The 72,089-nt window shown below is 40.0% G+C and overlaps 2 protein-coding genes and 1 non-coding gene across 3 annotated transcripts; 1 reads left to right on the top strand and 2 right to left on the bottom strand.

The window, feature by feature from the left end:
* Window positions 1-3,982: 3,982 nt before the first annotated feature.
* On the bottom strand, window positions 3,983-4,055 carry trnaf-gaa (transfer RNA phenylalanine (anticodon GAA)). The gene has a single exon. It is a non-coding gene; the product is annotated as a tRNA-Phe (tRNA).
* Window positions 4,056-8,348: 4,293 nt separating this feature from the next.
* Window positions 8,349-39,222, bottom strand: tgds (TDP-glucose 4,6-dehydratase). The gene is made up of 12 exons (XM_003218663.4): window positions 39,063-39,222; window positions 34,915-34,981; window positions 24,696-24,764; window positions 24,345-24,435; window positions 22,472-22,614; window positions 21,964-22,062; window positions 19,267-19,326; window positions 17,585-17,628; window positions 16,688-16,853; window positions 14,302-14,360; window positions 11,890-11,987; window positions 8,349-10,029 (listed from the first exon to the last, which is right to left on the bottom strand). Exons 1-12 carry the CDS (start codon window positions 39,137-39,139, stop codon window positions 9,944-9,946), a joined length of 1,059 nt encoding a protein of 352 aa, XP_003218711.1. The 5' UTR covers window positions 39,140-39,222; the 3' UTR covers window positions 8,349-9,943.
* Window positions 39,223-40,506: 1,284 nt separating this feature from the next.
* Window positions 40,507-59,530, top strand: gpr180 (G protein-coupled receptor 180). The gene is made up of 9 exons (XM_003218664.4): window positions 40,507-40,921; window positions 43,143-43,301; window positions 47,585-47,785; window positions 50,556-50,736; window positions 52,158-52,207; window positions 54,373-54,530; window positions 56,165-56,356; window positions 56,897-56,974; window positions 57,546-59,530. Exons 1-9 carry the CDS (start codon window positions 40,522-40,524, stop codon window positions 57,702-57,704), a joined length of 1,578 nt encoding a protein of 525 aa, XP_003218712.3. The 5' UTR covers window positions 40,507-40,521; the 3' UTR covers window positions 57,705-59,530.
* The last annotated feature ends 12,559 nt before the right edge of the window (window positions 59,531-72,089 follow it).

Genomic DNA, 72,089 nt, shown 5'->3' on the forward strand with positions numbered 1-72,089 from the left:
AAGTTTTGCCATGTTTTTATGGCAGAACCAATTAGGAAATGACATTTATCAACAAGGAACAGAAATCATAGCACACCATCAAATCACTCCTGACAGATGGCCATCAGCCTCTGAATAAGGAAATCTGTTCCTGATTTGAAAGTGTTGTTTCCTATTTCATCGTGTTTTCTGGGGTTGAGAGTGTTTGACTTGCCCAAGATCACACAGTGGGTTTGTTAAGATTTAACTTTATACTTGCACAGTCTCAGCGCCTTCCAGTAGCTTACACCTGCTCAGTACTTTCAGTATTCCAGTCTGCTTCCACAGTAGACACTTGAGCACATGCCCGGCCATTGTCAGTTTTTACTACTGTCTTTCCCCTAGTCTAGATGATATTACAGACTCACCACAGAACGTAGTATCTTGTCCTAGTAGACAGGTTTAATTGCATATAGACTTCACAACAAAAAAAGGAGGAAACGGGGAAAAACACACTGAACATGGTTACTTATATACAATACAATTACACATAGTAATCATTGATTGGTTACCAACTAATTGACCCAACCCAAACTCAGGATTGCATCATTGACAATCACCTGGAGTAGGCCCAAACACATTCCCCAAATGATTCCCCATATACAATCAATCAGCATTCCCAGTAGAAGCCCATTAGCAGTGCATGACTCAATACATTGTAAAACCTAACAAGGTTTCCATGGCTGAGGGGGAATCAAGCCACAATCATAGTCCAACTCTCAAACCACTACACTACACTATGCTAAAGAGCCCCATAGAAACCAACCAGGAAGGGAAGGGGGATTTCTCTCCTGGATAGCAGTGGGTTTAAGAGCCCCATTAAAACCAACCAGGAAGGGAAGCGGGTTTTCTCTCCTGGATAGCAACGGGTTTAAGAGCTCCATAGAAACCAACCAGGAAAGTGCGTGGTCATGGTGGAGAGACAGGCACATTAGGACTCCGAGGAGAGTGCTAGCTCTGGAGGGTGACTGGGTAGAACAGTAGCTCCCTTCCCCCCATGGATTGAGGCAGGGGGTGGAACAGCGAAACCAGGAGGTCGGCCGAAGGTCCAAAAGGGTTCTCCTCCTCAAGAGGAGAGTCCGAAAAGATCTGGTATTGACCTCAAGGTACCACGGGTCGCTCCAGTAGCACTCGGACGATCGGCCTGCAAATCTCTGACCGCACGCATTTTAAACTTAAAGAAAGAAGAAGAGGAGAAGGAGAGAAGAAGAGACACATGAAAACGTAAGTGTGAAAGAAATAAAAGGATATCGGAAAGAGGCGAGGGGACTCCCATGAGAAACGAAGAAGAAATCCCAAGAAACAGGAAACAGAGGGAGAAACAAAAGAGCAAGAACGAGAGAGGGATCAATTTATATTGGACTAGAAAGAGAGGCTGACCTTGAAACAGATTTGTTGAGTCTACCAGGGGGCTAAAAGTAAACAAGGGGAACACCCAGAGCGTGGAAGGAGGAGGGGTGTGGAAACTAACCAGGAAGGGAAGGGGGTTTTCTCTCTTGGATAGCCAGGAGAGAAAACGCTCCAGGCTTGGTTTCTATGGGGCTCTTAAACCCCAATGCTAGCCAGGAGATTGGTTGAATTAAAACACTTTCTCATATATCCGAAGGTTATCCGAAGGTATTCCGAGGCATGGGCGTCAACGCTTCGAATTGGAAGGTTAAATTCGAAGCGCCAAACCACCTCTGAACCCCGTTCGGAACCCAAAATAGATATGAATTTATTACAATTAGCGACGATTCCGATTAATTCACCCATGCTTATTCAGTAACCTAAGCATGAGATGTCCCCATTTGTATACAAAAATTGCTTCAAGGCAAGATGCAAACTGTTTTGCAGTGGGCTTAGAACAACATCATGTGATATAATCACATCTGTTCAGCGCTAGGGAGCTTCAAACGTGTGCTACAAGCCTCGCTTGAATATGTCCTCAATTTCTGTGTGGGAATCAGAGCAATTGAACAATGGAAAGCTGTTCTGGAAACACATTCTGATCTCTATCCTATTGCTTGTCCCACGGTGTTTCTTTTGCTTTTGCTCCCTCTTCAGAAGTTTTCACCGGGCTTTAGCACAGCAAGTTAATCACCAAGCTGCAATAAATTTTGCCTACTGGAAGGTTGAGAGTTTAAAGCTGAGGTCAGGGTGAGCTCCTGACCTTTAGCCCAGCTTCTGCCTACCTAGCAGTTCAAAAACAAATGTGAGTAGATAAATAGGAACCGCATTAAAGCGGGAAGGTATTTAGGCTCTGCGTTTTGATTAGAAAAAGGAGGAAGTTTATGAACAAAGGAGGAAGAAGGAGCAACAGCAGCCCCAGTGCGGTGGCTGGGACCAAGCACAGCTTTCAAAGGTGCTGAAAGATGGGATCTGTCTGTTATCTGTCTTGTCATTGTTATAATTGGCATTGAATGTTTGACGTATATGTGTTCTGTGATCTGGCCTGAGTCCCCTTTGGGGTGAGAAGGGTGAAATATAATTACTGTAAATAAATAAATAAAATGCTAATCAAGGTGATCAATTGCAGGATTCTCCCAGGCAGGAATAGCTGCAAGGCTATTCAGTGCTAATTAAGGTAATCAGTTGCAACATTCACACCTGCCTCAAACAGACAAGAGTTCTTTCTCCCACCCTGGACATCCCACAGATATATAAATCCCACTTGCCTAGTTTCCAACATGCCTCACCACCTCTGGGGATGCCTGCCATATATGTGGGTGAAACGTCAGGAAAGATTGCTTCTGGAACACAGCCATACAGCCTGGAAAACTCACAGAAACCTAGTGATTCCGGCCATGAAATCCTTCGACAATAGATGTTATTATTCGTGAAAGGACTTTGTGACCAGAGCTGTCTTAACATTTTGCAGTCTTTGGGTGCACCTACACTGTACAATAATGCAGTTTTGACATCACTTTGTAGTCTTTGGGTGCACCTACACTGTACAAATAATGCAGTTTTGACATCACTTTGTAGTCTTTGGGTGCACCTACACTGTACAAATAATGCAGTTTTGACATCACTTTGATTGCCATGCTCGATGTTATGGAGCCATGGGAATTAAAGTTTGGTGAGTCACCAGCACTCATTGGCAAAGATTGATAGAAACTTTGTAAAACTACAACTCATCAAGTCATGGCAGTGAAAGTGGAGTCAAACTGCATCGCTTCCACAGTGCAGATACACCCTAGGCCTTTGGGTGCATCTACACTGTGGAATTAATGCAGTTGTTTTCCCTTTAATTAAGGAACCCCGATGGCGAAGTGTGTTAAGGGACTGAGCTGCTGAACTTGCAGCCCGAAAGGTCCCAGGTTCAAATCCCGGGAGCGGAGTGAGTGCCCGCTGTTAGCTCCAACCTAGTAGTTCGAAAACATGCAAATGTGGGTAGATCAATAGGTACCGCTCCGGCGGGAAGGTAACGGCGCTGCATGCAGTCATGCCGGCCACGTGACCTTGGAGGTGTCTACGGACAACGCCGGCTCTTCGGCTTAGAAATGGAGATGAGCACCAACCCCCAGAGTCAGACATGACTGGACTTAACGTCAGGGGAAACCCTTTAAGTGCACCAGGCGCAATGCTGTGGAATCCTGGGAATTGTAGTTGTAGTCTTCTTCTCTGCCGACGAGTGCTGGTGCCTCACAAACTACATCTCCCATGATTCCATGGCATTGAGCCACCAAAGTGGTGGCAAACTGCATTAATTCTACTGTGTAGATGCGCCCGAAGGGACTGGAAGCCAACCGGGGTCATGAGAAATCACATGGCTCTGCATTTTCTATTCTGCGGATGACTTCCTGCCTGTGTCAAAAGAAGGAGCCCAATAAAAGTTTCCAGTGTCCGCCTAGGAGTCCTGTGATCATGTCTTGAAGAAAAAACAGCTCCAGGGGAGCGCATTCCCCCAAAACACAGGACTTGGAATGAGAACACTTGGAAAGGAGAGGGGGAAATAAAAACTCAAAAGAAACCCTTTGCTTGCCGAAACCCGGGATCGAACCAGGGACCTTTAGATCTTCAGTCTAACGCTCTCCCAACTGAGCTATTTCGGCAGCTGGTAAGCAAGGCGAGAGGAGAGTCTACAAAAAGAGCTGCCCATTTTTCTCACCTTTTTCTTGCACCTTAAGTAATTTTCATTCTTAAAAGATTAGATGTGTTTTTAAACGTGTCTATTTCACTCTCCGGAGAGTCCATTGATAATACCTTGAGCGGGAATGGTTCTTAAAGGAGCAGTGACGTTGTATTTTGAGGCATTTTCGTGCAATTCTACTTGTACAAACAATCTGGGTACTTAGACATTCTGGAACAAGTTTTAAAAATTAATGTTTCTTAATAAAGAACAAGCAATGAAACCCCACCAGACATCTGCTGCAGGCAATATGGTTGGCACACAGATCCCTGAAACCACCATGAATGTAATTGCTCTGCTATAATCAATTAATTTGCAACCTGCAAAGAATGAAAGCTAGAATAAAGCTGCTGTCGAAGGCTTTCATGGCCGGAATCACTGGGTTGCTGTGAGGTTTCCGGGCTTTATGGCTGTGTTCCAGAAGCATTCTCTCCTGACGCTTCGCCCACATCTATGGCAGTGATCCTCAGAGCTTGTGAGGTATATTGGAAAACTAAGCAAGTGGTGTTTATATATCTGTGGAAGGTCCAGGGTGGGAGAAAGAACTCTTGTCTGCTTGAGGCAAGTGTGAATACTGCAATTGGCCAACTTCATTAGCATTGAATGGCCTTGCAACTTTAAAGCCTGGCTGCTTCCTGCCTAGGAGAATCCTTTGTTGAGAGGTGTTAGCTGGCCCTGATTGTTTCATATCTGGAATTGCTGTTTTCTGAGTGGTGTTCTTTATTTACTGTCCTGATTTTAGAGTTTTTTAATACTGGTTTTTAATTTTTAATAAAACAATAACATTTCAACAGAAAAGAGGAAATCAAGAAAATGAACAAAATCAGGCTGCTAAAATCTAAAATCAGGACTGTAAATAAATTATCCTATGCTACATAGTTCCTATGTAGACTTTGTGAACAAGTCTACTTAGAGAACACCAAATGCAGCACTGTCCAAACACAAATCAAGGAACACGAAAGGCATGGCAGACTAATTCAACCAGAGAAGTTCGCCATAGCAGAGCACCTGATGAACCAACCTGGAGGCAGCATATTATTTGAGAACACAGAAATGCTGGACCACTCTAACAAACACAGTGTCAGACTACACAGAGAAGCCACTGAAATCCACAAGCATGTGGACAATTTCCACAGAAAGGAGGAGACCATGAAAACGAACAAAATATGTCAACCAGTATTTCAAAAACTCTAAAAGCAGGACAGTAAATAAAGAACAACACTCAGAAAACAGGGGATTTCCAGACAAGAGACAATCAGGGCCAGCTAACACCTCCCAACAAAGGATTCCCCCGGGTAGGAAGCAGCCAGGCTTTAAAGCTACATGGCCATCCAAGGTGGCCAATTGCAACATGCATGCTTGCCTTGGGCAGATAAGAGTTCTTTCTCCCATCCTGGACCTTCCCCATATATATAAACCCCCCTTGCCTAGTTTTCCACAAACCTCACAACCTCTGAGGATGCCTGCTGCAGATGTGGACGAAACATCAGGAGAGAATTCTTCTGAAATATGGCCATACAGCCCGGAAAACTCACAGCAACTCAATGAAAGCTAGAATAAAGATTTCTTGCAGCAGAAGGAAAACTAACTGCCATATATCAATTGGTTAACGATCTAGATCAAATCATTGCTTATCATTGCTCTGGAATGCATTGACAAAAGAGATCAGGCAATCCCCTACATTATCCAATTTCCGTAAGGAACTGAAGGCCTGGTGGTGTCGGCAGGTTTTTGAGTAATTACATTGGACTACCGCCGATTTCTGAGCCTGAATATATTGCACAAGATTTCCCTAGCCTAAAATGATACATTTTAATATATTGGGTTTATGGTTCCTGTCCCCTTGATCTGGTCATGTAAGTGTGATTTATTGTTATAATTGTATTATTTTACTTTGTTTAATAATGTGTATTATGTTGTTATGTAATGTTTGTGTTGCTTTTATGACTGTAAACCGCCCTGAGTCCCATCCGGGAGATAGGGTGGTATATAAATAAAGTTGTTATTATTATTATTATTATTATTATTATTATTATTATTATTATTATTATTATTATTGCAACCAAAACTGGAATAAATTCTGTCTCACACACTAATGGCATCAGAATATACATATATCCACACTGCATAATTATAGCAGTTTGAGACCATTTAGCCCCCCACAGCTGCCATAGGGAATCCTGGAGTTTGGTTAGTCGAATTTCTCATCCGAATGACACCATTCTCAAGACTTCAAATCCCACTATTATGTAGAATGGAGTCATTGCATTTAAAGTAGCATTGTTGTTTATACCTGTCTTCATGACCACATGGACCAGCCCATGCCAGAGCTCCCTGTTGGTCGCAAAGTGATATCAAAGTACTATAACTGTGCAGTATGGATGCACATGACTTATAGCAATAACAAGATTATTTCAACGAAGTTTATTTACCATTATGTTTATGACAAAGACATTGAAAGATTTCTCTATAGCTTTGCTCAGACATTCATTGGAATGGAGACTGCAGTCAAGAAATGAGAAGTTGAATAGGGCTTGGAAGGGCAGCTATGAAGAAACTAGCTATTTGTATTCAGCCTAACAGCAAAGGAGAAGCGCTCAACCCAAGGCGTTCTGCTTCAGCACCTTACAGAATGAAGCAGCACCAAATGATTTCATTCAAGAGTAAAAAAGAAATGGCTTGACATCCAGAGTCAGAGCAGGAAGGAAGAACGCTAGTTCCCCTGGCAGCAACAATTCTCACTTTCGTCCCAGAGAGGCTTAGGAATAGATTGGGTGCAGTTAGTATGAAACCAGAGATGAGAAGGTTCCAGCACCAGCCCTGATCATGAATTGCTCTCATATTTCCAAGTATGAAACACTCTCAGCGTTTGACTGCAGCTCCCCTTCAACTTAGCCAGCAGAGAATGGCAAAGAACATCTGCCACCCCTGCTTAAACCTGAACATTTATGAAATCTCTGATTTCTACATCTGGCTATGATGTGTTTTTGACTTGGCCTAGCTCTACAGTGTTCCCTCACTTATCGCGGGGGTTAGGCTCCAGGACCACCCGCTTAAGTGAAAATTTGCAAAGTAGGGACACTATATTTATTTTAATATTTATACATTGTTTTAGTAGTTACACACTATTTTAAGTCTTTATCAATCAATCGTGTGTTGATAAATCACCTTCTTCTCCTCCTGTTACCGCTTGGGTTCCTTTTCTCTCCCTTTGGCTTCTCCTTCCTCCCTTCCTTAGGCTGTAAGTTGTAATTTTTGTGATTTATAATAGTCTTTTAGAGTTTATTGAAAAACCGCAAAATAGCGAATCTGTAAAAAGTGAACTGCGAAGTAGTGAGGGAACACTGTACATCTAAGGGTGCAAATGAGTGCAGAACCTGTACTATTACTGAAGTGCATGAATGAAAGTTTTTATTCAGAATATTTCAATAATAAATATTTAATTTATATTTTGGAACAACATAAGCCAATTATGGGCATGTGTGTTTGTGCCCTCAAGTAACCTAGGGTTTAATGTTGTTAGGACTATTTAGAAGTGGTTTTGATAGATCTTTGCTCCGAAATATAACCTGCAGAACCTGGCATTCATCTATACCAGTGGTTCCCAACTTGTGGGCTGCAGCACACTGGTCGGGCGCAAGACCTGAAATAAGGTCTGCGAGACATGCAGGGAAAATCAGTTCTAGATTATTAAATATGGCTTTTTGTGGGTGAGCAGATGGCAACTACTGGACGGCATATGTTCTGTATTAGAAACTAGAGGTGATGTGGTCTATACAATACCATTTTTGAATCAGCACCCCATATAACCAAACCAAATTTAAAGTTGACCAAAAACTGATTCATAACCCTTTTAGTACTAATGTTGGAGAGTGGTCCTTGGTCAAAAAAAGGTTGGGAACCACTGATCTATACTCATCAAATCAATCAGATCCTTTTTCTTCCATTGAAGCAGGTCCTATTGAGAATAAAAAGTCTGCACCTTGGCTCCATTTGGGGAAGAGACATTTAACTATACAAGAATAACAAGTAACTGCAAAACAAGTCTTGAATCATCACTGTGCACAGGCAATTCTTTGTATGTAGAAAATAATTCTCTTTGTATTTCAAACTTGGTCCAGTTATCTCATTCATGCCCATAAATATTAGAAAAATATGGAATTAAGTAAACATGCAGATATGTTACATTTGTATTATGAATCAACATCACTACAAGAAGTTTTCAAATAATTTTATTTCAGCAATCATTGTACATTGCATATAACTTGACAATGGGTTTATGAATGATGCAACTCCCATTCTTAAAAGCCTTCTTGTTGTTTTTAAAAGGGAAAAATACTTCCACTATGTTGTGAAAAAGCTGACAGGACATTATTGATGAAGGAATTTAAAAACAAAAACAAAACTATATTGCAGCATGTTAAAGACCAAGCTGGTTATCCATTAATGTCACTGAGCCAGCTCAGTGACTATTCCAACAGCAAATGCATATTTTCTGAGTTAGGGCATTGTCCAATGGTGCAATCAGAACTTTGATTCTAACGAAGCCCTATGCAATTCATGGAAAGAGTAAATCCACATGCACTTCATGGACTAAGCTGATAAACCTGTTCTAAGAAGTGCCATAATCTTAAAATGCAACAAGAAAAATAATGCTTTCATATTTTTCATTTTAGAAATTATATGTATAGCCCAATATCCTGAGTCAACAACATGATCCTTTGATATGCCACAACTGCGCTTATTAGTTTTAGATTCTAAACATCTACTAAAAGGACTGTCAGGAGAGTTTGTGCTACTATACTGTCATGTGGTTGTTGCTTCTACTAAAAAATAGGAATCGTCCTCCAAGCAATTCTGTGGTATGCTTGTCCTGGAAGTTACCATAGAATCCTAGTGAAGCTAACCTAGGGCTGATTTTATTCTATTCTTACATTTCCTTCAGATCCTCCAGTTGCTATTTGGACAGAACTGAAAATGGAAGGAGACCGGAATACAAGATACAGCCATGCTGCTCCAAACCAAAGCCCTCTGCCTTTCCAAGAGACTGCTTCAATTCCAGTTTTAAAGTAACTCAGAAAAAGCATCATGTGTTATATATCTGTATTTATGGGAGCCTATATGTCTGCACTGTTAACAGATTTATAGAATTAAAAATGCTTTGTGAAACAAAGGGAAGGCAAATCAAATTTATTTGATTGAAATAAGTATGTTATTCCAGCAAGTAAAATAGACACGTATTTGGCATTTGGGGAACTCTGCCAAGTTCCCCACCTATACTCTCAAGTTCAATACTGCATCTTTTCTTCAGACAGTTGAAATTCAGATTACACAGCAGCATAGAAAGTGTTTCTAAACAGAGGATCAAGCAATGACTTCTAAGTGATTGGAAAAACAGCCCTTGCTCTCATGTATAAAGCCATGAGCTGCAGAAAATACACCTCAGTGAAAAAATTGCTGCCTAGATTTTTAAAAAGTTAATACATAATATAAAATTGCTATATTAAACAAATGTGTTTAATTGAAAAATTGCTTTAATCCCATTATTTATTTTTAAAAATCATTCGAGTTGGATATTGCACTGGAACGTTGATTAAATTAAGTTGGGCCCCAAAAAGGATTAAGATTAGAGTTCTAGAGTTTCATTCTATCTTCTTCCTTGACCCTGATATTTCACATTTCTTGAAAAACAAAGCACATTCACTTCAGCTACTTAAGTAGACTGTTCTTAATGTGGTCTTGAGGTAGAATATGGTCTTGAGGTAGAAGTTTTCTTCACTTCCTTTCCCCCCAGTTTTGTTGGAGATTAAATCATACAGATTTCTCAGGAACAGGAAAGGGCTCCAAAGCTTTCTCAGCATTCTTCCAATTGTAGAAATTCTCTTGATACCATTCAACTAATGTAAAAAAATAAATGTTATAATTAGAATACAGCATGACTACCATATCTGTGGGGGATATGTTCATGGGTTTAGAATGGAAATGTGATATTGCAGGTAACAGTGAACCCTACTGAAATGAATGACTTCCGACAGAAGCATGTCACATTAGAGAACCTAGAAAATGCTCCTAGAGAACACCTCTCTTGCATTTCCAGCTCTTCTAGCAAGACATTATGGTCAACTTCTGGTGGAAGCATATCAACAAAACATGCTGAAAAACCTAGAAAATGTCTAGAAAAAAACATTTTTGGACACGGATAAATGAAATCATTAGTACCAGTCCCCTGGATGTGAGGGTTAAACAGTATTTTAAGCAACAGTGTAATATATCCACAACACAGTGCAATTCAAAGCAGGATGAAGCTAAGAATACAACAAAAAGCAAGCTTGGGCCCACAATCTAATTACAGTAATGAACACAGGTTTGGGCTTGTTTTGTTTTCTTCACTTTGAAGATCTTTCTATCTCATGTGGCAAAGTATCAAGTTACATTGACAGCATGTTCTAAGGCAGAAGTGAGTGACTTCTGCAAAAGAAAGAATTTATTTTCTATTTGTCTGATTGCTTGGCACATTTGAAGTCTAAAAGAAAGGTGGACAGAGTGCAGTAAGAAGAGGAAAAATTAATGAGAACAGAACTGTATGAAATATTTTAAAACCAGTGAACGCATATTATGATAAATATGTATTTTATAATAAAAGCAGTATGCAAAAATAAAATCCTTCCAAATCCACTAAGAATTAGTGCCATTTGAGAAGATCAGTTTATTTTATTATTATTTTTTGAGAAGGCATCTCGTTATTGATAGAGGCACAGAAAGAAATCGTGATCAAGGTTGTGGCTGCAAAAAGAGGTTTGCTAGCTCTGGGAAGCAGATGGGGATTTGCAGTGCCATTTGCCAAAGGAGGGCCTTTGGTGCCTCAGGAAAAACAGGACTCCCCTTGGAGGAGGGCCTTCTCACCACCAAAGATTAGTTTATTTTAATGAACTAAATGTTTTTGGATTACTTACCATTTAGGATAAGCATTAATTTATTAGAGAATGAATTAAATTCATTGGCTATATTTAACTCTGTAAAGAAAAAAAAATATTTTATATTGCCTTAAGGACCCAGGAGTACTAACTCTCTGAACCCCACATTTTCTGGCAGGAAGAAGAGGGAGGAAAGGTGAACTTCCTCTCCTGGAAGTCTCAAGGAGTAGCTAGACATTGAAGAATCACACTTCATTCTTCAGCATAAAAAGGAAAATTTTTCAAAAGCAAATGTGTACTTCCAGCTACTCCTGAATTGTTTTTGCTGTTGCTATTAATCTGTTTGGGTCCCCTTTATTTTTATTAAGCTGTGAGTTTAACAAATCATTCAAACTAACAATGGGTGCTCCACAAATGGAACTATACCAACTGAAACCTGTCTGATAGGCACAAAAAATGTTATCTGTAAAATGAAAGATTTTCTTCCTTCTGCTGCAGTGTCAAATACACAAGCTAGAAAAGACTAAACTGAATAGAGTTGTGTGGCTATGCTTTCAAAGTAAAAGTATGCATCTTATTAATTTGCATTCTTACTGTAACATACACTGCCCATTCTCCAAGCCACAAAAGTCCATTTGATTTACCCTTATGAGAATATGGAAATACAAATGCACATTGAAATGCTCCGCTTTAATAACTGCAGCTTTAGCTGTTTCATTTTCTGAATTGTTAATGTTTGAATGATGGCAATATCCAAATAACCCATGGTACTTTTGAAAACAATGTTCATATTTTCTTCCTCCTCTCTCCATCCATTTCAGATATACTGACAAAATAACATACTTGTTTTCTTTATTCCTTCTTTCCAAGGTACTTTAGGCCTCCATCCCAAGTCGTACATTTTTCCAGAGTTCATTGGGTATCCCAAGTCATTTGTAGGTCTGTGGGGGGGGGGGGGGATGGGGGATGGGAGAGGTTTTATTTCCAAGTAATATATATCAATCATTAACAAAAGGTAACTAGACATTGGTTGTATTTTTCCTTTCCATCTATTATTTTGTTGATACTAATTCTTCTTCCTCCCATTAACTTGCACAACACGGTTTATACAACCAGGCATGACTTACCCATGCAAATAATTCCTAACCTCCAACTGGATGACTGCAACCATAAAAATATGTATAAACACAAGAGAGCTTAGAAATTTTACCACTTGATTTAACTGCAGAAAATTTCCAATTTCTAAAGGCAGCTTTATACAATGAATTAGTAGCTAATTTGGGCTATTGCAGGCGATAGCCCTTGGAAATGTAATAATAAACCACAATATAATATGGCACTCTTAGATGTGCCTTTAGTCTTAATGCACACATTTACAGAAGACAGAAATATAAATTAATGCCAAAGGATATACAAAATTCGAGCATGCCAAACTGAACCGCAGCAAATTTTTACATAAACTCATACCAGTAGCATGCTTAAAGTGTGGCATGCAACAGAAAAAACTTTGAAAATTCAATTCAAGGTTTCCTTATATCCTATCCTTCCCGTAATAAGCTCTTGCTGTAGCTTAAAGCACTTTGAGACAGCTTAAGGCTGGGAGTATATATGTCCCTATGTCATCTTAATGGATAGCAAGTGTTAAATATGGATGTCTTTATGGGGATAAATCATTCCCTTCTTACTATAGCTCTACATGTTCCCAGCTGGGTTACAATATAGGAAAGAAGGATCATCTGATAACTGAAACACCAGAAAGCAGACAAGAAAAAGCCACATTGAGGAGCAGTTCAGCATTCACAAGTTTTGCTCTGTTTCAAAGCAGTCAGGAGGTACTGCAGGATAACTTTGCTTCAAGGAACTATAAATCTTAAGTGTTCCAACGAAAGTACTTAATAGTCCAATTCATTTCGTATATTTAGGTCCCATTTTTGTCCCTAAAAATGAGAACATTGTTTAATGGCAGAAATGCCTTAAGCATTTAAGTCTCAAGCAAGTCATTTGACTGTAATAAGATGCATTTTTACCCTTCCCAAAAGGTTGCTCAAGGGGCTTATAATGATCAGCAAGGCACTCCCTCTCCTACTAGATTAAAAGGTCCTTATAATTTAAAAGATACAATACAAAGGGGGGAAAAGGAGGGAAAAAATAAGGACACTTTTCTTAATATGAGACGCAGTGCCTTGCACAAGTATTTCCCCTCGTCTCTTTTGACATTTCCATGTTTCATTGGCAGTTACCACTTGACATACACAAACTACTCAACTTTACTCTGAAGGTGTATAACAAAGTTACAGCAGCATAAAAGTAAAGCAAACAGTATGTGCCCTGAATAGTTCTTCATGTTTTTTAATTGACTTTTTCTGGGAACAGCCTTGGGTCCCCACTCTGGAAGAAAGGTGGCATAGAAATGAAATAAACATCTATGTAAGCCACCAACTTCCAATGTATTTAGCTCTACTCAAGGTTTTATGAACTCAGATTCTTCCCAATCTTCACAAACTGAATTCCCCCACATTTTGATCTTTTATATACACTTCTGTTCTACAATCTCTCACTTACAAGGGGAGCTTCATTAAAGAGTAACTTTTTCATATCAACATTTCTCAAAACAGTAATAACTAGTATACACATTAGCATGAAAGCACAATGCTTGATTGTGAGAATTTTGGAAGTTCATTGGTCATCTAGGATCAGGCATGGGAATGATGTAAAGAGACAACATGGCATAGTAGTTTGAATTTTTTTATATCAACATTTCTTAAAACAATAATAACTAGTATAAATATTAGCATTAAAGCACAATGCTTGATTGTGTGGATTTAGTCATTTAGAACCAGGTATGGGAATGATGTAAAAAACTAACATGACATAATAGTTTGAACACTGGACTATGACTCTAGAGACCAGGGTTCAAATTCCCACTCAGCCTGAAAACCTCATGGGTGACCTTGGGCAAGTCACACTCTAAGCCTCAGAGGGGATTTGCCATTGCCTTACACTGAGACTGAGAGGAAGCTAATGGCAAGTCCCCTCTGAATAAATGTTGCCAGGAAAGTCCTGTGATAGGTTCCCCTTATAGTAGCCATAAATCAGAAATTATTTGAAGGCACACACAACAATAGCAATGAGAATGATGTAGAATGATGTAGCCTTCTGAATGTTGTGTGGTGGTCACTCCCAACACTCCTCGCCATTTACTATGTTGTCTGGGGATGATGGAAGCTGTAGTCCTAACAATCAGCAACATCCTACCTGTCTTCAACATAATCTATCCAATACTCTGTCTCAGCATCTGAACCAGTATTTTTTATCTGTCAATGAGATAAAGATCCATATTACCAATAAAAAAGCAAAAACATGCATCAATGTTTATTTTTATTTTTTTACTAAAGTCACTTCTATCTAATACAGATAGCTTTTACAGCAATTAATTTAAGTTATTAATGCATTCTTCTCAACTGTATTATCAGTGTCCAAAGTAACATTTTCTTTTAGAATATACAGTAGAGTCTCACTTATCCAACACTCGCTTATCCAACATTCTGGATTATCCAACGCATTTTTGTAGTCAATATTTTCAATATATCATGATATTTTGGTGCTAAATTCATAAATACAGTAATTACTACATAGCATTACTGCGTATTGAACTACTTTTTCTGCCAAATTTGTTGTCTAATATGATGTTTTGGTGCTTCATTTGTAAAATCATAACCTAATTTGATGTTTAATAGGCTTTTCCTTAATGCCTCCTTATTATCCAACATATTTGCTTATCCAACATTCTGCCGGCCCGTTTATGTTGGATAAGTAAGACTCTACTGTACCACACTGTATCCTGTGCTGTATTATAATATCATATCTGAGACGCAATCAATTCTAGGACACAGTTGTTGTTTTTTGAGCTTTGAGATTTTGAAACAAATGCTCTTTCAAATGCAAGACACACCACTTTTATTTTAGATTAGACTTTACTAGTCTGGCAGCCCAACTATCCTGGTCAGCCCCTGGAAAGCCTTCCTAACCCATTCTCACTTATGCCTCTGCCTCCCAAACCTCCCTTTTGTGTTGCTACTTCTGCCCCACACTGCTGGCCAGGGCATTCTGTCCTCACCTAAGGTTTGTTTTGATGGAAGAGGATCCAGGATGACTGTAGCTCACTCAGGGTAGTAGTGGCATGGTCCTTTTCTCTGTTTCTTCCTGTCCTGCTTGCTGCCATTGGAAGTGGAGTCCAGCGTAGAGGGGACAGGGAGATGGAGGAGTGTGTGCCAAGAGTGAGAAGCAGCAGCAGTGGTTCTCCGAGGCTCACTCCATTTCCCCGTCCCCTTGCCACTGGCTTCTACTCCCAATGGCAGCATGAAGAACAGGGAGAGAGAGGAACATACAGTTCCTGCTCTCTCTGAGGTGCCTCCACCTCATGATCTTCAAAGCAAACCTAGGGTGAGGTCAGCACACCTGGGCCAACAGCAGTAGGCAGCAGTGACAGCAACACCGAAGAAGTTGCAGGGTTGGGGGGGGGGGGCTTCAGGAGCAGGTTGGGAAGATTTTCCAGGGACTGACAGGACAGCTGGCTCCCCTTTCACTCTCAGACACAGTTCCTGATCCTCTTTTTTTTTTTTTAAACTCAATTCCTTTCTTGCGTCTCAATTTGTGGGAGAAACCTGCATCTTAGAATTGGTGAAATACAGTAATTAAATGCATGCAGAAATGCATAACTGTGCTATTGAGCTCTTACTGGGTTCTGTATTGGAAAAAGTGGGATATACAGTAGAGTCTCACTTATCTAAGCTAAACGGGCCGGCAGAAGCTTGGATAAGCGAATATCTTGGATAATAAGGAGGGATTAAGGAAAAGCCTATTAAACATCAAATTAGGTTATGATTTTACAAATTAAGCACCAAAACATCATGTTATTCAACAAATTTGACAGAAAAGGTAGTTCAATACGCAGTAATGTTATATTGTAATTACTGTATTTACGAATTTGGCACCAAAATATCATGATATATTGAAAACATTGACTTCAAAAATGTCTTGGATAATCCAGAGGCTTGGATAAGCGAGGCTTGGATAAATGAGACTCTACTGTAAATAAAATAAATAAATACGTTGGAAGCTCTCTCATTGCAATTATTGATAGGCAAGCCACCTGTATGACCATGGTGGAACTGGGGCATCCAGACCCCAGGAATTGAGTTCAGGTGACCCTTCCATTAATAACAAAACTTCATCAGAACACAGTACCATTTACCTAGCTTTTTTCTCAGACCTGAAGCCACCCATGAGAAAAGTTTTTGAAAAACTAAAAACTAAGAAAATTAATGTTAAGATCATCAAAATTTTAAACAAAACAAAAAGCAAAATACAGTTTGCATGAAATGTGACCAAGATTTGGATAGAGGAGTTGAAAGAAATGCAATGCACAAGCTAGTAAAGAAGCAAAATGCTAGCAGACTCCAAGAAACAGCAAAGCAAACAAGCCCAGCTTTGCACATCATCCTGTGTCCATGTCCATATGTATGTTGTCTAAGGCATCTATCTCAGAGCCATCCACTCAGCAAAATGCACCAGCAAAAATTACTTGTCTAATTAAGTCATTATCTCTCATCATCAGTGACATTTTTCAATTGTTACTCACTAGATGAATTAATTCCTTTGCAAGTTGCGTAATAGATATCTCAGAGTTGGTCCCAATATTATAAATTTCACCAGGCTGTCCCTTCTTCAATATAGTAAGAAACGCATCTGCTGCATCACTAGCATAAAGGAAATTTCTTCTCTGAAGTCCAGAGCCATGAATGCAACTAAAGGGAAAGAAGATACTTGCTAACCTTAGTACAACTCTCTATAACAAGACAGTCACTTTCCTAACATTCTATTCAGCTCTGCAAGACTATACACTGCCAAATGAAACTCACCAAAACTAGATGGAGGTGATGCCTAAAATGTTAAGTGTTCGAGTTGTGATTTTGTGATACGAAATCCAGCATATATATCTTGTTTGCTGTGTCACACTATGTCTTTGTGTCAATAAAATAATAAAAACTTTATTTGTATTCCCGCCCTATCTCCCCAAGGGTCACAAAATGAGACTGTTTAAAACTTATGGGAAAGCGTGGTTATAAAAGACTGGTCTGAGTCACTGGGAGCAGATGAATGAAGGGGATCAACCATTTTTCTCCCAGTACAGTATTACATTTTTAACAGAGATTTTGTGTTCTGTGACCTCTAGTGGTGGAACATGGCATTAAGGAGCTACATGTTTGATTAAAGCTGAATGCATTTGGGAAACTCAATTTATACCCTGATTTTTTAAATCAGTGGCATCAGTTTCAAGCTACTGGTCAAAGGAAATTTAGTATAATGCCAAGTTTTTAACTCTGTTTGTTTTTTTAAGTACATTACAACTGTACCCTTAGTTTACTTCTGACACGATAAATAAAGTTTCAAGCTGTTTCCTCTCACACCTTGCCAAGTACATCTTTAAGAAGTTGGGGGTGGGGGTGGAAATAATGGATATAACTGTGCCACATACCATTTCCTGTTCTGCTGTAAGAGTGAAATAAACTTCGGGATAACCTAAGAAATATTTTTTTAAAAACAAGAAGGCAATAGCAATTACAATCCAGACATTTTGACTTAAACAAGAAAAAGACTCAATTTTTATAGCTCTCTGCCCATCTGGGATACTACAAGCATAAAAACATGATCAGAACACTTTGCAATAAAAATGGGGAGAAGGAGCGCTTTCTCCCTTCACTGAGTCTCTTTGCCAAACTTTTGGGCACCAAGCAGAGGCAGAAGGAGGGTGCCTTTGAGGGAGGGGGAGAGAGAAAGCTCCCTCGTGGGGATGATGGGGGGGGGGGGGAAACCTGCCTTCCCCAAAGTTTGATTTGATATGCTCTCCCACGCTGGAAAGTCATTTTGCTTTGGGAGCAACTCTCTTCTATCACAGCCTCTCCACCACCACCCCTTCTCTCTTTTCATCCTCTTTGTTTTTAACTTTGGCTTTTAAAAAGGAGTACAGTAATAGGGATTAGGAAACACAGCCAACTTCCTACTTCCTCACAGCAGTTTTTTTTTTAAATAAATGTGTACAAGTACAACATCCTGTATCCACGGGTGGTGCATCCACTAATCCCACTATCCACGACCACACACAAGCTTGGGAAGAAACCTTTACCTATCATTGATTTGAACACCACTACTGCCAAACTCAGTGAAATAAAGATCTGTAGTGGATGTGCAGATGTTCACAGATAAATTCTGAGATCCAGTGCAATGTTTGGGACACGAACACCACATTTTCTCTAGTAGTGTCCAGACAGTTTGGATTGGTTATGCTGGTTTGTGATGACAACTCTTTACAGTATGTAATAAATTTTCATTTTTTTGTTCAACAATAAATGTGAATTATTCTTCATGAAAAAAACAAGACACCCCTGAAAATAAGACCTAGCACATCTATGGGAGCAAAAATTAATATAAGACACTGTCTTATTTTTGGGGAAACAGGGTACCGAAAAGAACGTTTCATCCTTGGCACAGCCAGGTGCAGTAGCCGAAGATAAAAAATTTGCTGTAGTGTAGTGTAGACACTGTGCCAGAGGTCTATAGGCCAAAACAACAGAACTCTGGCACAGAGCGTCTAGTTCTGGAACTTCCGGTTAGGCCTTTAGGAGATCTTTGACCTCACTTCCTGCCGGAAGAACAGGAAGCAGAGGAATGGCACAGTGGACGCATCTCTGGGGGCCCTGTGATCGCCATTACCAGCAACCACATAGCCACAGCAACCATCATCCAACCTACTGTTCTGGGGTGTCGTGGATTTCTAATTGACCATCATTACTGAGATAAGTGAGAGGGAGGCTGAGAGAGGTGAGGGCCTGTGCTATGGTGTTGTTTCCCACCATTAGAAACAGCGAAATGACACACCACCCAAGTTATGCTTGGTTTTTTGGTGAATTTTGACACACCAAGCTCAAATGGTTGCCCATCACTGTTTTAGGGAGAATGAAATGTCAGATATTGATAGAGAGGCCCCCACACCTCCCAGTGTGTTGACATGCAATACCTATGCCATGCTATAGCTTTCTCAGGAAGCAAATGTTCATTTTATTTTATTACTTCTTTAAAATTTATCAATGAACAAGCATTTCTACATTGGGGTTATTTTATACAAGAGTACTGGCTGAAACCTATCTTTGTCTAACCTACCTTTTCTGGAAATTGGTGAGGTCCATAAACATTGCTGCTCCGTGTGATAATGACTGGAAACTTTAAAATATACATGACACATATTACTAGATTGAATCCAATCAAAACAGCTATAACATTGTTTAGAGTATTTCCTTTCCAAAACAAACAAGACTAAGCAATTTTCTATTCATATCTCGAAAAAAAATCACAAAATCAAAATTATAAACTTTAAAGTGTTTCACATATTGTAAATGTCAAATCTGCTCTAATCAGCAACTGTACAAATTAAGATTTGGATTTCCAAAGGGAGCGAGTGGCTACATCATTATATTTTGGTTTTAGGAAAAATCTGGTAGACCATGCATTCAAACAACCCTGTAGGTTTTTGTACTCCCTGTAGGAGTACAAAATTGGAACCCCAGCTCCTTGCAGCTTTCCATCTTTGACCTAGAGTTTAATGGGAACTGTCCACTAAACCCAGAAAGAGTAACCAGTGCTGTTCTGCTGGCAGAGGGGGAATAAATTCCTCTACCATTCAGTGATAGGAAGTGGGAAATATTTCACATCTCTTAAAAACTAAGCTTTAAAGTGATTTGGAGATGGTAGCTATTTCTTGGGGAAGGTTAAAGCACCGAGGTGGTTGCTATTTGTGATATAGCAGTTTGACTAAATCCACAGAATACATAGCTAGACGTCCACCTCTCTTTCTATTTGTGGTGCAACTGCTTACACAAATTCCAAAAATGCAAGTTGCATTGTAGCTTTTTTATTTTTCTTTGCACGCAGTCATAGAATCATAGAGTTGGAAGAGACCTCACGGGCCATCCAGTCCAAACCCCCTGCCAAGAAGTAGGAAGATGACATTCAAAGCACCCCTGACAGATGGCCACCCAGCCATCCATCCAACCCTCCAAAGAAGAGAGTTCCAGTGCCAAACAGCTCTCACAGTTAGGAAGTTCTCCTTTCTGAAGTTTGAAGCCATTGTTCTGTGTCCTAGCCTCCAGGGCAGCAGAACCAAGCTTGCTCCCTCCTCCCTATGACTTCCCCTCACATATTTATACATGGCTATCATGTCTCCTCTCGGCCTTCTCTTCTGCAAGCTAAACATGCCCAGCTCTTTAAGCCGCTCCTCATAGGACTTGTTCTCCACACCTTTAATCATTTTTAGTTGCCCTCCTCTGGACACTTTCCAGCTTGTCAAGGTGTGGTCTGACCAAGGCAGGATAGAGGGATAGCATGACTTCCCTGGATCTAGACACTATACTCCTATTTCTGCAGGCCAAAATCCCACTAGGTTTTTTAGCCGCCGCATCACATTGTAGGATCATGTTTAACTTGTTGTCCACGAGGACTCCAAGATCTTTTTCACACGTACTACTGTCGAGCCAGGTGTCCCCCATTCTGTATCTTTGCATTTCATTTCTTCTGCCTAAGTGGAGTATCTTGTATTTGTGCTTGTTGAACTTCATTTTGTTAGTTTCTCTCTAATCTGTTAAGATCGTTTTGGATTCTGCTCCTGTCTTCTGGAGTATTAGCTATCCCTCCCAGTTTGCTGTCATCTGCAAACTTGATGATCATGCTTTCTAGCCCTTCATCTAAGTCATTAATAAAGATGTTAAACAGAACCGGGCCCAGGACAGAACCCTGTGGCACTCCACTAGTGACTTCTTTCCAGGATGAAGAAGATGCATTGGTGAGCACTCTTTGGGTTCGTTCACTTAGCCAATTACAGATCCACCTAACCGTAGTTTTGCCTAGCCCATATTTGACTAGCTTGTTTGCCAGAAGGTCATGGGGGACCTTGTTGAAGGCCTTACTGAAATCCAGATACGCTACAACCACGGCATTCCCCGCATCTACCCAGCTCGTAACTCTATCGAAAAAAGAAATCAGATTAATCTGGCATGATTTCTTTTTAATAAATCCGAGTTGACTATTAGTGATGACAGCATTTGTTCGAAGTGTTTGCAGACCACTTCCTTAATTATATTTTCCAGAATCTTCCCTGGTATCGACATGAGGCTGACCGGACGGTAATTGTTTGGGTCGTCCTTTTTTCCCTTCTTGAAGATAAGGACCACATTTGCCCTCGCCCAATCTGCTGGGACTTCTCCTGTTCTCCAAGAATTCTCAAATATGATTGCCAGTAGTTCCGAAATAACTTCTGCCAGTTCCTTCAATACTCTTGGATGTAGTTGATCTGGCCATGGAGACCTGAATTCGTTTAGAGCGCCCAGGTGTTCCTGGGCAACTTGTTTTCCTATTTGGGGTTGGATTTCCCCTAATCCTTCATCCACTCCATGTTGCTGAGGTTGAGGACAGATTTCTTTTTGTGAGAAGACGTAGTTCTGCCTTTTTCCTATCCCGTCAGCATTACCCCATCTTCTCCTCGCAAAGGCCCCATCACCTCCTTGTTTTTCCTTTTGCTACCAACGTAAGCAAAGAAGCCCTTTTTTGTTTTTAATGTCTCTGGCAAGCCTGAGCTCATTTTGCACTTTAGCCTTGCATACCTTTTCCCTACAGGAGTTGGCTATTCATTTGAATTCTTCTTTGGTGATTTCTCCCTTTTTCCAAGAGTTCAAAATCATTTGTGATCTTTGGAAAAGTATGCCTAGCTCGGTCATTGGTTTCTACATGAATCAACATCTCTGCAAAAACTGAGCACATTGGAAAAATAATAAAATTTCAACTCTCATTAGGTTTATTATTGCTTACCTTGTATTTTTCCCAATAGGATTGGACAAAGCATTCAGCAATTGCCTTAGATGACGCATAAGGATTTGTAGGCTTTTTGGGTGACAATTCATCAAATTCCTAGAAAAATAACTATTTTTTTACATTCTAGGTATTAACTATGTTGAAAATATAAACTTAATACAAATGTTAGGGTACAAATGGCTGCAGTGAATGAAGAACAGTAATCTCTCAGTTAGGCACATTATCAAACATCTAATTAGAAAACAAAGTCACATTTGCAATAACACTTGAACACATTTCTTCAATGGAATACTTTTGACTTTCTAATATTTTCAAGAGCCTAGTCACTGCTTCAAACGTAAGACAAAAAGCTTATTATGTTGTAGACAAGAGATTCTCAATTCCTACCATCTGATCAGTTTTTTTTAGGTTAGTCATGAGAAGCTAATAAACAAAGCCATTCATAACTGACACGCAGTTATAAAAACATCTAAAAACAAGGGGGGGGGGAATGATCCAAACTCACCTGATCACAACTTCCCCCATAAACTTCATCGGTACTGACATATATGAATTTCTCCACTTTAGCCTCATAAGCAGCACCAACAAGAATGTAAGTCCCGTAAATATTAACATAGTTGAATTCAAGACTGTGCAAAAAGGAAGCATCTAAAGTTTAAGACAAAAAAGGGGAGAAACAATAGTTCAATATGGCTACCAAAAAGTCAAGGCAATGAGGGGACCTCTAGATCTGAACTCACATTAGAAAGGAAGAATGCTTTTTCAGTTCCCAAAAATTAAACAAAAGACTGCCTATTATTTCTAAAATGTTCAAAATAAATGTTAAGTTGGTTTGTACCTAGTAATTTTATAGCATTTTAATAGTTGTTTTTGTTTTCTTCTTTGAAAGTTTTTAAAGGCTAAAAGGAATGCTTTCCCTCTCTTTCCCCAGAGAGAATGTGTGCAATATGGAGATCTTTGAAACAAAGATCTTCATATTAGACAGCTAGATGTCATAAAGTGTACAAGTGGAAAGGCTGTTCATGTTTTAAAATTACATTTAGAAGCCATAAATCAATACTAACCATGTTAATTACAAGAGCTTTTGTGTTTGTGTTTAAAGTCTGCCTTAAGTATTTAAGTATAGTTTATTTATTTCGTGTCAAAAACATTGCATAATAAATAAGTTTAAAAGTGATAAAATAAAGGAATCACAAACAGCTAAATAGTTTTGGACCAAAAGTGGGCAACAGCAATCGCATTGTCTGTAGCTTTAAACAACTCCTCCTCTGTGCATGAGGCAGGGCATTGTGGGTAAGCATACATATGAGGAGTTGTTTGTTCAGCTCCACAGTCACACAAGGTGGAGGATTCCTCCAGGTAGTGCCATCTTGCCAGGTTGTCTTTTGATCTGCCCACTCTGCTTCTCAGTCTATTTAGGGACTTCCAAGTTGCCCATTCTTGGTTTGCTCCTGGAGGCAGACCCTCATGAGGGGCCATCCAGTTAGAATTTCCTGGTTTAGCTGCCCAGAGGGACACCCTTGCTGTTGCTGGGGGGACATCAATAGGAGTGATGGTTCTCATGAAGCCCTTCCTTGATTTGAGTCTGGTGGGAGGAGGGTGATAGTCATGCAGTGGATGGCTTTCACAATGTTCAACCTTATTTCTCTCACAGTTAGCAGCAACTTCCCGTCGTACGTCAGGAGGGGCAATGCCAGCTAACTTGTAGAGTTTATCAACAGGTGTAGGTTTAAGGCATCCTGTGATTATTCTGCATGTTTCGTTTAGTGCTATGTCCACCTGCTTTGCATGGACAGACTTGTGCCAAACAGGACAGGCGTACTCTGCAGTTGAGAAAGACAAGGCAGGGCTGATGTTCTTATTATTTGTAGGTCTGCACCCCATGCACTTCCAGTCAGTTTCCGCAGGATGTTATTGCGTGCAGCTACTTTGTGCTTGGTGTTCATGCAGTGTTTCCTATATGTTAGTGTTCAGTCATGTATAGTATAATTCATGTGTTTCAATTATCCATTGCAATCACATAGCGAAATATTGATTTCAAAACTATGAGTCTCAAATCTTCTGACACTGATTTGTGTCATCATGAAGAATATCAGGCATGACAGGCAGTTCACAGACAGCTCAATTACAAGTTATACAAGAATGATTTGACCAGCTGTCAACAAAGCAAATGGCTGATACCAGTTGTCAAAAAATGAATGGTAAATGGAGATACATTATAATCTGTGCAGATGAACACTCCTTCCAGGTGCAATATAAAAGTACATATCCAGGATCAACATAAACTTTGCCCCTGAGCATCCCATAACAACTAGATCTTCAAGTATACCATTTATTAATTGTACAGATGCTGAAAATTAATGCTATGTAGTGCTCACCCACGTGTGTTTGCGCTGCAAAATGTAATACTATATCAATTTTCTCAGTCTCAAATAATTCTTTTATGAAATTCAGCTCACAGATATCCCCCTATGAAAACAGAAAAGACAAAATTAGGGAACAATATCTCAATTTTGACTATATGAGGTTTTCTGCTTTTATTTTTAAAAAAGACAAACATTCACATATTATTTTAACAAAAGCAATGTTAACAGTGAAATCCTGTCCATTTACACAGAAGCAAACCTCAGTTCAATAGGATGACTGTCAGAAAAGTCTACACAGAAGTATAGCCTCAGTTTTGAAAATGGTTTTAGAACTGCTGTGACTTACCAAGAAGTTGAACCTACCTGAACAAACTTGTAGTTATGTTTCTCAGAAACAGTCTCTAGGTTTTTTAAGTGTGCACAATAGTCCAGCTTGATAAAAGAAAGAGAAAAAAGGTACATTTCATTTCATGTCTAGAAGGTACAGTAACAGAACCTGTCTATTTCACAAGAAAGACTTGCATGTAAAAGTATCCAAGTAATGTGCACATGCTTATATCCAAATGATGTGCACAGAACTGTAATGGATGCATCTTCAGAAATAGCTGAATACAAGTTGATGGACAATTAAGTATGATTACTTCCCTATAACCATGCTAGATCAGAAAAACTCATATTAAGCAATAAAGTGGGAGATTTTTAGTCTATATCAAAATTCAAAAAGCAAAACTCAATAAATTGTAAGAATTTCTATTTCTAATTAAGATTTATTTCATGAGTTATGTTCTCACTTATTGATTTTGTTCTGGTATACAAATTGCTTATGAAACTCACATGTAATTGTTTACATACAATGGTTAGATGTTTCATCCATATAACAAAAATATTACATTGTGAAACTCCCAAACCAGTGGGCACTTATATGATTCTGGATTTAGTCAGTATCAATACTATAGTCTATAATAAGCTGCTAATGTAGGAGCAGATACAATATACAAATCCTAAACATAGCTGGTTCAATAAGTTTTAAAACTGTATGTAATTTGAAAAAAAATCAAATTTGGAATTAAAGAACCAACTACTGAGAATATATCATACAATGTTACTTCCAAACAGCGTCCAAACAAAACCTTCTCCATGGACAATGTAAGTTGCTTGCCAGCAATGATGTTCAGGTAAATCCAATAAAGGTTATTATTCACTAGCTGTGCCCGGCCACGCGTTGCTGTGGCAAAGTGCTGGTGGTATTGGTTAAAAATTGTTGTGGAATGTTTATTTGATGTTATTTGTATTTTTTAATTAATGTTATTTTAACTTACGTTTTTTATTTATTATATTTTATTATTTTGTTGTATTATTTTTACTTATTTTGTGTTATTATAGTATTTTATTGTATGAATTTTTGAGTGTTTTTAATTATTTTTACTGTTTTTTATTATTTTATTGTATTATTTGCATTTATTTTATTTTTATTGTTTTATTATTATTTGTGTTTTTATTATTTTATTTTATTATTTGTATGTGTTATATTTTATTATTTGATTATATTATTTTTATTTATGTTTTTTTAATTGTATTATTTTATTTTGGGTTTTTTGTATTTATTTTATTATTTTTATTAGAAATAATATGTCAGTATAGTGGTATAGTAGAATATAGTACGTAATATGTAATGTTGATATTGTGCGATGATAATAATATAATGTATTGTACGTATATATTATTTATAAGCCTCTGTGAGTCTATGTCGGGGTGAGAAGGGTAGGATGTAAATTTAGTAAACTAATATATAAATGTATGTAGTGCATTTGCATAGTGTGCATAGTTAATGAGATGTTTTGTGGATGGGCCTAGATGGAGGCGCGGCATTCCAATATGTTTCCTTCAATAGAGAAAAATCTGAAATACTGTGATGACTCATGGGCCTTGTAGTCCTGTTCCTAGTACTATTGTGGCAGACGAAGAGGAAAACATGGGGTTTTCGCCGGTTCAGCAAGAGCCGGAGTCTCTTCACCTGCAGGATGTTGATGTTTGCCCTCAAGAATTCAGCCAAACAGGCCTTGGGCAGAACTCCCCTCCGTTTCCCAGGAAGGAATCTTATGCTAGAGAAAGGGGAGTCAGGGAGGCCCAACGAAGGAGTTTACGCATCGCTGCCAAAAATCAAGCCGATTAGGCCTGCTTCCCTTGGGAAATTCTAAGGAGTCACACATCTGGACAGAGTTGGGTTTCGTTTCCCGTTCTCTAGGGAAAGAGTTCTGTTGGCGGGAAAACGAGACCCAATATAGGTGTTTGGCGCGAGGGATTCTTTGCGGAGTCAATTGATCAGCTTCAGGAGAGAGATCGTGTGTGGACTTCGTAATCCCAGTTCCTTGCTTCCCGGATCAAGCTTCAAGCCTTGCCCTGCCTCGCGGTTTTACCACGGACCCTGTTTCATGTTTCATGTTTTGCCTTGTCTCCAGTCACGGATCTAGTCAAGAATCAAGTTTATTTCCAGCCTTGTTGTCAAGCTTCATTGGACTCTAAGACTCTGTTATTTCCCCACACTATTGCTTGGCAAAGTGTGTGTTTCGGTCAAGTGGATTAAAACTTTGAACTCTAATATCATTTATTGGACAATACATTTTTGGACTATATTTGACCTCATTTGAAAGGTCTGCTTCTGAACTATATTCTTCACTTGTTTTTATTGATTTTATATATTTCTTTAATAAAGATATTAGATAGAGACTGGCCTCTGTGTAAGGTTATTGGTGCTCTGCTGCCAGGGTTCTGACAAATACTGATGTTCATGGATTTTGGGATTTACCTAGATTTGGATAAATATACCCTGCATTTGTCCCCCTCGATGGATTGTCACCTTGCCGTGGTGAGGGGGCTTGCGTGTTCCGATGAACCTGTGGGCACTGGAGTGATGCACTCCCAGGAGTGGCCGCAGGGGAGGTTTTTATTGATTTTATATATTTCTTTAATAAAGATATTAGATAGAGACTGGCCTCTGTGTAAGGTTATTGGTGCTCTGCTGCCAGGGTTCTGACAAATACTGATGTTCATGGATTTTGGGATTTACCTAGATTTGGATAAATATACCCTGCATTTGTCCCCCTCGATGGATTGTCACCTTGCCGTGGTGAGGGGGCTTGCGTGTTCCGATGAACCTGTGGGCACTGGAGTGATGCACTCCCAGGAGTGGCCGCAGGGGAGGTTCCAGACCAAGCACAATCCGAAGACCCAAAGACCTCAACGGCGGAGCAGGCGGAGGATAACATGGTACATGTTACAACGGCTGTGAAGGCGGAAGAAGGCTGCAACAGACTGAGAAGCCACTGTCGTTGTGTTAACCACACCACTGCTGGAACCTCACTCTGTGAAGACTGTGTGTTGACCGGCCGTGCACCGACCTCCACACATTAAAAAAAAATCACGCACAGGCGTCTTCCAACAAAAATAAAAACAAACCTACAAAAGTCCCATGGCGATCAGCGAGTGGCGACGGGGGCAGGACTGTGAAATCTGGAAGCCCCTAGTCACAGACTGGCACATGGGCGGTGGATATGGACTCAGTCGTTCTACCTCAAGGACCGAGGCAGTTGAGTAGTCCGGCAGCTGTATCCATGACTGAGCAGCCCTTTTTAGGATCCGCTCTGCTCACCCCACACGGGGAAGGGGCTAGAAAAGGTGCCCTAAACATAGTCTGCCTCTCCTACCCTGACTGGACTGCCGCGTCCAGAGGGGTCACCACTCTGCGGCCAAAAAAGAAAAATGAACTTTGGAACATGGAACGTACGGACATTGTTAGATAACACTGACAGCGAGCGCCCCGAACGCAGGACTGCTCTCATTGCAAGAGAGCTGGGACGCTTCAAGATCGACATAGCAGCCCTTCAGGAGACCCGGAGAGCAGGAGAGGGGCAGCTGAAGGAAGAAAAGGGAGGCTACACCTTCTTCTGGAAGGGACTACCTGAAGAAGAGCGAAGAAGAATACACGGAGTTGGCTTTGCTATCAGAAACGACCTGGTGAAGCACCTGACTGAAGCACCCACTGGCATCAACGAACGACTTTCAACCCTCCGAATTAACCTTGCCAAAAACCAACAGGCAACCATCATATGCGCCTATGCACCAACTCTAGATGCTGACGAAGACATCAAGGAAAAATTTTACTGTCAGCTGGATACCATCCTATCGGAGATACCTAAGGAGGACAAAATCATCCTCCTGGGGGACTTTAACGCAAGAGTCGGAAGGGACTCTGACCTGTGGCCAGGGATCATAGGAAAAGACGGGGTCGGAAACAGCAACTCGAATGGCATCTTGCTTCTCACCAAATGCGGAGAGCACAACCTTGTCATCACCAACACGCTCTTCCGCCAGAAAAACAAGCTCAAGACATCATGGAAGCACCCTCGGTCAAAGCATTGGCACCTCCTGGACTATGTTATCACACGTGCCAGAGACCGCCGCGATGTGCTTCTCACAAGAGCCATGACAGGTACTGATGACTGCTGGACAGACCACAGGCTAATCCGATCCACGATGGCTATCAAGATCGTCCCCAAACGCAGACTCCAAGGAAGGAAAACAAGGCGAAAAATGAACACCCAAGCCCTTCAGGTGCCCTCCAAACGAGCCCTTCTCCAAACAACACTCAAAGATCATCTACCCACAGAACACCCCGAAAATGTTGAGGAACATTGGAACAAACTGAAGACCTCCATCATCACAGCCTGCGAAGAAAGCATTGGATACCTAACTAAGAAACATCAAGACTGGTTTGATGATAACGACAAAGAGATCCAACAGCTGATTGATAACAAAAGGAAAGCCTTCCAAACATGGCAGAGAGACACCAACTGTGCTGCCAAGAAAAAGATCTATGCCAGTGCAAAAGCCGAGGTCCAAAGAAGGACCAGAGAACTCAAGAACATCTGGTGGACAAAGAAGGCTGAAGAAATCCAACACCTTGCAGATACCCATGACGCTCAGGGATTTTTCAAAGCCACAAAGATCATTTATGGACCAAGAAACCATGGCATACAGCCCCTACGCTCATCAGATGGAACCAAAATTCTGAAGGACAAAACATCAATTGCACTACGTTGGAAAGAGCACTACCAGAACCTGCTGAATCGCAGCTCCAATGTGGCCGAAGAGACCCTCTCACAAATCCCGCAACAACAAACCAGGGATGAGCTTGCAGCACTGCCTAGTTTGGAAGAAGTCAGCAATGCCATCAGCCAACAAAAAAACAACAAAGCTAGCGGACCTGATGGGATTCCCGCTGAAATCTTCAAAGAGGGTGGACCTGAGCTGATGCAACAACTCCACCAGCTTATTGAAAAGGTGTGGATGACCGAGAAAATCCCAGCAGACTTCAAGGATGCCACCATCATCACCCTTTTCAAGAAAGGGGACAGAACAGACTGCGGGAACTATCGTGGTATCTCCCTTCTAACCTCCGCCGGGAAAATCCTCGCAAGAATCCTTGCAAACCGCCTTCTCCCTGTCTCAGAAGACACCCTCCCAGAATCCCAGAATGGCTTCCGCCCCTCCAGAGGAACAGTGGACATGATCTTCACTGCTCGACAGCTCCAAGAAAAATGCAGGGAACAAAACCAACCTCTGTACATGGCATTCATTGACCTTGCAAAGGCATTCGACACAGTGAATCGCAGCGCTCTCTGGACCATCCTCCAAAAAATCGGGTGCCCTGACAAATTTGTGAACATCCTGCGGCTCCTCCATGATGACATGATGGCAACAGTCTTGGACAGCAACGGCTCCCAAAGTGACCCATTTAAGGTTGAATCAGGTGTCAAGCAGGGATGTGTTATTGCCCCCACCTTATTTTCCATCTTCATCGCTATGATACTTCACCTTGTTGATGGGAAGCTTCCCACCGGAGTGGAAATCATCTATCGGACAGATGGCAAGCTATTTAACCTCAGCAGACTGAGAGCCAAAACCAAGGTCACCACAACATCTGTTATAGAACTCCAATATGCTGATGACAACGTAGTCTGTGCGCGTTCAGAAGAAGACCTACAAGCCACTCTAAACACCTTCGCAGAAGCATACGAGAAGCTCGGCCTCTCACTGAACATCGAGAAAACCAAAGTGCTCTTCCAACAGGCACCAGCTAATCCCTCTGCAAAGCCAGGAATACAGCTTAACGGTGCAACATTAGAAAATGTTGACCATTTCCGCTACCTTGGTAGCCACCTCTCCACAAAAGTCAACATCGACACTGAAATACAACACCGCCTGAGCTCTGCGAGTGCAGCATTTTTCCGTATGAAGCAGAGAGTGTTCGATGACCGGGACATCCGTAGAGAGACCAAGGTGCTTGTTTATAAAGCCATTGTCCTCCCAACCCTGCTCTATGCCTGCGAAACGTGGACTGTGTACAGACGTCACACCAAACTCCTGGAGCGTTTCCATCAGCGTTGTCTCAGGAAAATCCTGCAAATCTCTTGGGAAGACAGGCGGACAAATGTCAGCGTGCTTGAGGAAGCAAAGACCACCAGCATTGAAGCGATGCTCTTACGCCATCAACTCCGTTGGACTGGCCACGTTGTCCGAATGCCCGATCACCGTCTCCCAAAGCAGCTCCTCTACTCTGAACTCAAGAATGGGAAACGGAATGTTGGAGGGCAGGAAAAGAGATTTAAAGATGGGCTCAAAGCCAACCTTAAAAACTGTGGCATAGACACTGAGAACTGGGAAGCCCTGGCCCTTGAGCGCTCTAATTGGAGGTCAGCTGTGACCAGCAGTGCTGCGGAGTTTGAAGAGGCACGAACGGAGGGCTTAAGGGAGAAACGTGCCAAGAGGAAGGAGCGTCAAGCTAACCCCGACCGGGACCGCCTTCCACCTGGAAACCGATGTCCTCACTGCGGGAGAATATGCGGGTCAAGAATCGGTCTCTTCAGTCACCTAAGAACACACGCCCAAGATACCAAGGTTGGAAGACCATCGTCCTCGAACGTCGAGGGATCGCCTAAGTAAGTAAGTAAAGTACCCTGCATTTGTATAATAGGGATAGTTAATGAGATGTCTTGGAGACAGGGCCAAAGTGTAGACATGAAATTCCGTGTATGTTTGTTTAGATAGACAGAAATGTGAGATATGGATAGTTATGGTTTAAATTTATAATAATAATACTCCTATATGTGACATTGTGCAATTATTATTATTATTATTATTATTATTATTATTATTATTATTATTTGAACTGTCAGTTTAACTGTTACTCCTGAGGATGTGTGGTTGGGTTATTATTACTGGATTATTTTTATTCTTATTATTATTATTGCTAATTGAGAGACCATGAAGGCCAGTCGTAGAGAAAAGGAGGGTGACTTTGTTTTTCCTGTCCTTTTTCCCTTGGTGCCTGGCCAATGGCCTTTTCAACCGGTAACATGGACTTCATCTCCCAGATTTCCTAGCCTTTGAACCATCCAGCGAGGGTTTCTGGGCGTTGGAGTCCGGAACGCCATCCATTGGTGTTGCTGGAAACCGCTTGGGTCTTCAACTCCCAGAATTCATAGCCATTGAAGAAGTTTGCAAGCGCTTTTGGGAGTTGGAGTCCAGAATGTTTTGCTGGCTGAGTCGGAGCACAGCCACGGAGGGTTGTTGTCCTCTGTCGCCATCCTGCTGCCTTGGGCTTCTGAGCGGCTGCCCTTTGCAGGAGGGAAAGGTGGGAAAAGGGTTTGGCTGGGCCTGCTGCCTGAGAAGGGAGGCGAGGCCTAGTCAGGCGCCCAAGCACCAGCCTCACGTAGGACGCCGTCCCAGGAAAGAGATGCCCTCCCGGGGGCGAGGAGGTAGCGGGGGAGGGCGGGTGTACATGGATGTGGTGTGTGTGTGTGTGTGTATGTGTGTCGGCTGTTGGGGAAGGGCAGAAATTGAGGGCTGGAGGTGCAGCAGGCGCCTGGAGCCTCCGCGGCCTTTCCGGCAGCAAAGTGTATGGGTCCGTGGGGGGTACCTGGAGGCCCGCAGAGAGTAGCCACCTTTCGGGTGGGCTGAGAAGGCAGGAAGATGAAGCAACAGGGTGAAGGGCGCGAGGGCGGTGGAGGTCGCGAGAAAGGGTGAGCGAGGTGTGTGTGTGCGCGCGCGGAAAGGGTTGGGAGGATTGTGGCGCATGCGTACATTGCCTGTTGCGGTTGTTGGAATTGTGATTGTGTTTTTAGTATAATTGTGTTGTATCTTACTAGAGGCGGGGATGATGGATTGCGTTGCGAATTTTAGAGTTTGGGAGGTTTGGGGTTTTGTTGTTTTGTGAGTCGCCGTGATTCCAAAAGACTTTTATATATATAGATTAATGGCTATGCAATGAAAAGTTTCCATTAGAATCAATAAGTATAAATATCAGACACATAAGTAAATCAGATGATCCTCCAATTAGTTCAAATTCAATTGCCACTGCTTTTTTCCCTAATGACAAGCAGAGTGTTTCATAATCGTGGAGGGATTCAACCCCTAGTCTCCTAGAATTTCATTCCAACATTCAAACTACTAGAGCAGGCCTCTTCAACCTGTGGCATTCCAGGTGTTTTGGACTTAAGCTCTTAGAATGCCTGACCATTGAACAAGATGACTAGGGCTTGGGGTTTTGTTTTTGTTTTTAGCAAATCATGAAGAAGTCTAAAACACAAAATAATGTAAATTCTATTACTCATCTTATATTTTTATATAGACTTAATTAAATCAAATTTCTCTTTTAGCTACAAAGTTTCAAGTCTAAAAAACTCCTGAAAATGACCCTTAATTGGTAATTTAGTGGTTACAAAAGAATGATACAATGCCTGCTGGAAACACTTGAAAACTGTGTCAATACACTTTGACAGAAATCTGGCTCCATCGATAAACTTCAGTGGACACTCAAGAGTGCAAGTCCAGTTGAGAGCAATAACTACTAAGGCACTCACAACTAAAGTTTCATCTGCCAAAACATAGAAACACTGTGATGCAGTGTATCTTTTAACAATTTTTTGACTCTCTTGTCACCATTCATTCTTCATTCATTCTGTATTTGAGGACTAGTATACTGGGCATTCATAGCTGCAATTTCAAGATAACTTTTTAAGTCAGTGTCTTCTGATCTGGCACGAGATCTCAACAAGGCCCTGAAATTATCATCATTGTGCAAAGGTTCTTCACAGGTAATAGGTCCTGAATCATTGCTCCCTCTTAAAGCCAGTTCTTGTCGACCACAAAGGACAATATTTTCCATAATTGGCAGAAGTTAATTTTTGTCTTCTTCTATTTTATGAAATACAAGGTCTAACAATGGCAGAGCTTTTTGCCTTTGCTCCTGTTACATGGTTTCTTTGGCAGGGCTCAGATTAGATTAATCAGTGGCAGACACCTCATTTTTCACGGTTTCCTCAGTTTTCACCTGCAATCCAGGTGTACATGTTCTGAGGTCTTCATCAGTACTAGCTGCTGCAACAGTTCTCAACCTGCTACTTTCTTGGTCTGCCATGAACTCAAAAATGTTCAGTTCCTCTGATAGACGTTTACGCATCTTCTGGACTCAGGCGATTGAAAGGAAACACTGACAGCAATTAACAGCCTCAGAACAGCAACTCAAGATAGCAGACAATTGCACAGTAAGACAGCTGTGTTTGCAATGATCAGCTACTGCTTTCATGCCTTCCTTTTATACCCCACTGGGAGGAGCAAGAAGGCGGACGTAAGTCAGAGCTCTGAAAGGGGGGGGGGGAAGAGAGCAAGACAGCAGTGACGTGGCTACTTTCAGGTGTTTTTTATAATATTTCAAAAATATTGAGGATAATTACATGGGGTAAAAACAAATTATACTACATAATATCTATAACTATGTTCAAATTTCACACAAAAAAGTTGATTAAACATATTTTCACTTGAATATATAAATTGGAATAAATCAAAATTAAGATCAATGGCCCACACATATATTTTTAGAAACTCCATAAAAATACCTTTAATCTGGGGCCTAGTTATTCAAAAAATATTTGATAGCTCAAACTTGTAAAACTTAAATCATCATACTTGTTATATACCTGGAAACATTGTAAATTGTATTTAAACTTAGGTTTTTCTTATGGAGTTTAACCTGGGGAGTCCGATTCTGATGTCAGTGTTGGTGGATTACATTGTCTTCATGGCCAAAATATTGATTAAACATCTGCAACGTCAAAACGTGGTCACTTCCACTAAGTCGGCTCTTGCTGCTATTGCAATGTAAATTGGGAGAAAGGTAGGTAATGATAGTGTGAACAAATTACCAAAATGTGGTTGAGGTAGTGCTTGCAGTTCTAGAGGAATTCTAATTTTTGTTTGTCATAGACTTAGCATGGGGATTTGTTTATTCATAAGTAAACTAGGTTTTTTTATCTGAAATTTTTCAGGGAGGAGGTTAAACCTGTAAACCACCACCACCTCCACCCCCCTTGGCTACCAGCCTGGCAGCAGATTGAGGAGGCCTACACTAGAGCACGAAGCATGAAGGACCATTTCAATTACTTGCATCCTGAAACACAACTGTATATTTAACAGCCAATGCATAGATATCAAGGCTTAATTTAATGTGAACAAATCAATTTACCTTATCAAGATTGATGATCATATAGTTTGGATACTTTTCGACAAGAGAAACCACCACATGAGATGCACTGCAGGTATTAAAAGAAAGACAAACACATTAATATTGTTTCAAATAGTTTCAAAGATTTCAGCAGTATCACCTAACAAGGTTCACATACATGAGTACTCTGCTGTTCCCACATTTTTCGAAGTTTTGATCACATCACCATTACTGCTTTTTCCAAGGGTACAGCTACACTGTAGTTTAATAGCCCTTTAACTGCCATGGCCCTATGCTTTGGAATACTGAATTTATAGTTTGGGGAGGCACCTGTGCTCTTTGGAAGAGAAGGCTAAAGACGCTGTGAAACTGTAACTCCCATGATCCCATAGCATTCAGTCATAGCAGTTAATGTGATGTCAAACTACATTCATTCTACAGTGTAGATGCACCCTACAACGAGTACTTGCAGAACATACCACAGAAGAGTCCTACAGCAAGAGCAGGTGTTATGACTATTCAGGCAAAACAAAGCAACATGTTGCAATGGGCTGGGGAGAAATCATTCACAAGTGTTTTGGGAAAAGTTTAGGGTGAAGAATCAATGCAGCTTGACAGCACTTTAACTATCATGGCTGAATGCTATGGAATTATAGGAACTGTAGTTTTGCAAGATCTACAGCCCTCTCTGCCAAAGAGTGCTGGTGCCACAACAAACTGCAGCCCCCATTTGTTGTGGCACCCTGAAATTATGGCACAATTTAGCACAACAAGGATGTAAATGTTCCATGAAGGAAATGGAGGGGGATATGCTGGATTTATTTTATATGGCTGGAGTTACACTTAAAAATGTACCTGTTCCGACCTATATACAAATTCAACTGAAGAACAAACCTGTAAAACCTATCTTATTTGTAACTAACAGACTGCCTGTATCTCATAATTAAATGCTGTGTCCGTTATGGGGTTCAAAAACTTCTTCTTGACCAACTTTACAATGAAACAGCACAGTCACAAGTGTCCATGAACATACTTATGGGCAGTCAAGAATGCTTAGTTTCTGGGGTTACTTTTTAATGCCCTAAAGCAGTGGTTCCCAACAGTTGGTTAAACTGACTGGGTCTTCTGGAAGTTTGACGTTCAAAACACCTGGGGGTCCAAAGGTTGGGAACTACTGCCCTAAAGGCACCAGGTCCTCTTTGGTCTTTAAAGCTAGGCAGGACCAGCCCTCATGAAAGCTTGGATGGAAGACCATTGATGTTGCCGGCTCTATTTCTGAGGGCCCTTCCGCACGGCCAAATAACCCAGAATATCAAGACAGAAAATCCCACAATATCTCTTATGAACTGGGTTACCTGAGTCCACACTGCCATATATTCCAGTTCAAAGCAGAAAATGTGGGATTTTATTCAGCTGTGTGGAAGGGGCCTGAGGGAGGAGCTGGCAAAACCACGTCTGGGTACTCCTTATCTAAGAAAATCCCATGATATGGGTGGGGTCGCTCCGAGTCATAGGCACGTGAAGGCGCGTGCACACACAGAGGCGCCTTTGAGACCTAAACCTGTCAGTGGCCGCAAAGTACAAAAGGACAACAAAAGGAACAGGGGGATGGCTGAATATCAATCATTAAATCCAACATCCTACCAAAAATGATGTACCTTTTCCAAAACTTACCAATTATTAGAAATCAGAAACTATTCAAAGATTAGAATAAGGACATATCTAAATTTGTGTGGAACAACAAAAAACCAAGAATTAATTTTACAAATATGACAGATGAAAGAAAAAACGGGGGTCTTGGCCTACCAAATTTAGCCCTTTATTTTGACACCTGTGGATTAGACTGGGTAAGGGATTGGATAAATTTAAATAATAAGAAAATATTGACCTTGGAAGGTCATGATTTGAGGGCCGGCTGGCACGCGTACCTCTGGTACAATAGGAAAACAGTGGGGGAAAAAATTCGGCAACCACTTTATCCGGTCGGCATTATTAATATGGGATAGATATAAACAAAGACTTTATAGTAAAACCCCACTCTGGGTCTCCCCTCTGGAGACACACCAAAGGAGAGAGCTTGGTTGGAATAAATGGCCCACGTATAGGGAAATATTGAAGAGAGAAGGAAATGAATTAAGGATTAAAACATTAGAGGAATAAAAAAAAATATGAAAACATGACTTTGCTCCAATATTACCAACTAAAAGAATATTATAACAAAGATAGGGCAAATTGATTTGAAGATAAAATATCATTGTGGGATGAAATGCTCCCTAAACAAAAGAAGACCATAGCAAGTATTTACAAAATTATATTAAGATGGAAGAATCAATAACTGAAGAGGAATCAATTAAACAATGTATGATAAAATGGGCAAGGGATATAGAAAGAACAATTACACTAGACGAATGGGAAATGATTTGGAAAAAAAAGTTAAATTATACATACGCCTATGACCTAAAAGAAAATTGGTTAAAGATGCTTTACCAATGGCATATGACACGGAAGAAAATAACAAAATTTGCAAAGGACAAGAATATCAAATGCTGGAAGTGTGGGAAAAGTGATGGCCCAATCTACTTGTCCGAACGTATCTCCTCCTATGAGCCAGGAAGATCCCTAAGGTCATCTGGAGAGGCCCTGCTCTCGGTCCCGCCTGCCTCACAGGCACGGCTGGTGGGGACGAGGGACAGGGCCTTCTCAGTGGTGGCTCCCCGGCTGTGGAACACCCTCCCCAGAGAAATACGGCAAGCCCCAACCCTTTTGAGTTTTAGGAAAGCCCTGAAAACATGGCTATGTGCCCAGGCTTTTGAAGATTAAACGATAATGACGACCCGGACTGATTTACGGCTACAGCACGAGGATTTTGGAGGAATGGATTTTAATCATATGTTTTTATATTTTTTATATTGTTTTAATTGTTTCATTGGTTTTTTATAGCTGTTTTAATTATGTATAGGCATCGAATTGTTGCCAATTTTGTACGCCGCCCTGAGTCCCTTCGGGTGAGAAGGGCGGGATATAAATGTTGGAAATAAATAAATAAATAAATAAAAATAAAAATATTTACATATGTGGTGGTCCTGTGAAAAAATAAAACCCTATTGGAGAGAGATTGGTTTATTCTGTGTTCTTGATAGTAGAAAGGTTAATTGGTCCATATTCATTACAGTAGAGTCTCACTTATCCAAGCCTCACTTATCCAAGCCTCTGGATAATCCAAGCCATTTTTGTAGTCAATGTTTTCAATATATCATGATATTTTGGTGCTAAATTCATAAATACAGTAATTGCAACATAACATTACTGCGTATTGAACTACTTTTTCTGTCAAATTTGTTGTATAACATGAAGTTTTGGTGCTTAATTTGTAAAATCATAACCTAATTTGATGTTTAATAGGCTTTTCCTTAATCCCTCCTTATTACCCAAAATATTCGCTTATCCAAGCTTCTGCCGGCCCGTTTAGCTTGGATAAGTGAGACTCTACTGTACATGACAAGTATCAGAAGATTCTAAAAATAAAAATTCCTTCAGTCCCAGAATACTTCCTATTGGGGATGTCTAACATACAATGGGGAAAGAACTTAGATAAAATATTTACATATTTAACAACTGCAGTCAGAATAGTGCTTGCCAGACTATGGAAACAAAAAGCAATACCAAATAAAGAGGATTGGATAAAGAAAATATGTGATATAATGAATATGGACCAATTAATCTTTCTACTATCAAGAACACAGAATAAACCAAAGACGATGACAGACTGGACGCCGGTAAAGGATTGGATGAAGAACGAAAAAATTAAAGTATTGATATAACGCTCATTAACAGACTGAGACAAGTCAACTATTGAAGACAAAAACAGTAAAGACGGAAAACAATAGATGAAAACATCATCTGATAAGACACCATTATAGAGAAGAAGGGAAGTCAAGAAAGAAAAGACTCTCCACCCCACCTCGCCCCTTTTTTCCCATTTTTCTTTCTCCTTTACTTTCCATTTCTGCTTTCTGCAAACCTTTCCCTTCCCTTCCCCCCCAATCCACTAAGGTGGTTTTTCTTTTTAACTATTTATGTATGTAACACTCAATAAAAAAATTTTTAAAAGGAACAGGCGGAGGGCTTGTGGGGGCCTTCTTCTTCCTCCTCGGCCTCGGGAAACTTACATGAAGCCGGCGCCGCCTGTCACCAGGACCCGCTTGGCGAAGAGCGCACTCCCGCCACCACTTTGCCCCGCAGACATTCTTCCAGACAGCTGGAGGGGGCCCGCCCACCTTCACACGTCACTTCCGTTCTCGCCGCTGACTCCGCCTCATCCGCTTAGCCCCCCCCCCCCCCCCCCCCCGCGAGTCTTTTTATGGCTGCTTCAGATCTGGGTTGCTGTGAGTCTTCCGGGCTCTATGACCATGTTCCAGAAGCATTCTCTCCTGACGTTTCGCTCACATCTATGGCAGGCATCCTCAGAGGTTGTATGATCTGTTGGAAACTAGGCAAGTGCGGTTTATATATCTGGAAGGTCCAGATTGGGAGAAAGAACTCTTGTCTGTCTGAGGCAAGTGTGAATGTTGCAATTGACCGCCTTGATTAGGATTGAAAAGCCTTGCAGCTTCAAGGCCTGTCGCATTCCTGGCCTTTATTTGTGTTGTTCTTTATTTACTGTCGTGATTTTAGAGTTTTACTGGTATATTAGTAGCCACATTTTGTTCCTTTTCATTGTTTCCTTCCTTTCAGCAGCATATAATTTGAGAACACAGAAATGCTGGACCAAATGCTGGAGGCAAATGTGAATATTGCAATTGGCCACCTTGATTAGCATTGAATGGCCTTGCAGATTCAAAGCCTGGCTGTTTCTTCCTTGAGGAAACCTTTGTTAGGAGAACACAAATGCTGGACCACTCTAACAACCACCATGTCAAGACTACACAGAGAAGCCACTGAAATCCACAACCACGTGCACAATTTCAACAGAAAGGAAGAGACCATGAAAATGAACAATATCTGGCTACCAGTATTTTAAAACTCAAAAATCAGGGCAGTAAATAAAGAACAACACTCAGAAGACAGGGGAATTCCAAACAAGAAACAATTGGGGCCAGCTAACACCTCCCAACAAAGGATTCCCCCAGGCAGGAAGCAGCCAGGCCTTGAAGCTGCAAGGTCATTCAATGCTAATCAAGGTGACCAGTTGAAACATTCACACTTGCCTCCAACAGACAAGAGTTCTTTCCCCCACCCTGGACCTTCCACAGATATATAAACTTCCCTTGTCTACTTTCCAATATACCTCACAACCTCTGAGGATGCCTGCCATAGATGTGGGCGAAACGTCAGAAGAGAATGCTTCTGGAACATGGTCATGCAGCCCAGAAAACTCACAGCAACCCAAACCAATACAGTTTGATGCCACTTTAACTATAATCGCTCACTGTAGTGGAATATAAACGGTGGCCCATTCTCTCCCTCTGATGCCGCTCCACAGCCCTTGGCCTGCCATGGCTCAGTGCGATGGAATTGTGGGAGCTGTAGTTTTAGAATGTCTCTAGCCGCTTCCTCTATGAAATGCTGCCACCTCACCGAACAATAACTCCCAGCGTTCCACAGCATTGAGCCAGGGCAGTCAAAAGCATGCCCAAAACGGCCTTGATTCTCCAGACACGTTGCCAGGGCCGTTTGATGAAGGTAGTCCCGCCCACCGACTCCCGTGATTGGTCCGCTGTTTCTGATCTGAGCGAGGGGTTGAGAAAACGGGCAGCGAGAGGCATTGTCCCCGCCCACTCTGGTTTGCAGGGCGCCCATTGGCCAGGCGTGCCCCTTTCTTTGCCCCGCCCCTCCCCCTCGGCCCGGGCAATGCTGCAGACGTGGTCGGGATGGGGCGGGGGCGGAGGCAGGGCCATGGGTCCGTCTTCGTGGCTGGTGTGGGCCGCCCTCCTGTGGCTCCCGGCCGCCCAAGCCAAGACCGTCCGAGGGGGCTTCTCCAGCGCCGCCGCCCGGAATGGCTTGGCGGCGGCGGACTTTCAGTTCCGCGGTAAGTCAAGGCCTGGCTCCATCCATCCTCCAGTCCAGGCAGTTTCCTTTGGGGTGCATCCGCCTTAGAGGCAGTTCCTGTCGCTTTAATTGCCATAGAACTTCAACTCCCAGGAGCCCCCGCTGTATTGACCAACCATCGGGGATTCTGGGAAATGAAGTCCACCGTCCCTGGAGAGCCAAAGGTTGGCAACTACTGCTCTGGTATTTGCATTTTGGTGTACACAGTATAACCTTAAATGACTGGGGCTAAATCAGTTTTCTTCTGTGGTGTAGGCAAGCACTAGGGATACCTGAGCAGATGTAAAAACTTTGCCAAACGACCAAGCCATATGTCATTGTTGTTTTTGTTGTTATGAGTAGTAGATTATTACTATGGTGATGTTTAATGTGTTGTCAAGACTTTCATGGCCGAAACCACAGGTATATAAATCCAACTTGCATAATTTTCAACAGACCTCACCACCTCTGAGGATGCCAGCCATAGATGCAGGCGAAACGTCAGGAGAGAATGCTTCTGGAACATGGCCATACAGCCTGGAAAACTCACAGCAACCCAACTATGATGTTTATTTATATCCCACTTTTTCTGTTCTTCTTTTCATATTTATGCCCCATTTTCCTCTCCTAACAACCATAAACAATACAATTGGCAGTTTAGCACTTAGAACAGGCATGAGCAAACTTCGGCCAGCCAGGTGGTTTAGACTTCAACTCCCACAAATCTTAACTGTTGTAGGCTATTACTAATTCTGAGAGTTGGAGTCCAAACCACCTGGAGAGCCTAAAGTTGCCCATGCCTGACTTAGAAGATAAAGCCACTAAAATAAAATTAAACGTAGAATTACTAAAATTAGTAACATCCCATAAAACACCCAAACTATTAAAATGCTCCTGTATGGTATTGCCTTTGGGGTCTCTCCCGACTATGGTTCTGTGAATCCCAAGATTCCATGTCATTTAAAGTGGTGCCAAACTACTTTAATTGTGCAGTGTGGGTGCAGAGGGACCGCTCAACCAGATCTTCTTCATGTGTGCTTAAAGGAAGGCCCACTGTGGTCATTGACTGTCATGGAAATGTGATTAGGAGCTGTGGCTTTACTCAATCCCTTTTTAAAGGTTTGCAGAAAGAGGGGCAAAAACTGAAGGCAGGAAGCCCAGCATCAGGTACATTTTCCTGCACCATGGATCCACTGCCAAGGGAGCTGTGATGGCTGACAGCTTTCATCAGGACTTCTTAAACTTGTCCACTTGTGGCCCCTTTCTGCCTGAGACATGTTTATGTGACCCCGAGTACATAGATATATAAAATAGCTATACAAATCAAATATTTTCTGATAATAAATCCACATTTGCAAGCTTGGCTAAACAGACTGATTTCCTTTTTATGGAGTGCAGCTAAAGCATCTTCTGCAGAGTGCACTGACAGATTTACCTAATGTCTAAGACAGCCACTATATGGTGTTCGGAAACTTTTTGTCTTTGCCAAATTTTCATGACTCCAACATTAAGCTAATGGGATTGGGAGTCACAGTATAAGATTCAGTGGCTTAGAAGGTTTTAAAGGGGGCGGGGTGAGCTATGATGAGTGGAGCCATCCATGATTATTAGGTAGGATGGCTTGCTATCAACTCCACTGTCAGGAACAATATGCCTCTCTATGAGTAGTTCTTAGAAATATGATGGGGCATTTCAGATTGCATTTACAACCTGCTGGTAGGCTTTCTGTAGGCAATAATTACATGTGCATGATGAAGTGAAGTAGAAAGTGATGCAGTAGAAATAGTCTTTCAGGTGCCATGGGACTTTTTGTAACATTATCAAAATACAGGATATGGTTTTCAACAAAAGCTGCTGCTGTCTTAAATGTGCATCTTCCATCGAGTTCAGATTTTTGACCATTCATACTTCCATGAATCTGGCCCCCATTCTCAACCCCAGATCAGATGGCAACACCTACCTGGAATATTGTTCTAAGTAGGAATTGAAAAATAGAGCTTTCACATCATGGTTGTATACTGAACCATTAAGCAAGGAGCAGATGTTTAACACTAGAGACAACTTGCATTTCCATTTGGGACTAATGATTTTGGTAAGATAGTGAAATTTTGTCAGCAGTCCATATTAAGAAGCATTTGTGCCAGTGAAGTTGTCTACATGATACTTGTCTTTCTGTTTTTGTAATACTTATAACATAATTTGGTTTTGTTTTAAATATCAAGGTGATTGTGCTCTTCTGTACATCAGAATCAACAACGTAGCAACCGCTGTTGAAAAAGAAGCCAAGCTTCATCTTTTTCAAGCTCAGGAATGGCAAAAGTTGCAAGAAAACTCCCAGGATTACAGCTGTCAAGAACGGCTCTCCAAAGCCCAGCTGATACGTGAGTATAACAAGATGGAAGATGGGGATATGTCCTTAATTTATAGAGACAACTTGAAGGCTTAAAACCTAAAAACAACACAGCGTCTTGGAGCCTGAGATGAATTAACTTACTGAAATTCATGATAGATGGCCTTCTATCCTCTCCTTTCCATCTGCAGCCATTTCCAACCTTTGAAAATCACTGAAGAGTCTTGAGTATTATTTGTGAGATATGAGATGCAAATTAGGAATGTAGGAAAGCCTTCCCAGTATGAACCACCCAGCTGTGGTTCCCAACCCTTTTGGCCTCCAGGTGTTTTGGACTTCAACTCCCATAGTTCCTAACAGCTAGTAAGCTGGCTGGGATTTCTGAGGGTTAAAGTCCAAAACACCTGGAGGACCAATGTTGGGAACCACTGTCCTAAAGGCTTCAGTCCAACACCTAATTATCTTCAGTCCCTCTGGGACTTACTTTGGGTATACAGATACAGAAATTGTGTTGTAAGTTAATTTATCTTAGAAGCCAGGTCTGCCTTAGTATCTAAATTCTACCATTACAGTTGGCCCTCCATATTTGCAAGTATCACTTTTGCGGAATTGATTGTTCATGAGTTGGTAGCTAATAGTGTGCATTTGGGTAAAAGCTTGTCCCGTTTTGGACTGACTTTTGTTGCAGGGCCCGATCTGTTTTCGGAAAGCCTCCCGAAATTGGGAGGGTTGTTTTCAATTATTTTGTTTTGGGGGCATGAAAATTGGCCCATTATGGGGAGGGGCTTCCCACCCACTGGCTTCCCTTCCTGAGGCGTTTGGTTGCCTGGCAGGCACTGCGCTTCTTCTCTTCCTCCTCCCTCCCTCCCTCACGCCCGCGATGCCTTGCATTAACTCACGGGTGTCATGGCCAGGCAGCCCCACATCCAAACCTCAGCAAACAAGCAGGAAGGAACCACTGTCCCTCACTCCTTTCAACTCCGAGAGTATGGTGGGTAGCGGGGTGTGTGCGTGGGGTGGGGTGTGTCCCTGTGCAGGCACTCAGCTGTAGGCAGGCACTGATAGGCGCACATAAGTTTTCCAGACCTGCCTGCACGCCCCACACCACACACAAACTCTCCCTGGAAAGAAAGTGTGTGTGTGTGGTGGGGCACAGGCAGGCCTGGAAAGCGCACACTCGCCTTTGAGTGCCTGCCTGCAGCCGAGTACCGGCACAGTCTCACACACACACACACGCCCTGATGCTGAGGTCTGGATGTGTGGCTGCCCGGCCATGACTCCTGTGAGCGAATGCGAGGCATTGTGGATGCCAGGGAGGGAAGGAAGAGGAGAAAGAGAAAAATCACGCACACATGAAATTTCAGTTCCATACTTTCGTGTCGAGCTGAGTTTTGTGTGGGGAGGGGGGATTTCTGGTTTGTGCTTCCAAATAAACGGAAGACACGGAAGAAACTTCCCCTTCACCTTCTCATCAAAGAAGCAATGTCTAGGTTTCAACCCCTTCCTCCATTTCCACTTCCACAGCTTTACCAACTAGGTTTAAAACCCTCCCCGTCACACTTTCCCATTGAAGCATCTTTCAGGTTTGAAATCCTACTTTGATACAGATTCTTCATTACACATTAACAAATTATCCAGAATTAGAAAAAGCCATAAATGAGAGTTTTTGCTTTCTTTTTTAATGTTGGCTTTAAACTGATTTTATCTTTCATTAGTATTTTTGTTAGCTTCATGGTATTGTTATTTATTATTTTTATTTACTTTATTTCCACCCCGCCTTTCTCACCCTGGAGGGGGACTCAAGTTGGCTTACAAAATTCAGCAAAAATTTAATGCCACACAGACACAGAAAAACACATCCATCAAAGTATAAGACAGTCTATAAACATATAAACAATTAAAACACACATCAATAAAACAGATTAAAAACCATATAATCTGCAGGGTCATTATCCCATACTTATCCATAATCATTTTCCAAAATCTGTAGTCCATTTTTCAAGTTGTTAAAGTCTCATTCTGTAGTTCCCTATTCACGAAACACCTGCGTAAAAGGCCAAGTTGGGACCGAGAGCCGATCTCAAAGCTCTTCTAGGCTCATAGAGGGAGATGCGTTCTGACAGGTAAGTTGGACCAGAACCATTTAGGGCTTAATAGACCAAAACCAGCACTTTGAATGAGTCACTTTTCAGGAAAGAAAGAAGTAGATAAGCAAATAACTAATAATTATACCATTTTAAATATGCTTATCTGGTTTATCTCTCAGAACTTTGGCATAGACATGGTGTACAAGGTATATACCGTGTTTCCCCGAAAATAAGACAGTCTTATATTAATTTTTGCTCCCAAAGATGCACTAGGTCTTATCTTCAGGGGATGTCTTATTTTTCCATGAAGAAGAATTCACGTTTATTGTTGAACAAAAAAATGAATATATATTATATACTGTACAGTAGTTGTCATCACAAACCAGCATAACCAGTCAAACTGTGAATGCTATAAAGAATTTCTTGTTACTACCGTTATTTCCATTTCTATGGTACGTACATTTACCGATCCTGCTTGCTCTGGTGTTCTGTTTGGCAGGCATGCTTCCAAACAAAAACTTTGCTAGGTCTTACTTTTGGGAGAGGCCTTATATATAGCAATTCATCCAAACCTCTACTAGGTCTTATTTTCTGGGGATGTCTTATTTTAGGGGAAACAGGGTATTAGTATCCTTCCCCCCTAAAATGTCAGTGCATTGAGCCCTTTGTAGCCAACTCCCTTTCCACATATCAAAATCCATGAATGTTAAGATCCCATTATATACAGTAGTATAACAAAATGGTGTCCTTATTTAAAATAGCAATATCAAGGTTTGGTTTTATGGCTCCTTTAGTAGAGTATTTTAATCGAATGGTAGATGGTTGAATCTATGGATGCAGAATCTATTGATATGGGAGACTGACTCTTATTCCTTCTCATTTACTCTCAGTTTTCTCTCTTCAAACAAATTGAGACCTGAACTGGTTTCCCTGGAGCTGATTTAAAAAGCAATTTCTTTTCATTGCCTAATTGTGCAATTAGCTGATCATTTTTAATATCATGAACATTCATATTTGGCTTCATAATTATGCTATTGGAGAAGCAGCATACAATGTTGTCGGGTAGTGAGAAAGTCTCTTATAGCAAAAAGCTCTAGTGTTCCCTATCTGTCTCCTTCTCCCCCGCCCCACTTTCCTGCTTCCAATTAGTAGCTTCTTGAAAATGAAGCCAGGCATTCAAGCTCTAAAGTTTAATACCACTTCTGTGGAGTACAAATGTTTGATGTGCAAAGACACTGAAGATCATCTTAGAATTATTTTCAAAGAAGTACTAATAACGATCACTTGTAATTTGTGTTTTGATCTGAGTAACAGTATGCAAATTATGTTTCAGAAGGAAAGAATAGTATTAATATGCATAAGGGCATCACTGAATTAGTCAATAGTAGCAGCTTTCCTTTTGGATCATATATTAGCGATTATATGAATGATTGCACTCAAGTGTCCCTCTTCAGTGATTTTTAAACCACATTCCATGAGCCAGATTTTCTAGACCAGGGCTTCTTGAAGTATTCCCACTTGTTACTCCTTTCTGCTGGAGAATTTTTTACATGATTCCAGGCGTATAGATATATAAAATTGGGTATAAAAATCAAACATTTACTTAACATAAATCAGCATTTACAAGGTTTGCTAAACAGGCCAATTTTTGTTTTTGAGGAGTACAGCTGAAGCATTTTTTGTAGAGTTTACTACATACAGTGCATGTTGTTGCTAAGAGAGGTAAATCGGTGGCGTTCAGCAAATGTGTAAATGGGTGACATTCAGAAACCTTTTAACGTTGCCAAATTTTTGTGACCCCCAACATTAAACTAATGGGACCCCAATCTGAGAGCTGAATTCAACGTCAGAGAAGTTTGAAAAGACCACATTGCAGAATGGAGCAGGATCATGAGCAAAGAAATAAGACCAAAAATACCAATATATTTTGGCTTAAAGCTGTTACTACCAATGACTAAGCCTTAGGAGAGTGTTATAACTTTTCTGAGAAGCTACTAAACAACAGTGTAGTAGGGAAAGGTATATAGCTACCCCAAGAAGGCCAAAGGATAGATTAGGACCCAAGGGAAGTTAGATTCACCCTCAAGGACGGAGGGTTCTAACGTTTGCACTATGGTCACAACAGTTTAAAAACACGAGCCAGATAGGTCCTGACTTGCTAGTATCTTCTGCTTACCTGTCATGAATAGCTGTCTAACTGTATTGGTTTTGATCTTTCATTTTGAAGTGAACATGAACTACACTGAACAGAATTTGACAGTGTCTCAGGTTCCATATCCAGACACATGGTATGTGTTTTATGTCGACAAGTTTACCTGTGCAGAGAATTATGAGAATTCTGAATCCAATGATATTCAGTTTGAAATGGTTCTGCTAAATCCTGACACAGAAGGGAATCCATTGGATCATTTTAGTGCAGGGGAATCAGGTAAGAAATTTTTCTTGACATTGGAGGAGGGCCATGTCTAACAAAGCTATACAATATTTCATCTTTTAAGATGTGTTTTTGAGGAGGAAAAGAAACTCAACATTGCATGCACTGATTTTGATAACCAGTTCTGTGTAGGCTGAGGAGGGAGTCCTACTGACTGAAAAAGTAAAAGATCACTATTATATTGTTGCCTTTTGAGTCTCAGTTTGATCTGTTTGTTATTTTGTGCCTTCCATGTGTTTCTGACTCATGGCACCCCAAAGGTGAATCTGTCATGGGGTTTTCTTGGCAGAATTTGTTCAGAGAGGGGTTGCCTTTGCCTTCCTCTGAGGCTTAGAGAGTGTAATTCCTGAGATCATCCGGTGGGTTTTCATGGCCAAGTCCCTACAGTTGTGAATCACTCAAACCACTACACCACATTGCCCCTTTGATTCACTTACCATATTTTCTCAAATCTAATGTTCACCTTTTTTGGCTAAGTTACCTTGCCAAAGTTAGTGTGTGCATTGGATTTGCATATTACAATATCTAAATGCTGAGCCAAAGCAAAAGTGGAAATTTCTTCAGGAGCTCCTATTTGAGGGGCATCACCTCATTTATTTTCCATGGCTCAATGCTATGTAGTCCTGCGATTTGTAGTTTGGTTTAGGCGTCAGCATTCTTTGGCAGAGAAGGCTCAAGGCTTTGTCTAACTACAGCCCCCATAACTCCATAGCATTGAACCAAGGCAATTGAAGTACATTCATTCTACAGCACAGGTGCACCCCAAATTTTTCCTTTTCATTGCTGGAAGCTTTGGTGCTCTAACACTTTTGTTTTTAAAGAAGGAATTCTAAGCAGGCAGCAACTGTAATGCAAAGCTTTTTCAGCCAAATAACAAAGAATGCACTGTTTGCTGCTACACATTACATTTGGCAGCAATTTTTTTTTTCTGCTTTCAGGATTTTGAAAATTGAGGTGTGCAATATATTTGATTGTGCCTTCCATATGTTTCTGACTCATGACAAATATGGTATGTGGGTTAATAACTGAAGCTGAGAGCCCTCCCCCTGTTTATTTTATATTTAACCCCTCCCCTCCATTTATTTTACAATAGTAGATACAGTTACATATTCCTATATCATTAATTATATGTTCAGCAGTGGATTTGGATTAATTTTATTTATAGTGATTTACCCCAAGGGAAGGCAACCAGGCATCTTTCTGATGCCTCCGACTACCAAGTTAGCATAGTACATGGTGAAAGTTAAGGAACTTCTGACTCAAACCTCTGGAGGGCACTATTTTGCCTACTTGAATCATATGTAATATTATTGCTTTGCTGTATAACAGGATAGTGAACATTGTTCCATAATGTTCCACTCTGGTCTGATTGCTAACACAACTTGATAAGAAAGGTCTTGCCATTACATGAAATGAATTAGGTATTTGAAGTAGATATAGAGATAAATAACTAAAGTAACAACTGCTGAACAAAGCTTCTTAAATTAACAAATGCTAGGCAATATATAAAAAAATGGAGGTAACATACCTGTATTGAGAAAGGCAGGATCCAAGGTCCTTTCATTCACCTTGATATGACACAATGCTGGTTAAAGTGTATTTCCATGACTGTAACTTCTTCAATTCTGAAATCTTTATGTATCCTATATAAAGAACTCACTATGCTTTTTAAGTATTGCAGCAGTGACATCTAGCGGCCGGAGAGACACACCACAGGTGTTTGTTGCTGATTTTTTTCATAGTACAATTTTTAAAAATCAAATAAATGCTCACGCATTGGAAAAAAGTGGAACCTCTTTCACATAACATGGAAAACAGTTTATTGTGGTATATCAACTATATAGCTTACCTGTGAACCAAAGGCTTTGCCGAAAACACACAGCTAGAATTACTTCAAACACTGTCATCAGTTCTAAGACTTCTAGCAAATAGAGAAACATGAGCGTAGAGTGTATAAAGGAAAGACCTTTACAACAAGCATCCCTATACATTAAAAGAAGAGGGAACTCCTTTGGTAGAATAATTTGTTCTGGTCACACCATAAGCCATTTCAAACTGCTATGCAAAAAAGCTTAGAGCAGCGATTCCCAATTTTTGGTCCTCCAGGTGTTTTGGACTTCAGTTCCCAGAATTCTTGACATTTGGCCAATTTGGGGCTTTTGGGAGTTGAAGTGCCAAACAGGAGGACCCAGTGTTGGGAACCACAGTCTTACAGAGTGCTGCTGTTAATCCTGGTTGTTCAATGATAATGAGTGCTTTTTTATATAAGCAGCTCAAATATGTGGATAGAGGTCCTTGGAGATATATATTGGCTCTACTCTTATCCATATATAAGCAGCCAGGAATGGACTGGACAGGTGGGCAGGAGGAGCAGGGAATTTCCATGTTCAAAGCAGTTTCCCAAATTACCTTTAAAAAATGCCAATTCCCAATGTTCAATTCTTCAGCTTATGGGTCTTTGAAACTCTCTCTTTAGAGAACTTCATCTGACACTAAATTTGTTGCCCTGTCAGTACTGATTGAAATCTTCTTTACTTTCTCAGATGCTTTAGATATCGGTGTTTGGATTTCACTAATTCATGTTGTAGCTGTTTCTGGGATCCTTTAAAACCATCATTTTGTTTTGCTTTATTTGTCAGTTTTATTTTGTTGCTTTTATTTACTTTGGCAGCTGTTTTGGAAGCTGTTTCTATTTTGCTTGAAAAGCAAGCTATTAAATGTGTCAGTGAAGGAATGTGAAGTGACATCCTGCTTCTCTTCCTAGGCCTACATGAATTCTTCTTCCTGCTTGTCCTGGCGTATTTTGTTGGTGCTTGCATATATGCACAATCCTTGTGGCAGACGATTAAGAAAGGAGGACCCATGCACACCGTGTTAAAAGTACTATCCACTGTTCTTCTGTTGCAAGCTGCTTCCGCTTTTGCAAACTACCTGCATTTTTCAAGGTAAATATGAAATTGTAGTAAAAGAACATAATAATAGTAGTTATAATCATATAATAATAATTTACCTTCTCCCAAAATTGGGAATCAGTGACTGTGATACCATCAAGTTTCGTCTATTTGTTTCAACTGATTGCTTTGGTCTTAACAGTCTTTCATACCTCTAATAACTAAGTAACTTGGATGTTAGGTATTAGACCTGAAATCTTTTCATTGCAAATCTTGGACTCTTCCATGTTCTGCTCATGTGCCTGGAAGAGCAGGCTTTGAATCACTGATCCCATAATACATTACAAAGAGTTAATTATACAGAGGCAAACTGCCTGTGATATAAGAGCGGTCCTTATTGTACCAAACATGTTTTCTACATGTTCTATGATGTTGTCCTGGTATTTTCTACAGCAACGTAGAAGCCAGAGATCTTATGTGCATGTGCTCTCCAAGTTTATTCAGGGCACACTAGTCTGATGCAGGACTTCGATAGCATATATTTTATCACGTGGAGCAAGATTCAGGTAGGATGTAACAGTTAAAGCAGCAAAAAAAGATAGATTTTCAGTAGGAAATAACATCCAGTGATTACCATGGCACAAGGTAAAACACACTGGGAAACCATTTTGTTACAGATTTTGCCTGATCTGCAAATTTTGAAGGGAAACAACAGCTTATTTCACTCTCTCAGTGACTTTGGATGACACAGATCAGTTCTCATCTGGCAAACCGCATCCCAAACTTGGAGCAGCAAAGTTTGGGAAGCAGTTTGCAAGGGAGGCAGTGGTTGCTCTGCCTCTCCCAGTGACTTTGGGAAAGGCACATGAGCCACTGCCTGACAAACATCCTGAACTTGGCTGCTCTGAGTTCAGGGTCCTGTTTGTCTATAAGATCTTGGCTGTTCTGCTGTCTCAAATTCACAGAATGAACAAGAGCAACTGGAATCCCACTGGAAAATTGTATCCTGAAGTTGTAGGAGTGATATTCAGAAAATAGTTTGTCAGTACTTTTATCGTTTACAGTTCTTTTTATGATTATTATTGAATGAAACCAAATAGGGAATCTCCTCAGTGTGTTTGCTCATTTTGCTACAATCCTTGTAAGCATAGATAGATAGATAGATGGATGGATGGATGGATATATTTCTTGCAAAAATTAAACTTATGCCTAATGAAGTTTCGTGTTTGTACCAGAATAGAAAGATTTGTCAGTGTTTCCTTTGTTTTAGCATGTGGTACAGGACTCCCAGCATGTTTTTTGGAACAATATATTCTCAAAGTTCTTACAGGAATGCTTGTCTCTTTTCATAACCACAAATCACTTGGGCTATAATTATTTTGCATGGACAGGGCCAAGATTTAATAAAGAACATTTTTCATGAGCAATTTAAAATAAAGGTTTATTCACCAGTGGTTTTTGTTTGTTTTTATCAGTTATGCAAAAAATGGAGTCGGAGCACCTTTTATGGGAAGTCTTGCAGAACGTAAGTATATCTCACTTTTGGACTGATACATGTATGGAAACTCAGATAAAGTAAGTTTCTTCACAGGGCACTTCGTGACATGCTGAATTTGTTGAAAACCCAGGCTTGACTGACACTGCTCTGTGAGTTTTGAGCTTTTTTCCTCATTGTTGTTGAAAATGCTTACTCCAGAGAGAGCTAACAGTGTAATTCTAGGCATGTCTACTTGGAGGTAAGCCCCATGAGAGGGCTTTTATACAGATAGGAAGGCAAAGGATTGCAGCATAAAATTATAAAAAATTACATCTCACTTGATAAAATGAATCTTCCCATTAAGATGAGGTTAGAATATGTCAAGGCTTGACAGACCTGCAGTTAGCCCTCCACTTTTGTTGGGGTTAGGAGCACAGGACCCCCATGAAAGTGAAAAAATGCAAATAAGGAAATTGATTTTTTTTTCATCGAAAGAATACATCTTTAGGAATTTCTAGGTCTTCTAGTATGTCTATGATCAACTTTGTCTGGAAACTGACTATACAATCATATCAGAAGACCTAGAGATTCCTAGAGATGTGTTCTCTCTAGAATTTTCTAGGTCTTCACTCATGACTGAAGGAAGTAGTGCCACGCTGGAGGCAGAATTACCTTACATGTGTGATCTTTTTAAAAAGGTGTTTTCTGCAAACCTGAATAACAATACTAGATAATCCAGACCCAGCATGGCATCATGGTTTCACCAGTGGACTATGACTGGAGAACAGGGTTCAAATTCCCACTCAGAAATGAAAACACACTGGGCAAGTCATACACTCTCAGCCTCAGGAAATCCCATTGTCGGTCACTATATGCTGGAAAACTATTTGAAGAGTAGTCCAGGAATGTTACTCTCTCAAGAGAGAGAAGACAAAGATGGAGATATGGAATAATGACACTTATTTAGCTCCACTGTTATTTTCCTCATTTCGAAAATACTTTTGCTATTTCCATATTTCTGCTTGTCTTTTCATTCAGTCTGATGTTAATATAATTTTTTAAAAAATATAAAAAGAAACAATGGCTATTTTTCCAAACAGTCTATGATTTCAGCAGCCAGACCAATTGTGCTCACTTCTCTTGATAGATGCAGTGATGTTTCCAGGACATACCTGGACTGGTGTGCTGCATTTAATCAACTAAGTAGGACATCGTTTGACAGTATTTTGTCATGCGCACACTCCACCTACAGTACTAAATTTCTCTATGGACAGTTTCTTGTTGATTTCATACTCACTGTTCCTTCCAAACTAAAAAATGGAAGTCTATAACTGAGATCTGTCATTCCAAAGTAAGCATCACATATTGTTCTCTGGATCTAAAGGGTGTACAGCACTTTCATGCTGTATTACACCTTTGAAAATGATACTCCTCTAGAAAGAATGCTCTGTACAGCAACCTCTGGCCTACAGCTCTGTGAGGAAGATGTTACAGTAGAGTTTCACTTATCCAAGCCTCGCTTTTCCAAGCCTCTGGATTATCCAAGCCATTTTTGTAGTCAATGTTTTCAATAATAATAATAATAATAATAATAACTTTATTTTTATACCCCGCCCCATCTCCCCGAAGGGACTCGGGGCGGCTCACATGGGGCCATGCCCAATACAACAATTAAAAAAAAACAATCGCAAAGCCATGACACAATTAACCCGATAAAAACATCAACATCAATATGTCATGATATTTTGGTGCTAAATTCATAAATACAGTAATTACAACATAACATTACTGCGTATTGAACTACTTTTTCTGTCAAATTTGTTGTATCACATGATGTTCTGGTGCTTAATTTGTAAAATCATAACCTAATTTGATGTTTAATAGGCTTTTCTTTAATCCCTCCTTATTATCCAAGATATTTGCTTATCCAAGCTTCTGCCGGCCCATTTAGCTTGGATAAGTGAGACTCTACTGTATATGTGCAGTAAGATTAGTATCCAAGTACCAGGCAAATACTTTAAATATAACCAGAGTGTTGAATTACATTCCTACTTACCTTGGCTAGATCCTCCAACTGGTTATATTGGAGGATTTGCCACAATGACATAGACTCATTTGCTGAATCAAAAGCTCTGTGCAAGGTCATTATTTGCAGTAGTTGTCATTAGTATTGTTATGTATACCTATGTTAATTTTATTTTCCTTTCCATCAGTGTGTGACATAATCTCTCAAATGCAAATGCTATATCTACTGCTGAGTTTGTGTATGGGATGGACAATTGGAAGAATGAAGAAATCTCAGAGTAAACCTCTCCAATGGGATTCGACTCCAACATCCACTGCCATTGCCGTAATTGTTGTTGTGACTCAGGTCTGTTGCTGGATGGTGTTGTGTATTCAGATATAAAGAAATCCGTGTTTGTGCTCATTGATAACCATTGCAGTTTTATCTGTTCCCCTGCAAACCTTCCAAATTTTAATAAAGGTGTAATATCCATAGCTTGACTTGTACGGAAAATAGAATTGTTTCCAAAATTCATGGGTAGAATTTCACAGTTAAGTTTACTGCTCTTTGTAACATGATTATATCCCATTTGGAGTACTATAACACACTCAACCTGGGGCTGCCTTTGGAATGTGTTCAGAAATCTCAGTGAGTTCGAAATGCTGCAGCCAGAATGCTGACTGGGACCAGTTATAAAGAACATATAACTCCCTTGCTAAAACAGCTTCACTGGCTGCCAGTTTGTTTCTGGCACAATTCAAAGTGCTGGCCATGATATTCAGAGTCCTATGAGACTTGGGTCCAGATTATCTGAAAGACCATATCTCCTGGTACAAACCTGCCAGAGCTTTTAAGATCCTCGTGTGGAAGGCTTTTTTCCTGTCGTGTCACTATCACATGCTCACTTAGGACACAAGACTGTCTGCTCCCTCCCTCTGGAGTCCCCTTTCACAAGAAGTTAAGCTGGCCCTCTCTTTGCTTTCCTTTCACCAGCAGGTGAGGATGAATTTTTAGCATGTAAGCAGGAGTTTTTATAAGGATATTTTAGTCTCTTAATGCTTATATTTGTTTTAAAATACTTTATACTGCTTTATGTACTTTTATTGCTTTAACATTTTATTATGAATTTAAAAATTCTCAAAGCAAGCTTGGGTCCCACTCTGGGAGAAAGGTGATATACAAATAAATTTGTGAAGGATGGGAGAAGGGTAAGGGGAGATATTTGGAAGTGGTGAGCAAAAAATTAAACAATGCTGCCATGGATAACGATTTAAGATGTTGCAAAACAACCCTGCTATAAGGGAGTTTTCTGCCAGATTCCTATGGCTATAGGAGTCTTGATGAAGGCATTCATTGTTTGTCTTTGTTCCATAAAATGATGGACATTCAGCAAGAAAAAAGGAACACGCCTTAAGCCCCTTCTACACTGCCATATAAAATCCAGATTATCTGCTGCGAACTGAATTATATGGCAGTGTAGACTCAGATAATCCAGTTCAAAGTGGATAATGTGGATTATCTGCTTTGATAATCTGGATTATATGGCAGTTTAGAAGGGGCCATAAAAGTTATATTTTATTGAAAGAGTATATGTTTGGTTTGAAGAAACAAAGTCCAACCGATAATGTATTTGTCATTGTTTCGAAGGTTACCTTCTCTGATTTCCTCTTTATCTGCAAAAAAGTGCATATAGAGCTGTTGGTTTGTCATCCTCCCTTTACCCAAGCGAGGAGCCTGTCACTCAGCTGAGGCCCTATGATTAAAATAAAAAAAACTAAACTGTTTGCAAAACTCCAAAAAAGAGGAAGAAAATGTCTGTCTATTCCTGACCAACTCAGTTTAAAAAGAAAGTTTGCTAAGACTTGTTTTATTGATGAATACATGAACATCTTCCCCACCCCATAGGCTAATAATATAGTAACATACATTTTCAAATATGTTAGGGAAAAAATCATCAGGACATCATCTCTATTCTAAATGCATCTTTTGTACTTCTGCAGAGTATTCTATTAATTTGGGAGCAATTTGAAGATACGAATCATCACAGTTACCACTCGCACCAAAATTTAGCAGGGGGACTTCTCATTGGCTTAAGAATTTGCCTAGCTCTTTCTCTGGGCTGTGGACTCTACCAGATCATTCGGATTGAGAGAAGTACATTGAAAAGAGAATTCTATATTACCTTCACAAAGGTATGTGTGTTGTATGGAAAGTTGATATAGTGCCTTAGATCTGTTGTTCTAAAAAAACTACTTAACACACAAGAAGTAGTCTGAGGGGAAAATATGCTTAATTATGCTTGTAGGCATGTTTGCTCATGACTTCCATGAAGCTTACTTCCATGTTAGCGTGAATAGGATTGCAACCTAAAGCAATCTGATACACACATTTGTGGGAGTTAACCACACTGAATATAGTGAGGATTACTGCTGAATCAACATCCCTAGGGTTGTTCTATAGAGGATTGATTAAGTGTACTTTCTCATTTTAGTTTTTAGTTTAGTTTCAAAGGCATCACCCAGGTAACATTCTGTTCTGTTACATTTGATATTATAATTTCATTTATTATATCTGATATTTAGAAAGAAACACGCCAGTAAATTATAGAAGACCACATTTTGAGATGTCATGTAAGAATGTGAATGCATAAATAGTTATTGTCAGATTAACCTACCACATTGACAAATGGAAATAGACCATCAACTACGGTATGTGTTTTTTTCCTCTTTCAGGGCTGTATTCTGTGGTTCTTGTGTCATCCAGGTCTTGTAGCTATATCTCTAATGTTTAGAGACTATCAACGAGAGAAGGTAAGTAAAAACAACAGCACTTCTCAATATGGAGAATCAGTCCTAGAACGATGTCTATACATGTATAATATCAGTCTAAACACTCCCACATCCCTTTTCAACCAAAAAGAGGCTCCAGAGCACCTTACAAAGATCAGTCTCCACTCCCAGGTTACAATCTACAAATTTAAAATATTTGCATAGATACCTCTTAATCACCAGGTGTGGAAATTTAAGCTAATGCACAGCATTTCTTTGTAATTTGAAGTAGTTGGAGGAAAATGATGTTTGCAAAGTTAAAATCAGATTCTCCAGGTATCAACTACTATCAGTTTTCACTAGTATAACTCATCATGAGCCACAACTTGCCCACCAGCTGACAACACGAAGTACTAAAGCTCTTTATTAAGAGATCTTGCATTCTTGTTTCAGTACATGCTATGAGGCCAGAGTTTAGACTGAATGGCCCTCGTGTACTTTTCCAGCTCTTTAATTCTATGTTTCCAGGATTGTGCAGTCAATATTTTGTTCTATGTTTTCCTCCTCTCTCCCCATTCCTTTTCCAATCATGTTTTCTTATTGTTTCTTTTAGATTATTACCATAGGTGTTATCCTCTGCCAGTTGCTCTCCATGGTGCTTCTGTACCAACTCTTCGTTTCCCACAGTCTTTACTGGGAAGTGTCCTCCCTCTCCTCGGTGACGTTGCCCTTAACTGTAGCATCTGGACATAAAAGTCGGCATCATTTCTGAGATGCGTTTGGGAGATTCATTGGCAGATGCAATAAAGACTGGAAAACTCTGTTGATTTTCAGCTGGAATCTACTAAATAGTTAAAACTCAACACTTACATTTTCACTAGATCATGACATAAACAGTAGTGAAGTCTTTTTATCAACAGCAGTGTGACAAGGAAATATATGGTGGCTCCTGTTGTTTTCAATGGAGACAAAGAACATTCTTAGTCACAATATCTCCACTCCAAAACTACATCAGAGCTTTAACAGAATGTATAAAGCAGTCAGAATTGGAATAATAGATTGGTTGAAAGTTGTTTTGAAACAAAGTGTTTGTGCATAAGTTTAAAGGGACTTGAAAATTGTAATTCGACCAGGAAACCAGTGTAAAATGTTTACAGTGTACTGTAGTTCTCCTGTATGTATTTTTAATATATAAAGCACTTTCTTGCCTTGAGATTTGGATATAGTTCAAATTTTAGTTTCATCACTGGTTGCTTTTTGCATTTTATATTTTAAATAAATGTTACAAGAGCATATGGGTGATGGACTAAGTACAGAGTTAAGTTGTTTTTGTAAAAAATGTGACATAATTATAATAGAAGTCTCAAACTGACGAACGGGGTGGAATGAGTGATGCAAGGCTGGAATTTTAATCCTGATATAATTCATTACTCTTACATTGGGGATTCGATCATAATTAAGCCATATTCGCAGATTAAATTAACAGAAGCATTTCAAATAAATGTTAGTTTCAGTCATCAACTACCCATGAATTCCTGTCCAAGGATACTTAATCAGGATTAAATTTTCTCTGAATAATTGAGAAACAAAATACTCACTGGATTTGTTATAATCCATGTTGGCACTGGGTTCTAAGTATTTGCCATCTCCCACCCATTGTAGTAAAACCACACTTTTAAATGATGCCTAGCTTTCATACTGCCATTGTAAATGCACACTTTTCTTGAAGTGCCTATTTATTGCTCAAGATTGAAATCTTAGGGATCAGTTTTGCAGTATGAATAAATCTTCCCATTTAGTAACTGACTCTCATTTCAGCACGTTTGCAAATTTGTAGGTCCTACTTGCAATTGACCCCTTGGAGGGAACAAAAATCTAGTTTTATTTTAAGATATATTTCAGTTTGCTCTTGGTTACTACTAATGCAAGATTCTACCTACAGTGTGTTTTACTGCCATCAGAAGCAGGCATGAAAGCTGATTGATTCATGCTTATTTGCTCTTCCTACTTGCTCAGAGGCAATAGTCACTGTGTTGATCCAGTTGCCAGAAGAAAAGAGAACGTGGGCTAACCACAGTGGGAATACAACTCTTGCAGAATTATTCTTAAAGAGCTTGCTCTGGGAAAGAAATCAGTACGGGAGCCTGAGGCTGTAGTCCTGCTACTGTACAAGCTTGAACATAATTTTAGGAATGTAGCCTTGACAATCGCAGGCAGTCTCATCTTCAAAAGCATTGCTTCAGCACAACCAATGCTGAAGCTAGCAGGGCTTCCAGTTATGGAACACTGTAAAAGAGTCCCAGTATTTCATGTCAGTTTATAGCTAATGCGGATATTTGCCTCTGACTAAGGCAAATGGCAACATGACAAAGTTGCTCCTTAAATAAACTCACAGGTTACTCTTTGTAATTCAGAACAAGAATGACAGGTTGAGGCTGGAAAGACAGAAAGAGTATAATTTCACCCCATCAGCAAAATGATTGCAAAATTAAGTTTTGCATTTTTCCAATCAAAAAGTTTTGTTTATATTTGTGTTTATGTTCAAAACAGAAAAAATGTTTTTGGCACAAAATTTAAATAAATACATTGTACCAAGAATTGGGAAGTGGAATAATTCTGAGCTTTCATGATAAAAAGTTGAACTATAAAGCCAGTTTCTTTTTAAAAATTACTACTTCTGTAGTGTTTCCTTTTTCATGGGCTTGGGGTCCAGATTGCACTTGCAATCTTTCATATAGGTTGGTCAGAAGGATTTGGACTGGTAATGCAGTTATCTCACACAGGAATGTTACTTCTTCATAGTAGTTTAGGGCATTGTCATGACAAGCACCCATGTGCTGCTTCACACTACAAAACTATAGTACTATGATCCAATTTTAATGGCCATGGTAACATCCTTTGAAATCTGGAGTGGTTCTTTTAGGAAAGAACAACTAGAATTCTGAACTGGAGAATTTGTCTGGACCAAGTACAGACTCCAAAATTTCATACAATATTGCCATTGTAGTTAGTATGGAATCATTTGTGTAGTTGTGTACTCTGGTTTCTCTTCAGATCGTATAAATCTTTCACCTTTTACAGATAAATATCCTGAGTGTTATCATTTCCAAATATTGTTTTATACTGATCATGCTCCGACCTGTTAATAGAATAAAATCAATGCTTTGTGGCACAATTCTGAGTCACTGCATTGAGACTAGTGCCAGGAATGGCTTGGGTGTTTCACTTTGTAGTTCCTGTTGAACTATTCAATTCCGCACTAAGCTATAAATCATAGAATCAGTTTATGTAGCCTGAGGATTAAAAAAATCAAGCATTGAAATTTGTCTGATTAAAGGCACAGAGAAAGCGTCATCTTACATTATATAATGCAGTGGGCACTTGATACTGCTGTGGTTTGGTTCTAGGATCACCACCATCCTGTGGATATAGAAATTCATGGATGTGCAAATCCCATTATATACAATGATGTAGTAAAATAGTTTGCTTTTTGGAATATTTTCAAGCCATGAATGATGGAATTTATGGATGCATAGTCTCAATACAGAGGGCTGAGTATATAATAAAAACAATCTCCGATACCCCGCCCCACTGGCCCTGTTTAAGTGTCCCTTGCTTCTGAGCACCATTTATTTATTTATATACCGCTTTTTTTTACCCCTAGGGGGACTCAAAGTGGTTTAACAACATGGCAAATGACAAAGGTTCAGTGCCTCACAATCATATAAAAGAAAACATTACAAGTCTAAAATCAATACATATAACAATATATAAGCTAATCAAAAATTATATAACTCAGCAGACTTATAAAACATTTAACATTAAGATATTTAAAACATTGCATCTATCCCATGATTCCCTATAGCTGCTTTCTCCACTGCAATCATTCATTGAATGCCTTACTTGCACAGCCAAATTTTAATCTGTTTTCTGAACGTCAGGAGAGAGGGGGCCGATCTAATCTTGCTGGGGAGAGAATTCCACAGCCGAGGGGCCACGACTGAGAAGGCCCTGTCTCTCGTCCTCACCAATCACACCTGCAAAGGTGGCAGGACTGAGAGCAGGACCTCCCCAGTCAATCTTAATCCCCTAACAGGTTCATAAAGGGAGAGCCGTTCGGACAGGTAAGCTGGGCCGAAACTGTTTAGGGCAGTGGTTCTCAACCTAGGGTCCCCAGATATTTTTGACCTACAACTCCCAGAAATCCCAGCCAGTTTACCAGCTGTTAGGATTTCTGGGAGTTGAAGGCCAAAAACATCTGGGGACCCCAAGTTGAGAACCACTGATTTAGGGCTTTATAGGCTAAAGCCAGCACATGGTCCTGATGATTAATGCTAGTAAATACAGCAGGTAAATGCTGGGTGTCACAATAAAACCAGGCTGTCTGGTACAATTAATTGTTGTTGCCCTCATATACTCAACTGGAAATATCATAGTAATAGCTCCTTTTCTAGTGATAGTTCATTCCTATGTGTGTCAAAGTATTGGACACTATGTTTTCCAGAAGCTTCTGGGTTCCTTAAAAGAATAGCACACAGTGAGATCTCCTTCACCATAAAGATAAAGAGTGTTGTATTTCATAATAAAAGCAAAGTACTTATGAAACAGAAACAAAAGCCCTAACTGTTCCACAAAGAATGTGCATCTTCAGATTGTCCCACAAATTGTTGCTTACCCCTGTCTTAAAGATTCCACAGAATGTCTTAACTCTTCCAATGACAACAAGGAGAAAATTGAAGTATTCAAAGCAACTAGAAATATGCAAATGTACTTTTATATCTTTATTTGATTACATGTTTTAGAAAACATTACTTTTAAAGTGTAGAGTCTATACAGAAGTAGGTTTCAGATTCAGCCTTCAGGCACAATGAAGCATCTGGAAATATATTACATGACGTCTCAAGATCCATTTTTCGTCTTTGCTCCCATTGCTTATGTAGCAGATGCCCCTGTCACCCCAATCTTCATATTAGCTATGACAAATTAATACAAACAAATCCATCTCAGAAGGTGCCACAAGGAGACAGCAGGTTTGAATCTGTTGTGCAATGCCAGTATTGTTGGCCAAACAAAGAGCTTGAGATTCTCTTGTGCTGTAGGATTTTGACACCACAAAAGAAAAGCTAGAAGCTTTAAATGGAATCTTGAATGGTCTAATATATGGGCAAGACTCACTGCTACACAGCATGCAAATACATGACAGTGTTCAAGACGCTAATCAGACAAATATGATTTCATGGGATAATTAAACATATGATACAATTTTCTGAGAACTGAATAGGTCATGGCCATAGATACATAAGCTTGATCACAAAATTGGAGGTATCTAAGCCCTGGGAGAAATTATTGGTAAAACCTGGAATAAATCAGATACGGTTGTATCCTTTCTGAGGGAATTTGCAAGTTCACTGCCCAGACTAAATGTTCATACTGCTCAGGTTGATGGTGCCATTGATTCACAAGTACCAGAACCTCCCAATGGCAGGCCCACTGTTGCTGCTACTCCTAATTTTTTCTCAGACATAAAGAATAGTGAATAAAGAAGCCATCTCCTGGCTAGAAATAATCTGAATCTACCTGTGAAATTTAAGTGGCCATTCTTGAAACACTCCAGAAACTGATGGAATACATACAGAGATCTTATTTATCCACCCTTCATTTTCCCATTACATTTAGGCACAATAATAACACTTTTTCTTATTCATTCTCTTTCTCTCTCTCTCTCTCTCTCTCTCTCTCTCTCTCTCTCTCTCTCTCTCTCTCTCTCTCTCTCTATATATATATATATATATATATATATATATATATATATATCAATAAACTTTATATATAGCCGCAATGAAAACAAACAAACCAAATCAAACCAAGGAATACAAAAACATCAATACAAACTTATAATAACTAACCAAAGTAAATAAATTAAAAATAAAATAATTAGCTAAAAAGCATAATAAAATCTAATCAAGTACCCCAACTGTTCACGCAGCATCTTATATCTAGGCTGTTGGATTTGCATAATGGGCAGATGATTTCAAACTATGCAGTAGGTCATGAAAGGACTAACCAAATCACACATATTATTGATTTCCCACTCAAAAGCTCTTGCTTCAAAGCAAGTTTACATCGGGGGCTGGAGTGAGGGGGGGGGGGATGACTAGCTCTGGTAAGTGTAATGATCACATGTACCATGGCTACATCCAGGAAAGTGTGCCTAAAAATAATATGAAGAATTAGAAATGTGGACTGCCCCCTAACAGCAAAGTGAGTTTGCCAGGGGGAAATGCGTAGTCGGTTATGGTGATCTCACTACAATGTGATTAACGATGACACAGCAAGTCAATACAGATTAGGAAATTGCATTGCCAAATGTAACTTTTTCCTAAATGTTGACAAACTACTAGAGCTTTTCTATCTGGAGTTACAAAATGGGAACACTCATGCTGATGATGCAGAAGCTTTTTCAGAAATATGATTGAACCTGATAAGTGGTTATAAGAATGAGTGACTGACAAAAGGCAATTTGACCATGGAAGAGGACCTTTAACTCCACCACATCCCCTCTGAGGCCATGCTCCGCCCTTTCCTACTCATAGCCAACTTGTTAATGCACATTCAAATAGTAAAATATATCATTCAGTCAAAGCAAAAAAGATGGGAATGCAAACAAGGCAGCAATAATTTCATTCTCACTTGCGTGTGTGTATGTATATGTATTATGTCTATATACTTGGAGTCAGTAACAAGTAAGCAAAGTTACACATCAGTAGAATTTGTGTTATACCAGATCAGAAAGGTTTTCTAGCTCTGTTTTCCAAAGGCCCATAGAAAACAAACATTTGAACAGACCCACAGGGTTGCCTGCTTTTGAGAAGATCTCTTACTTCCAAGAGATTTTCTTCAAGAGTTTGGTGCCTGCCACCTTGTGGCCCAGTGTCTCAGTGGCATCTAGTGAATCAATGTGATATGGACAGTTATTTGATATATTTTATAACAAAATAGCTCCAAAATCACACCCATAGTATCTTCATACTGTGTACATAGAATTTCAAGACCCTAGGCTTTGCAGTTTGGGAGTTGTGTTGGCCACTCATACACACCACTATCATTATTGACAGCATATTCATATATAAATCTATAAACTAGATCAGATTTGTGGCATTAAGCTGGCTGCTCAGAAGTGTACATAGCGCACTACCTAATACAAATAAAATGTCGGAAAAGTTCACCGTAGCAGCCTCCTTCAATCATATTTTCTCACTTCAGGATAAAGCACGGAAGAGTGTGTTTAGGCTGGCTAATGAGTATTTCACGGTACACTAAGAAAGCTCCCTAGGGGAAAACTATGCAAACAGGCAGTCTCAGGAGAACCTTCATTGGCTTGTTTGATGTGGTAGGTAGAGCTGAAAGGGGCAGCCAGGGTAGTAAGTCATTTGACAAACACCACTTGAGCATGTGATCCACTTTAAGACAATTGAGTTATGAATTTCAATCCATAAGATGAAAACATACATCGGAGTCAAAGGTGGATCAATATTTACAGAAGACTTCTGTTCAGTTCCTTCAGCATGAACCTCTCCTTCAGGCTGAAACTTGCAAAACAATGTTCAAGCGTACAAGAGGGAATGTTTTTATTTGAAAAAAAATGTTTTCCTTAAATTATGAATACCTTAAATTGTGTTGTAAAAGAAGAGGGAAAAGCTACTTGGAAGCCTACCAGTTTCATTTGCATTTTGGCACGGCAATAAATTAAAATAGATTAGATTGAAAAAAGAAAATTGGCAAGTGATTAGTCAGTTACATGATTTTACTGCTTTGGGTATTTGAAACTAACAAAAATGGAAAGATATCTTTTACTTTGAATGGCGCCTGCTGCACACATACAGAAACCACTTTTCTGAAACACAGGAGGTTTTCTACCAAGTGTACACTGAAGGTGCTGCTCAAAGCTCAAATATGCATTTGAGTGATAGGCTGTAAGAGCTGCACAAGGGTAGTGGAGGTCAGTGGGTGACTTTTAAATAAACATATTCAGATAAAATGGCAGTAAGATAAGGGTATGAGAGAGAGTGGATTTAATCTAAAATGATAGGCAACTGAGAGCCGTTATGGAAAGTCTTGTGTAGGTTATTTCTCCCCCATGAACAGAAAATGGTAACTTTTAAGTTAGATAGTTTTTTCAGGAATGCCAGGTACTTCTGTATATCTAATACACTCTTCTGTATCTGTTTTGGTGTGCCTGTGAGAATATGTACAGAGACACATAGATATATACTGCAGCATGCTGCCACACTAACATGAGCAGGGATAGTGTGAGCAACTTGACTGACTCAAATCTAACTGGCCCACTGTTTATGTGGGGCACATCTACACTGGCCATGTAATGTGGGATGGAAACAGTGAAAGCTAATCAAATGTGCACCCAATCACACTATGCTCAGGAACCAGGTGGAGGTCTGGACAGTGCTTATATGCACCAGAGAGGTTAACTTCAATATGGTTCTAGGATATGCAGTATCTGTGGCTTCACAGCTGTAGAGGATTTGGGGGTTTTTAATAAAAAACTTCCCAATGCTACAATGTGCATGTGTGAGCACACGTCCCTTAACTGGTTTCATCAAGCTTACACCTACAAACACTAATGCATATTACCTGTCCTATTTTGGAATATCTCCTGTTTTGCGTGTTTGTGTGTGTGTGTGTGTGTTAGAAGTAACTTGAGAAACTGCAAGTCGCTTCTGGTGTGAGAGAATTGGCTGTCTGCAAAGACATTACCCAGGGGACACATGGAGGTTTGATGTTTACAATCCTTGTGGGAGACTTCTCTTGTATCCTCACATGGGGAGCTGGAACTGACAGAGGGAGCTCACCCTCTCTCCGTAAATTCGAACCACCAACTTGTTAATCATCAGTCCTGCTGGCACAAGGATTTAACCCATTGCGCCACTGGGGGCTCCTTTTATCTTGGTTGAAGGCTTCTAATTCATGTTCCTGTGCGCATTTGCACTGTGTATCAATTAAACACCTCACATTTGAAATGTCTTCAATCCCATGGCCAGGCACATCCATTCCCTTTTCCCTGTGCTTTGGTCTCAGCAAAAGTGCCCATGTGATCAAGGAAATGGAGGGGATGATCTTTATACCTCCTCCTTGATCACATGGGAACCTTTGCTGAGGTCAGTAAAGGTGCCTGGCAGAGAATGAATGCAATAATTCCTACTTGTGTTTCCCAAGAAATGATATCAAGAGGCACTGATATCAAATGTAACACACTGGCTTCATGACTAATATCCACTGCCAGCCTCATTCTCCATGAGTTCGTCTAAAGTTTTCCATATCTATGATCAACATGAAAATCCTACAACATTACACTAAGTGATAACATTTATCATAGGTGAAATAACTTAGTTTCTGCCTATTCCTTATTGGAGCAGAACTATGAGGAAACCTCTCAGCATTATCTAATACAGTTCTGAATTCTGCTGGACAGCTCCTCTGCTGATCCAAGCTCCTAAGTCAGTCCCTGCCTGGTTGAATTGCTGGGTGACCCCTACTCCAAATTGCCAAAAGTGAACATTGGAGTAGATAGAATTAAGTGGAGCTGGATAATCACTGCAGAATTCTTACAGCACTATCACCCTATTCCTAGGTTCCCTGGGAAACCTTTAAACATCATTCATAAAATGCTTTCCAGTGGGAATCTTCATACAAACAAAAATATTTGTTGCAAAAGTTGATTTTTATGGGTTCAGGAAATGAGCAGTTTGAAGGCTCTTGTTTCAGTGATGTTGTCAATGCTTATTGGTAGCAAATAATTTTACCTGTTTCTAAAGTACAAGTTAGGTAGGGTTAATCCTGTGTTCAAATATCATAGACAGATATATTCCCATAACCATTGTATTTTATTGTTTGGAGTTTAATAGTCTAATGAGGCAGTACATTAGCTCTCAATCAGATAGAATGATTGACTGACTGGCAGCTATTTTGAGAACGCACTTAAATGACTAGGACATTCTGGTAATTGCAAGATGGTTAAAGGAATATATTGCACATCGGCTTCTGCAAAATGACACATTATGACAGCCAGTGCATCATATATGAAGTGCATTTTTTCTTCTTAGAATACCATTCATGCCTTATTACACGTTTTTATTATAGACATACATCCTGTATTGGACAAAAGGCCTTAACAATTTACCATTACCAAAAAAAGGCTTCTGTACATAAAATGGATTGTTTGAATCAGAGAAGACTATTTTTTCATGAACATATCTAAAATGCTGCACTGCAATGTTTTCTGCATTCAGTGAACCCTGTTGGCATTCTGCCACACAGCGGTTGTGTTAGCTTAAAAGTTGTGTATCTCATCAATGTTGCAGTACTCCCATGTATATATAGGAAGTGACAGATTTTGAGCATTTACGAATATAAATGATAGGTATAAATCCCACAAAGGCACCAGAGCCTGTCTGATCTTGAAAGCTGAGCAGGGTCAGCAATGATTAGGACTTGGATGGAGACCACCAACAAATATCAGGTGCCGTAGAGGCAATATTTCAGAGGAAGAAACTGCCAAAACCACCTCTGAATGTTTCTTGCCTAGGAAAACACATGAAAATTCACGAGGCTGCCATAGCAGACAACCTGAAGGCAGATACAAACATATAAATTAAGCTATCATATTAAGACAGCATTGATTTCACTCTTTTTAACATCAATGGTATCTCATTATGATAGCTTAATTGTTTCATCTTTTTTTAACCATCAATCTTTTTACTCTCTCTCTTGTTTTAACCTTGTAAGTCTCCTTGAGTCCCATACTGAGAAAGAAAGATGGGGTAAGTTGATAGGTAGACTAGACATAATACTGAAATTCCTTTTACAAGGGCAAAAATTGGATCAGTGTAATGTCTGTAGTTGAATTCATGTACCTGGAGTACCTTGTTCTCTTTAATACATGCATGTAATGATTTGTTTATTTAAGGCCAAAGAGAATCCTGTAAGTGGGTTGCTGGGAGTCTTTCGGGCTGGATGGCCATGCTCTTGAAGCTTTTTCTCCTGACGTTTTGCCCACATCTGTTGCAGGCATCCTCAGCGGTTGTGAGAATCCTGTAATCTTTTTGATCCATCTGGCTTTCTTTTGTTGTATCAGGAATATATGATTTTCTGGATTGCCAAATATGGAAAGCTGGTTCTCCACCAAGCTGGTACAGATGGCATATAATGTTTTCAGATCATATTGTATTATGGTGTGAATAGTTGCTTATTACGCAGGGTGAAGTTGGCTCCAGATTATGTTGGCATCTGAAGGAGACACTTGGTGCAATTTTCCCCCTTACCTTTCCAAAAGGTAAGAGGCAGATGAGCTCCAGTTTACCATATTGGTTCATGTATGCAAAACAGAGATAGAGCAAAGAGTAAATGTATGTGTGTCTGCATATGTGGTGGGGATAACCATCTCGAAGTCTGCTTGCCAGCATTTCCTGCCAACTGCAGACATACTGTCCCCAATAAATACTAGTCCAGGACAAATTTGGTCCTTGGACCCAGAAGTATTCCCTACTCCTTGGCAATGGTAGATATAGCTCACATGTTACTTTAACTCATTTGGAAGAAGAAGAACAGGATAACAGATTAAAACAAAGCAAGTAAGAATACCTATATGCATGCAGTACTTAGTGCATATAGATGTGGCAAGCTGCAAGGCTTATCCTTATGACAAATGAAACAACTCACCTATATGCTGCAGAATTATTTGGTTACAGTCAGGATAATAGAAGACATCACGATAAAGCTACATGCTGCAGATAACAATGTTACTGTTATAAAGAATGTCACTCGCATTGTAAAATCTCATAGGCAACGAAGGAGAGTATGTCCCCATGTACATCAGAGAATGAACTTTTGTGCAGTTCCCACTCCAGTTTTAACTCTTACAATGAATTTTTAGTATGGTTCAACCATATTAGCCCCATCTGCCTTAAAAGGTTGTACTTTTCAATAGTCTACCACCTCCTTCTGAGTAACATGTAATCTAGTTCTTCAACAGGGTATTTCTGAGTAATGTGGAATATGGTTTCTGTGTCATTCTGTATTAATAGTAATACGCAATGTTTTCACAAGCAATGACAGCACATTTTTCATCATTTTAGTCAGAAATATATTTCTATATTAATGCAGTGTAAATAATATAAAAAAGCTGTTTTTAGAAATGAAATTATTTTCTAGTCCATTAAGCTGTTACAGTTAATTTACCCACAATAAAATAAAAGAATACTGTATGGCACTTGTGAAAATGCCTAAGATTAGGCATTCCTACATTCAAATCTTAGTTTAATCATTGACCCACTACATTTCTTAGACTAACTTAGTCCCTAGTTATAAATGCCCAATCTCTAGGTCACCAGATAGTACTCTGTTCTCTACACCTCATTCATTTCCCCAGCCCTATGATACGTTGTTTTGCACTATCCCATGCCCAACCCTTTTATACCCTGGTCATGCTCTTTTTTTTCTTTTTCTTTTCTTTTTTTTCTTTTTCTTTTTTGTTATAGCCATTGGTTTTTGTCAAACACTGTCTGATGGAGTTTCAATGCTGCTTTTTTCCTCTCTTATGTTTAATTGTATTTCTATGGGTTGTTGTGTTTTATGATGTTTACATTTTATTTTAGTGGTGTTTTTGTTTTAATTGATTGTTTGCTTTTATGTCTGATGGACTTTCTGTCCCATATGTAAGTTGCCCTGAGTCCCTTCACAGAGATGGTAGCGGGGTATTAAATAAAGTTGTTGTTGTTGATGTTGTTGTTGTTGACACAAAGACATAGTATGACACAGCAAATGAGATATATATGCTGGATTTCGTAGCACACAATCACAAGTCGAACACTTCTCAAGTGTTTAGGACTGTGTGATGTATTATTATTACTATTACTATTACTATTATCATTCTATTTTTCCCCTCAGTAGAATGAATAGCTTACTGCTGAGACCCAGAACCATTGTAAAAGAGACTTTAAATTTAAATACAGTAGAGTTTCACTTATCCAACCTAAACTGGCCGGCAGAAGCTTGGATAAGCGAATATTTTGGATAATAAGGAGGGATTAAGGAAAAGCCTATTAAACATCAAATTAGGTTATGATTTTACAAATTAAGCACCAAAACATCATGTTATACAACAAATTTGACAGAAAAAGTAGTTCAGTACACAGTAATGTTATGTTGTAATTACTGTATTTACGAATTTAGCACCAAAATATCACGATGTATTGAAAACATTGACTACAAAAATGGCTTGGTTAATCCAGAGGCTTGGATAAGCGAGGCTTGTATAAGTGAGACTCAACTGTAGTAAAAAGACTTTATGTCTTTGCTTTGCTTTTTGTTCTTTTGGCAATCAGGGGCAGTTAATAGCAGAAAGATTGAAACCAAAGACTCTGGCACTCATTTTCTTCCTGTTTCAATACATGTTGGGTGAGAGAGCTTATACCAATATATTTGGTAACAAGAAAAACTAGGTCAGTAAATAAGGAACAACACTCAAAAAAGGGAAATTCCAGACAAGAAACAATTAGGGCCAGCTAATCACCTCCCAACAAAGGATTCCCACAGGCAGGAAGCAGCCAGTCTTTGAAGCTGCAAGGCTATTCAGTGCTAATTAAGGTAATCAGTTGCAACATTCACACTTGCCTCCAACAGACAAGAGTTCTTTCTCCCACCCTGGACCTTCCACAGACATATAAACTTCCCTTGCTTAGTTTTCCAATATACCACACAACCTCTTAGGATGCCTGTCATAGATGTGGGTGAAATGTCAGGAGAAAATACTTCTGGAATATGGCCATATGGCCCAGAAAACTCAGCAACCCAGTGATTCTGGACATGAAAGCCTTCTAGGACACAATATATTTTGTATTGGTATAAGCTATTTAAAACATCCTATTTTATATTTTCTTCAGTGTGCATGCATGAGACATTTTACACACAATATCAAATACGTGTGTAGGGTAATATAAGATTCTGTGTCTTTTATTCTCTCTGTGTCTCTTTCTTTCTTTCTTTCTTTCTTTCTTTCTTTCTTTCTTTCTTTCTTTCTTTCTTTCTTTCTTCCACACACACCACTTCAGTCTGCAAATGGGGAGATACACATTTGGGTGCTTACAACATCGCTGGAAAGACCACTAGGGGGATTGTTAAACCATCTAGGCTTTGGCAGAGAGGAGGAGAGAGGGGGGGAAACGGAATTGAATTTCTGGAAGTGTCTGTTGAAGTTTTCTTCCTCGCCAACTCCAAGCAAGCGCATCCTAAGAGCCCTCGAAGGCAGCTTTTGTAAGCAAACACACACGCGCAGGCAGCACACCCCGTTTTCTCCCTCGCCCGTCTCCAAAATACAATCTGGCTCTGACCAAAAGCCCTTCCCTCTTTTTAATTGCATTCACCTAAGCTTTGAAGGAGCAGCCCTTTTCCTGGAGTGCCGGTCACCCAAAGCAGAGGCAACCTGTCGAGGGTCTCCTTGGTTTGCGTTTGGCTCCGTCTCGCCTTGCCTTTCTCCCAGGGCTTTGATCTGTTTTGAGGCAAAGGGTTGGAGAGAAGAGTCCGGGGCAGGGAGGGGAGGGCTGAATTAATTGTGTGAAGGATGAATGCACGAGGAAGCCATCCCTTTTTTACATAAATCTATATTAAAGGGCTGGAAGAAAGGGTGCCAGACCTAGACTTTGCGCAGAAGTCATTAGAAGGAGCATCGGTTTCAAAATGAAAGGGGACAGTGTGGGCAAAATCTTTGGATATTATTGAAGCGAGCCAATTCCGTTTCAAGAAGCGTTTAGACGGATCTGAAGGGTTCTTCCCTGACGCTGGAATCCAAAAACAAACACTCTCTTTTGATCTGTCCCTACAAATCAAAAGCGTTCCCTTTGCATTGGAGGAATCCATCCCATGAATTGGAATCCGATCCTGCAGTGAAGGATCCAAACAGATTGGGAGATCTAACTAAATGGACCCAAATTGGTTTTTTTATTGTTGTTGTTGTTGTTTTTAGAAAGATCTGCGTGAATATCTTCAAGGGGAAAGCCCCAGATATGAAGGGGTAAAAAAAAAAAAACCACCCGTGTTTCCTTTGCCAAAAAAGGATGTCAGCTTCTTTTCTTTTTCCTTTTCTTTT

Source organism: Anolis carolinensis, chromosome 3, assembly GCF_035594765.1.
Source record: "Anolis carolinensis isolate JA03-04 chromosome 3, rAnoCar3.1.pri, whole genome shotgun sequence".
NCBI classification, from domain to species: Eukaryota; Metazoa; Chordata; class Lepidosauria; order Squamata; family Dactyloidae; genus Anolis; species Anolis carolinensis.

Bases quoted from the DNA above. Each gene is read 5' to 3' on its own strand.
- tgds (XM_003218663.4), bottom strand. From the start codon at position 39,139: ATGTCTGCGGGGCAAAGTGGTGGCGGGAGTGCGCTCTTCGCCAAGCGG. The intron at 22,063-22,471 runs GTGAGTTTGGAT...TTATTTTTCTAG, and splicing joins ATGGGGGAAGTTGTGATCAG to GAATTTGATGAATTGTCACC. The intron at 16,854-17,584 runs GTATGTGGCACA...CTTTCCCTTTAG, and splicing joins TTACAGCAGAACAGGAAATG to TTGCATTCATGGCTCTGGAC.
- gpr180 (XM_003218664.4), top strand. From the start codon at position 40,522: ATGCCCAAAACGGCCTTGATTCTCCAGACACGTTGCCAGGGCCGTTTG. The intron at 43,302-47,584 runs GTGAGTATAACA...TTCATTTTGAAG, and splicing joins CTCCAAAGCCCAGCTGATAC to TGAACATGAACTACACTGAA. The intron at 47,786-50,555 runs GTAAGAAATTTT...TTCTCTTCCTAG, and splicing joins TTTTAGTGCAGGGGAATCAG to GCCTACATGAATTCTTCTTC.